At 43.1% G+C, this 70,930-nt stretch overlaps 3 protein-coding genes across 5 annotated transcripts; 1 reads left to right on the top strand and 2 right to left on the bottom strand.

Annotated features, from left to right (window-relative positions):
• Positions 1 to 19,783: 19,783 nt before the first annotated feature.
• On the bottom strand, positions 19,784 to 37,909 carry PSMB1 (proteasome 20S subunit beta 1). 2 transcript variants are annotated; one of them, XM_006076029.4, is made up of 6 exons: positions 37,743 to 37,906; positions 34,813 to 34,920; positions 30,829 to 30,910; positions 26,921 to 27,050; positions 21,046 to 21,152; positions 19,784 to 20,071 (listed from the first exon to the last, which is right to left on the bottom strand). In XM_006076029.4, the coding sequence occupies exons 1-6, from the start codon at positions 37,853 to 37,855 to the stop codon at positions 19,886 to 19,888; spliced, it is 726 nt and encodes a 241-aa protein (XP_006076091.1). In that variant the 5' UTR covers positions 37,856 to 37,906; the 3' UTR covers positions 19,784 to 19,885. The 2 variants fall into 2 exon arrangements, with proteins under 2 accessions (XP_006076091.1, XP_025150028.1); XM_025294243.3 differs by lacking the exon at positions 34,813 to 34,920 and having other exon boundaries at positions 37,743 to 37,909.
• A 5,147-nt stretch (positions 37,910 to 43,056) lies between these two features.
• Positions 43,057 to 56,074, top strand: LOC102395512 (TATA-box binding protein). Its single transcript, XM_006076030.3, has 8 exons — positions 43,057 to 43,235; positions 46,361 to 46,574; positions 48,343 to 48,716; positions 50,738 to 50,825; positions 52,197 to 52,288; positions 52,960 to 53,127; positions 54,626 to 54,720; positions 55,404 to 56,074. Exons 2-8 carry the CDS (start codon positions 46,521 to 46,523, stop codon positions 55,481 to 55,483), a joined length of 951 nt encoding a protein of 316 aa, XP_006076092.1. The 5' UTR covers positions 43,057 to 43,235; positions 46,361 to 46,520; the 3' UTR covers positions 55,484 to 56,074.
• Positions 56,075 to 60,547: 4,473 nt separating this feature from the next.
• Positions 60,548 to 66,639, bottom strand: PDCD2 (programmed cell death 2). Of its 2 annotated transcripts, none has more exons than XM_025294241.3 (6): positions 66,267 to 66,635; positions 65,478 to 65,720; positions 64,984 to 65,115; positions 63,585 to 63,688; positions 62,109 to 62,222; positions 60,548 to 60,900 (listed from the first exon to the last, which is right to left on the bottom strand). In XM_025294241.3, exons 1-6 carry the CDS (start codon positions 66,547 to 66,549, stop codon positions 60,742 to 60,744), a joined length of 1,035 nt encoding a protein of 344 aa, XP_025150026.3. In that variant the 5' UTR covers positions 66,550 to 66,635; the 3' UTR covers positions 60,548 to 60,741. The 2 variants fall into 2 exon arrangements, with proteins under 2 accessions (XP_025150026.3, XP_044779892.2); XM_044923957.2 differs by lacking the exon at positions 60,548 to 60,900 and adding an exon at positions 60,913 to 61,498 and having other exon boundaries at positions 66,267 to 66,639.
• Positions 66,640 to 70,930: the final 4,291 nt, after the last annotated feature.

The raw sequence follows: 70,930 nt of genomic DNA, 5'->3' as shown, positions 1-70,930 counted from the left end.
AGAAACGAGGTGCTGCTGGAAGCAGTGATGGGTATGACCCTGCTGCTGCCTCGCTCTCCTCCGCCCAGAGGCTGGTAAGCGGGGACCCTGGACTGGCACAGGCGATGGGCACTGACCACTGAGCACCTTGCCCGCACTGATTTTTCATCTAGAACAGAGTCTGAGGAGACCCGGGAAAAGCAAGTTTTATCCTGTTGGTATTGATAATAGCATCTGGTCCCACCACTTCATGGGAAATAGATGGGGAAACAGTGGAAACAGTGTCAGACTTTATTTTTCTGGGCTCCAAAATCACTACAGATGGTGACTGCAGCCATGAAAGTAAAAGACACTTACTCCTTGGAAGGAAAGTTATGACCAACCTAGATAGCATATTCAAAAGCAGAGACATTACTTTGCCATCAAAGGTTCATCTAGTCAAGGCTATGGTTTTTCCTGTGGTCATGTATGGATGTGAGAGTTGGACTGTGAAGAAGGCTGAGCGCCGAAGAATTGATGCTTTTGATCTGTGGTGTTGGAGAAGACTCTTGAGAGTCCCTGGGACTGCAAGGAGATCCAACCAGTCCATTCTGAAGGAGATCAGCCCTGGGATTTCTTTGGAAGGAATGATGCTGAAGCTGAAATTCCAATACTTTGGCCACCTCATGCGAAGAGTTGACTCATTGGAAAAGACTCTGATGCTAGGAGGGACTGGGGGCAGGAGGAGAAGGGGACGACAGAGGATGAGATGGCTGGATGGCATCACTGACTCAATGGACATGAGTCTCAGTGAACTCCGGGAGTTGGTGATGGACAGGGAGGCCTGGCGTGCTGCGGTTCATGGGGTCGCAAAGAGTCGGACACGACTGAGCGACTGATCCGATCGATTGATAATAGCTCTGTGACTGTGGTAACAATAGTCCTAGCGACGCCTCTTGGCCCCTGGTTACATAGCAGGTGGTTTTCAGTTTAATTCCCATGGCCCCGTGCACAGATGCTATCACCATCCCCATCATTTCACAGACGTGGAAACTGAGGCGCAGACAGGCGTCTCCCCTGCGTCCTCACCCCAGAGCCAGAGCTCCCAACAACTGTTGTCCTTTGTGGTTTTCAGGAAACCATCTGGAGCTAAGAGATCTGTAACCTTTTAGGCTTAGAACTCAGCTTGGACCTCTTTCCGTTACCAGCTGCTGTGATTCTGGAGAAGGATTTAAGTCCTCTGAGTCCCAGGCTTCTCTGTGTGACAAAGCACGGGCTGCCTTCAGGATAAATGGAGTGAATCTTCACAGAAGACAGGCCCTCTAGTCAGTGCCGAGGCTCCAGGCTAAGAGGAGTTGATGAGGGACTGTGAGGACCCTAACCCTCTGGGGGCCCTTGTTCCCTTGGACGCCACCCTCCTGCCTCCACACCATCCAGTGTCTGGAGCCACTCGTTCACCAAAAGTACTTGCTGAGCACCCTGAGTGCCAGGCACCCACCTAAGCAAGCAAGACAGGTGAAGTTTTACCTTTTGGCTGCAGTCAGTAAGGGGACAAGATCATAACCCACAGACACTGCAAAGGCGCTGCAGCAGGAAACAAGGGCAGAGGGGTGGTCCTCTGGAAAGAGACAGGGGACCCTCTTTTGCAAGCCAGCAGCACACATAGGGCATCACACAGTTTCCAGCCTGTTTGCAGGAAGCTGGCTCCCCACTCCCCCAGCTTGCCGAGTGCGAAGCCTACCCTGTATTTCTAGCCCAGGCTCTCTGAGTGCCTGCTGTTTACAACAGAGCAGGAAATGGACCGGGCTCCTCCCGAAAGTGGGACAGGGGCCTGGAGCCTGGCAGGTGCTCTGGACAGAACGCTCAGTGGGAAAGATGATATCTGGAACAGGCCTCTAATCTGCAGGCCATAGAAAGTAAGTGTGTCAGTTTCCAGAAATATCTTCTGAGAGCTTTCCCCATTGCCCCTGGGGAGACATAGGGGCCCCCAGAAAGGGAGAGGGCAGTAACCCCCCTTCAAGTTTTTTTGTGCCTTTTGTCACTATCATTGCCACATTTGTGAATATCTAGATTCCAGAAAAGCATGTCACAGGCTTAGATCTCTCTTAGCTAGGTTCTTAGGCACATTTTTTTTTCTGTCTAAAAGAGGTAAGTCTAGGGCTTCTCTGGTGGTCCAATGGTTAAGAAGCCACCTTGCAATGCAGGGGACACTGGTTTGAGACCTGGTCTGGGAACATTCCACATGCCTCGGGGAATGGGCCAACTAGGCCCATGTGTGACAACCACTGAACTCTGAGTGCTCCAGAGCCTGTGCACCCCAACAAAGTGTAGTCCCCCTCACCACAACTAGAGAAAGTCTGTGAACAGCAACAAAAACCCAGCACAGCCAAAACTAAACAAATAAAAATAAGACTGTTAAAGAATATAAAAGACAAACAGTTCTGGACACATGACCAGTTGAAGCTAAAAGAAATGAAGGTTTCTTCATGTGGAAAGGCTTTGGGGCTGTCCACCGTGGGAAATCTTAATGACCCACGATGGTGTGATCACTTACCTAGAGCCCGACATCTTGGAGTGCAAAGTCAGGTGGGCCTTAGGAAGCATCACTGCAAAAAAACCTAGTGGAGGTGATGGAATTCTAACTAGGCTATTTCAAACCCTAAAAGATGATGCTGTTAAAGTGCTGCACTCAACATGCTAGCAAATTTAGAAAACCCAGCAGTGGCCACAGGACTGGAAAAGGTGTTTTCATTCCAATCCCAAAGAAAGGCAATGCCAAAGAATGCTCAAAGTACCACACAATTACTCATCTAACATGTTAGCAAAGTAATGCTCAAAATTCTCCAACCTAGGTTTCAACAGTATGTGAACTGAGAACGTCCAGATGTTCAAGCTGGATTTAGAAAAGGCAGAGGAACCAGAGATCAAATTGGCAACATCCATTGGATCATAGAAACAGCAAGAGAATTCCAGAAAAACATCTGCTTCATTGACTATGTTAAAGCCTTTGCTTGTGTAAACCACAACAAACTGGAAAATTCTTCAAGAGATGGGAATACCAGATCACTTTACCTACCTCCTGAGAAACCTGTATGCAGGTCAAGAAGCAACAGTTAGAACTGGACATGGAACAACGGACTGGTTTAAACTTGGGAAAGGAGTATGTCAAGGCTGTATATTGTCACCCTGCTTAATTATATGCAGAGTACATCATACAAAATGCTGGGCTAGATGAAGTGTAAGCTTGAATCAAGATTGCTGGGAGAAATATCAGTAAACTCAGACATGCAGATGACACCACCCTTATGGCAGAAAGCAAAAAGAAACTAAAGCGCCTCTTGATGAAAGTGAAAGAGGAGAATGAAAAAGCTGGCTTAAAACTCAACATTCATAAAACGAAGATCATGGGATCTGGTCCTATCACTTCATGGCAAATAGATGGGGAAACAATGGAAACAGTGACAGTCTTCATTTTATTTGGCTTCAAAATCACTGCAGATGGTGACTGCAGCCATGAAATTAAAAGATATTTGCTCCTTGGAAGAAAAGCTATGACCAACCTAGACAGCATATTAAAAATTAGAGACATTACTTTGCCAACAAAGACCATCTAGCCAAAGCTATGGTTTTTCCATAGTCATGTATGAATGTGAGAGTTGGACTGAGCATCAAAGAATTGATGCTATTGAACTGTGGTGTTAGAGAAGACTTGAGAGTCCCTTGGACTAAAAGGAGATCAAACCAGTCAATTCTAAAGGAAATCAATCCTGTATATTCATTGGAAGGACTGATCCTGAAGTTGAAGCTCCAATACTTTGGCCATCTAATGCAAAGAGCCAACTCATTAGAAAATCCCCTGATGCTGGGAAAGGTTGAAGGCAGGAGGAGAAGGGGACAACAGAGGATGAGATGGTTGGATGGTATCACCGACTCAATGGACATGAGTTTGAGCAAGCTCTGGGAGATGGTGAAGGACAGGGAGGCCTGGCGTGCTACAGTCCACATGGTTGCAGAGTTGGACACGACTGGACGAATGAACAACAACAGCAACCATGGGAATAGAGCACAGTGGTGCTCGTGCTGACATTTCAGCCGTTGACGGCAGCTGTGCGGGTTTGTTGTGCTGTGCTGTGTTGCTTTTCTCGCTTGCCTTTGTCTCTGGGAGGTTGTGTGTCTCTGGTCTTCTCCTCCCTTGGAACTTTTTAGCAAGTGGACAAATTCACAAGTACGAAATCTGTCGGTAATGAGTGTACACATATGTACACATACCTGCAGTCTGGGAATGTATATGTGAGATGGACATCAAACACAGGCTGCACTGAAGTCGTTAGTGTGTTTTGTGCTGCTTCCGTGTGCCCTCTGCACTCCAAGCACTGGGACTGAAACACTGGAAGGCTCACAGTTGCTGCCTCCAGAGGGTTTGTTCTCACAGCAAAGACTGAGTAAGATTGCCCTCTTAGAGAAGTCAATAGACAATAGCAGACTACGCTAGTTACTAGGAACAAATTAATCAGTTTGCTCTGAAAAAGAATAAATACTTGGACAGGGTAGATGACAGAGATGACAGCCAACTCCCAAAGAGCTGAGGGAAGCTCTTCCTAACAGCGTGAAGACATCTGTCTGGGGAGGGGGAAGGCTGGAGGGGCTGGCGGAGCCCCAGGGCTGGGATGTGGTTAGTTATGGAGGAGAATGGGGCTGGTGTGAGTACTCAATGGAATTTTGACTCTTTATGTAATGGTGGATTTTAAATTCAAAGATATATTCATGTAGCATAGTATAATCACAAAAATCTTAAATAAGAAAAGCACATCCAACTTTCTTCAAGTGGCTTCCAAGAGCCCTAAGAAACACCCACAGCCAGAACTTGGATAGAGAATGAGAAAGGATCCAGGGATCCAAGAGCCAACAGGCAACTAATGAAATAGGAGAAAACTCTGGAGAACTCAGCATCACAAAGCATAGACAGGCAAAAGGAAATGTTCCAAGCAAGGGATCTCTCTTAGATTTGGCCAAAGAGCATTCGTGGTGCCAGGACAGGAGCGCTCCGGCGTGTCAGCGTGCAGGAGGGCGCGTGGAGGGAAGGCTCAAGCAGTGTTTACAGAGCGTGTTTGGGGTGAGTTGGCTGCAAAGAGACCCAGGATAATGGAACAGCAGCTGGACAGGAGGAGGAGGCCAGGGAGCTTCTCCCATTTCTTTATGTGGGGACCCTGCAGCACAGCTGTTCAGCCATAAGGATGACCAAGTGCGATCAGTAGTTCAGGATGGAAGAGATGTGATGGGAGGAGAGAAGCCTGGACAGTGAGAGGCAATGGTGGAAACGCCTGTGAAATAACTGGCCTTTGTTAGGAGGGAAGACCTTCTCCAGCTCTATCTGGATGCAGTGAAGAGAGAAAGGTCCAGACGGAAGCACAGACCTGGGAAGACGGACAGTCGCTTTCATTCCGGTGTGCGTGAAGCCAGCAGGCAGCGCCCGCAGGGAAGGTGGGGCTGGAAACAAGCAGGGCCAGTGTCCAGAGACCTCTGTGTCATTCCCTTCAACTGCGTTGAGTCTATGATTACCTCAGAGTAAAAAGCTTAATTATAAAATGAGGCTACTATACTGTGAAAGTGAAAGTGAAGTCGCTCAGTCGTGTCCAACTCTTTGCGACCCTGTGGACTGTAGCCTACCAGGCTCCCGTTCTCCATGGGATTCTCCAGGCAAGAATACTGGAGTGGGTTGCCATTTCCATCTCCAGGGGATCTTCCAAACCCAGGGATCAAGCCCAAGTCTCCCGCATTACAGGCAGATGCTTTAACCCCTGAGCCAGCAGGGAAGCCCTTAAAATACTTATTTGAGCCCCTTTTTTGGGGGGAGAGGGGCAAGAATACTGGAGTGGGTTGCCATTCCCTTCTCCAGGAGATCTTCCTGACCCAGGGATTGAACCCAGGTCTCCCTCATTGTAGGCAGACGCTTTACCGTCTGAGCCACCTGGGAAGTTGCCTCCATTTATATGATATTCTGGGAAAAGCAAAATTGAACCGAAAACAGATCAGTGATTGCCAAATGCACAGGGGATTTGAGGGGCGGGGAGTTGAAACAGCTAGTCTACGCCTTGACTGTGGTGGTGGCAGTTACCAGCTGTGCACGTTTGTCAAAATACATAGACTTGCGCCTAAAAGATATGATTCTTTTGTTTGTCTTGTTTTGTTCTTGAGGCATAGTTGGTTTACAATGTTGTGTTAGTTTCAGGTATATAGCAAAGTGATCAGTTATACATAAATACATATTTGTATGTATGTACTCCTTTTCAGATTCTTTTCCCTTTTAGGTTCTTACAATATATTGATTATAGCTCCCTGTGCTCTACAGTAGTTCCTAGTTCTTCACCTGTTGTATATATAATGGTGTGTATCTGTTAATCCCAAATTTATCTTCTAATTTATATCCCACAAGTTACTTTTATTTATTGAATATAAATATTCTTAAAGTGAATAAAAAGCAAAAAGCAATAAATAATTTTAAGGATGGAACTGGCATGGTCAGAACTGCATTATAGGAAGATTATGTCTGTTGTCTGTGGAGGGTGGAAAGGACCAGGAAGGACGTGGGGGCCCAGAGATTGGCATGGAGACCCCAGGAGTCATCCAGGTTCAAGACAAGCAGGAACTAGGAATTAAGTTTCAATGGGTCTAGGGAAGAAAAAGCAGTTTCAATAAGTCTTATGATTATTTTAGGACTGAGAATAGAGAGATAGACGTGGTCTTTCCAAGAAAATAGATTTTTTTCCATAGAAGTGTGTGTGTGTGTGTGTGTGTGTGTGTGTGGTGTGAATTCTCCCATCCAGTCAATCAGAATATAAAAAGCCATGTGCTTGGGAAAAAATTGATTTTATGAGATGCAGAATAGGATTTTATAATTTAAATACAAGGATATTAAACACCAATGAAAATAATTTTTTCATTAAAATATTTAATTACAAGTTAACTGGTGGGGAACTTGAAATGGGTAAGAAATAATAGAAAGCTGTGGAATATGGGAGGGACTCAACCACTAAGATTATTATACTATGCCTTCCAGCCCTCCATCTTTGCGAAAACTTAGCTAGAAATGTTTTATCCACTTTGGAATTGGGTCTCAGAGCCAGGACTTCCCCTGAGCTGTCCTGAAGCCAGAGCCCCCATCTGCAACCTGGAGGAAGGCGCGGTGAGTTAGCAGGGTCACACAGCAGCATCGCCCAAGCACCTTCCGCGGAGGGTGGGGCCCTTCACAGAGGCAAGCTCCTTTTCAGGGTGAAAATGCTGCACAGTCTTCACACACAACAAGTCTCGGCTGACTCTCAGGAGGGCCCATGAAGGACTCATGGGAGGACGGGGGCACTCGCTGTCCAGTGTGGACTTGGGAATCTGAGCACTTGGGCAAGACCAGCTGGCGCTGTGCATTTTGCACAAAGAACATCACAAGGGCTCTGAGAAAAGACATGGAGAAGAGTCAAGAGGCAAACAACTGAAAAGACACCAAGAGAAATATCAATAACGTCAGATATACAGATGATAACAGCCTATTGGCAGAAACTGAAGAGGAGCTAAATAGCCCCTTGGTGAAAGGGAAAGAGGGGAGTGAAAAAGCTGGCTTAAAACTCAACATTCAAAAAACGGAGATCATGGCATCTGGTCCCATCACTTCATGCCAAATAGATGGGGAAACAATGGAAACAGTGACAGACTTTATTTTCTTGGGCTCCCAAATACCTGCAGACAGTAACTGCAGCCATGAAATTAAAAGACTCTTGCTCCTTGCAAGGAAAGCAATGACAAGCCTAGAGAGGGTAGTGAAAAGCAGAGACATTTCTTTGCTAACAAAGGTCCATATAGTCAAAGCTATAGTTTTTCCAGTAGTCATTTACGGATATGAGTGCTGGGCAATAAAAAAGTCTGAGCGCCAAAGAACTGATGCCTTCAAACTATGGTGCTAGAGAAGACTCTTGAGAATCCCTTGGGCAGCAAGGAGATTAAACCAGTCAATCCTAAAGGAAATCAGTCCTGAATAATCATTAGAAGGACTGATGCTGAAGCTGAAGCTCCAATACTTTGGCCACCTGATGGGAAGAGCTGACTCATTGCAAAAGACACAGATGCTGGGAAAGATTGAAAGCAGGAGAAGAAGGTGATGACAGAGAATGGGATGGTTGGATGGCCTCACCGACTCAATGGACATGAATTTGAGCAAGCTCTGGGAAATGGTGAAGGACAGGGAAGCCTGGCGTGCTACAGTCCATGGGGTCGCAAAGAGTTGGACATGACTAAGCAACAACAAATGATATAAATGTAGAACCAATACAGAATATTCAAAATACAGGGCCCACAGATAAAATCAGATCTATAGATATTCAAGCTTCAGGAACTCAGAGTCACAAATTCACACTGTACCCTTTTTTGGGGGAATCTCAGTTCCCTGACCAGTGATTGAATCTGGGGACCTGGGCCCCAGCTGTGAGAGCCCTGAGCCCTAACCACTGGATTGCCAGGGATTCCCACACAAACTCCTATCGTAAGTGGGAACTCTTCCGACATGCCGCCTCATAATCACTATTAAATTTTAAACTTGAGGTGAAGATGGCAAGTTTGGTTTGAGTTTTGTAAAAATATAAAACATACAGGCAAACAATACACATACATAAACCTGAAAAGAAGCAAATAAAAATATAGAAAGTTGGTGTTGATAGTGGATTTCTTTCCTTCCTTTTTGCTGCTGTTGTTGTTCAGTCGCTCGGTCGTGTCCAGTTCTTTGTGACCCCATGGACTACAGCAGGCCAGGCTTCCCTGTCCTTCACTATTTCCCAGAGCTTGCTGAAACTCATGTCCATTGAGTCAGTGATGCTATCTAACCACGCCATCCTCTGTCGCCCCCTTCTCTTCCTGCCTTCCATCTTTCCCACCATGGGGCTATTTTCCAGTGAGTCAGCTCTTGTCCAGTCCATCTAGTGAATTGTCAGGGTTGATTTCCTTCAAGATTGACTGGTTTGATCTCCTTGTTCTCCAAGGGACTCTCAAGAGTCTTCTTCAGATAGCCCACATAAATCATTAAATCATAAAATATGATTTAATATTTGTAACTTTATAAGACTTCTTGTATAAAACAGTTCACAAATCTGAAATCAATCTGAGGTTGACAAACTCAGTTTGAGGGTCTGAAAATATAGTTACCGTATCATGCCAGGTCATTTATAAAATTTTGCATAGAGTATGAACTGCCAAGCAGCAGAAGCGAGAGGAGCTGGTCCCAAATCTGAGGGCCATTTACAGCAAATTGACCCCAAGGTACCTTGGAGAGTGTCCGGGGACAGCAGGCTAGTCTTCAGGAGGCCAGCGGGGGCACACACCGGAGAGGGGACGGGCTCGACAGAAGGCCCTGGTCGGCTGCCAAGTCTTGCACCCTAACCTTGCTCGGCAGCTGCTGTCGCCTAAGCTCAGAAACAAGTGCTTAGTTTGGAGTCAAGCTCCCAGTGGGATGGGAGGAGACGCCAGTGCAGCAGCTCCTCAGACTCCCTACCACCAAGAATTCTGTTTATCTTTTCCGCCCCATCCCCCCATTGACCCCCATCCCCCCAACACCCTATGTTGGGAAGGTTTTTTCTTACAAAATTGCATTTAGTAACAAAGAATTCTTCAAGAATCAAAGACATTTATAGCTTCCAGTGAAAGTTTTATGCAAGAAAGCCCTGAGTTAGTTTAATTAATTATTTTATCAAGTATGTATTCAGCAGTAGTGACAGACATGGATGGAGACAGTGCGAAGGGGTGAGGTCTCTGCCCTCCAGGGCCGCAGCCGGAGGTCACCCGCAGTGAGCAGGTACCCTTCACAGAGCAGAGCTACTGTGCAGGGGGAGATGCAGTGAGATGAGGGGAGGGAGGAGGCCGGAGCAAGGCCAGGTGGCTTCCCAGAGGCACCCTGAGCCGGAATTCGAAGGGTTTGAAGGGGGACACGTAAGAGTTTCTAGGCAGACAGACGGGGTCGGGCGGTGGGCCCTCCGGAGGCTTAGTCACCACTGCATTCACTGAGGACTTGCTGTGCAGCAGGCTCTGGGCTAAGTACTTACTAAGTACTTACTTAGCAGGCTAAGTACTTACGTCACCTGCTCCTCCTTGGGAGGAAGCACTAACATTTCACACATTTCACAGGTAAGGACGTCTGAGCCACATGGCTGAGAAGTGATGGAATGACTCCAGAAGGCAAGACACTTCGTTTCTGCCCAGAAACTGATGTCACTTGGGCAACATGCAATCCCCCAGGGGGTTCCATCTGAAGGTTAGGGTGACAATGGGCTGGTGTCACTGGGCCTCCCTGAGGCACATTCACAAGTGGGTGCGACATGTCACCTGCCACCCAACTCCAGATCAGAGAGACAAGAGGACACTCTCGAAACTTAAAGATGGTTTTAGTTTAAGGAAAATAAGAGAGAATAATCAGGTAATTCTTTGAATTTAATTGCTCTTCAGAGTGGCACAAACAAATACAAGTAGGTTTACATAGACTGTGGATGACTGACTCATGGCTGGCTATTAAGGGAAGCTCAAGATGACCAGGCTATTTTGAGTCCAAGCTCTGGGAGGCACCCTCTCACTCTCTCAAACCATCCCCTTGGCGCTTTCAGAGAGAAGCCGCCTGTGAAGCCCACTGCCTGACTCCTTTTAAGGCCGCGAGGGATCTGAGCCCTGCCGCCAAGGAGCAGGAGCTGGAGCTCAAGGAGTCACCACTGCAAATAGCTGGACTTAAGTTTCTAAAAGGGAACCTTATCACCTGGGCCTCTAGTAAGAGGTACCAGTCACACGGACTCTCTCCCCCCGCGCCTGGAGGAGCCATATTCATGGGCCGGAACAGACACTCAGACGGCAGTTTCCCTGAGGCCCGCTCCCCAAACAGCCCAACAGGGACAGTGAAGGTGAAGGCAGAGGGGGCACCATTCTGTCACCCACCGAATAACATGCAGATGAAGCTGGTGACCACAAGCAGGCATAGGAGGCAGAGTGTGGATGCAGGGACTGAACTGTAAGAAGATCCACAAGAGCGAGCAAAGCACCCTCAGTCCAGGGGACTGACTGTCCAGGGAACAGACAGTCTGGGAAGTTCATTCGACAAGCAAGTGATATTTACATTATTAACACAGAGCAGGGGAACATGAGAAAAACCCTGTTTAAAAACAAAAAACCAACAAAAAAACCTTGGAAGAAAATGCACTGCCCTGAAGGAGAATTTGAGACGTGGTGGTGCTTCCTGTGGCCCAGGGCCCAGGCTCGGTGGGTGAAATCCCATTGCTGGAGCAGTTTGTGCAGGACCAGGTACCCTCCACCCCAGGGCAGGTGGAAAGAAACATCTGAGCTACACAACAGAAGGCTTTTGAAGCTCTGCCCAGTCTGAGTTTGAGATCTATGATTGAAAGAAGGCTGTGGCTTTTTTAGAAACTGAAATTTATCTTCTAATGGCATAAACAAAAGCAGTCAGTGACACTCAGATATTTCATCACAGTAGATTATTATTTAAGTAATAGCAACAGGTCAAATTTGCCAGTCTAAGCAATGGTAAGATACATAAACTTATCAATAGATTACTCTGTTGATGAAAAATTGAACTGAATGTGATCAAGCTTCTAAATCTAACTGCCAATTTATAGGAAAAGACAAAAACATAAACTATACGAATTCAATCAGCAATCACCAGGAAGTGGGGAACTCTGCAGTACAAATCACCCAGTTTCTGGACAATTGAGTTTCAAGAAACCGAGAAAGAGACTGAAAGAGATTGATACACAAAGAGAGACGTTGTCAAGAGAGGAAGATTGGAGAGACTGGTTCCAGATTTGAAAGAGGTATTTTGAACATAGAACAATTGAGGAAATTTGAACATAGACTGGAAATTTGGTTGAGAAGTTGTACTTAAGAGTCTTCCCAGGTGGAGCAGTGGATAAGAATACACCTGCCAAAGCAGGGGTCCTGGGTTTGATCTCTGATCTGGGAAAACTCCACATGCCACAGAGCAGCTGAGTCTGTGGGCCACGAACACTGAGCCCGCCCTCTAGAGCCCTTGAGCTGCAATTACCGAGTCCGCACGCTGCCTCCTGAAGCCTGAGGGCCTAGAGCCTGTGCTCCAGGGGAAGAGTCGCCACAGTGAGCAGCCCAAGCACCGTAGTGAAGAGCAGCACCAGTTAGTGCGCGCAAGGCAATGAAGACCCAGGACAGCCAAAAATTAAAAAAAAAAAAATGTTTAAAGAAATTATATTTAATCTTTAAAAATGTGATTATGAAACTGTGATTATATTTTAAACTATGATCATTATCTTTTCAGTTCAGTTCAGTTCAGTTCATTTGCTCCGTCGTGTCTGACTCTTTGCGACCCCATGAACCGCAGCACGCCAGGCCTCCCTGTCCATCATCAACTCCCAGAGTCCACCCAAACCAATGTCTATAGAGTTGGTGATGCCATGCAACCATCTCATCCTGTTGTCCCCTTCTTGTCCTGCCCTCAATCTTCCCCAGCATCAGGGTCTTTTCCAATGAGGCAGCTTTTCGCATCAGGTGGCCAAAGTATTGGAGTTTCAGCTTCAACATCAGTCCTTCCAATGAACACACAGGACTGATCTCCTTTAGGATGGACTGGTTGGATCTCCTTGCAGCCCAAGGGACTCGCAAGAGTCTTCTCCAACACCACAGTTCAAAAGCATCAATTCTTCGGCGCTCAGCTTTCTTTATAGTCCAACTCTCATATCCATACATGACCACTGGAAAAACCATAGCCTTGACTAGACGGACCTTTGTTGGCAAAGTAATGTCTCTGCTTTTTAATATGCTGTCCAGATTGGTCATAACTTTCCTACCAAGGAGTAAGCGTCCTTTAATTTCATGGCTGCAATCACCATCTGCAGTGATTTTAGAGCCCAGAAAAATAAACTCAGCCACTGTTTCCACTGTTTCCCCATCTATTTGCCATGAAGTGATGGGACTGGATGCCATGATTCTAGTTTTCTGAATGTAGAGCTTTAAGCCAACTTTTTCACTCTCTTCTTTCACTTTCAAGAGGCTCTTTAGTTCTTCACTTTCTGCCATAAGGGTGGTGTCATCTGCATATCTGAGGTTATGGATATTTCTCCAGGCAATCTTGATTCCAGCTTGTGCTTCCTCCAGCTCAGCATTTCTCATGATGTACTCTGCATATAAGTTAAATAAGCAGGGTGAAAATATACAGCCTTGATGTCCTCCTTTTCCTATTTGGAACCATGTCCAGTTCTAACTGTTGCTTCCTGACCTGCATACAGGTTTCTCAAGAGGCAGGTCAGGTGGTTTGGTATTCCCATCTCTTTCAGAATTTTCCACAGTTTATTGTGATCCACTATCTTTTAGAGGGCTGAAAAATTTACAAATGAAGTTATAGGACTTCTGGGATTTGCTTCAAAATACTTTGGGGTGTGTGGGGTTGGGGAGAGGAGGGAATGACATAACGGTGGTCAGGAGTAATTACTGGAGTGAGTGAAGGATGCATAGGGTTTTGTAACACTGGTCTCTCAACTTCTTTTGTATGCATTTGAAATGTCCCATAATAGAATACGTGAATGAATGAGGCATTTGAGTATTTCAAGGAAAAAACTGTACCTTGTAATAAACCAAAGCATGCTGGCACTTTTGAGGCTAACCCCTCTGGGGAATTACCAAATCCAGGCAGCAGCACCCATCAGATCAGATCAGATCAGTCGCTCAGTCATGTCCGACTCTTTGTGACCCCATGAATTGCAGCACGCCAGGCCTCCCTGTCCATCACCAACTCCCGGAGTTCACTGAGACTCATGTCCATCGAGTCAGTGATGCCATCCAGCCATCTCATCCTCTGTCGTCCCCTTCTCCTCTTGCCCCCAATCCCTCCCAGCATCAGAGTCTTTTCCAATGAGTCAACTCTTCGCATGAGGTGGCCAAAGTACTGGAGTTTCAGCTTCAGCATCATTCCTTCCAAAGAAATCCCAGGGCTGATCTCCTTCAGAATGGACTGGTTGGATCTCCTTGCAGTCCCAGGGACTCTCAAGAGTCTTCTCCAACACCACAGTTCAAAAGTATCAATTCTTTGGCACTCAGCTTTCTTCACAGTTCAACTCTCATATCCATACATGACCACAGGAAAAACCATAGCCTTGACTAGACAGACCTTTGTTGGCAAAGTAATGTCTCTGCTTTTGAATATGCTATCTAGGTTGGTCATAACTTTCCTTCCAAGGAGTAAGCATCTTTTAATTTCATGGCTGCAGTCACCATCTGCAGTGATTTTGGAGCCCAGAAACATAAAGTCTGACACTGTTTCCACCACTGTTTTCCCATCTATTTCCCATGAAGCGATGGGACCAGATTCCATGATCTTCGTATTCTAAATGTTGAGCTTTAAGCAAATTTTTTCACTCTCCTCTTTCACTTTCATCAAGAGACTTTTTAGTTCCTCTTCACTTTCTGCCATAAGGGTGGTGTCATCTGCATATCTGAGGTTATTGATATTTCTCCTGGCACCCATACCCATGTCAAATAGAAGACCCAGAACAGGAGGCACCCGAGTGCCAGGAGGGCTCAGAGTGAAAGTGAAAGTGAAGTTGCTCAGTCATGTCTGACTCTTTGTGACCCCATGGACTATAGCCTACAACGCTCCTCTGTCCATGGGATTTCCAGGCAAGAGTACTGGAGTGGGTTGCCATTTCCTTTTCCAGAGGATCTTCCCAACCCAGGGATCAAACCTGGGTCTCCCACATTGCAGGCAGATGCTTTACCATCTGAGCCACCAGGAGGGCTCAAAACCTGCTGTAAATTGAGCAAATGAAGAGCTCATATCAAAGTTTGTCCAGTATAAAATCAAAAACATATTTTTCTTACAAAATTATGAGGGAAATGGAACAATAATCTTGATCAAACTTCCTGATTAGATTAGTAATTGCTTCCTCTGATTTGTGAAAATCATAAAAAAAAAGTTTGTTTCTTGTTTTTGAAGTGTCGATGTTTGATGCTACTGCAAATTCCCAGTGGAATAAAGAAAGGCACTGGTGACTTCCCCTGGAGTTTTTCTTTAATTTTTGTGTGGCGGACACGTTGCCGGTCAGCATTTATTACGTTTTTTGAGTGAAACTCTACACTCTTCAAATATCATTTCCTTTATTAGAATTTTGTAACATGTGCTCAAGGTTAAAACTCGTTTCACCTTTGCGAAGCTTGAAGGAAGTCAGAATTCTCTGTGATTTTCTCTAGATAACCAGCGACTTTGTACACGTCTTTCCAAAAAGGCTGGGGTTTCAGCTTCATAATTGAACAGATAAGACTAATATCCTGGCCATACCATCACCTAACTGCCTGAAAATCCTCACACACAGCAGGTATGTGCTCTGCAGTTAGCTCCATCCTGGCCCTATCTACCCCCCGCCCCGATATTTATGGCTCTTGAAAACATCAGTCTTTATTAGCTACTAATCAGGGAATGATCAGGTATATCTATTGATGTCAACATGGTTGGCTAAACGTGAGATACTCTGAAAAACAAACTAATTTTTTGCAGCTCAAACCAAGTTACCGATTAGATTTTTTTCACTAGGTGTGTTATTAGGTAGCATCCAAACTCAAAATATTTTGAGGTTGGCAGAAATGGAAAAGGAATCATTACATATAGAATTCTAGATTTACAAAACTTTGACCTCAAACTTATTTTTAATGATAAATGGTCATTGCTGCTACTGCTGCTAAGTTGCTTCAGTTGTGTGTGACCCCATACACGGCAGCCCACCAGGCTCCGCTGTCCCTGGGATTCTCCAGGCAAGAACACTGGAGTGGGTTGCCATTTCCTTCTCCAATGCATGAAAGTGAAAAGTGAAAGGGAAGTCGCTCAGTTGTGCCCGACTCCCAGCGACCCCATGGACTGCAGCCCACCAGGCTACTCCATCCATGGGATTTTCCAGGCAAGAGTACTGGAGTGGGGTGCCATTGCCTTCTCCGTAAATGGTCATTATGGAGGTCTAAACGTTCACAAGGAACCCACAAATGGGAAACGCCCTCTGGCATTAAAGCCTTTCAGAGCTCCGAGTCCAGGAGCACGATGGCTGGCAGGTCTCCTGGAGGTCTCCATGTCTATAACCCTGCTCCAGAGATTTATACATAGCACTCCTCCCAGGAAGTAGTGATAGCAGAGCTGGACTTCGAGATGATCTCCTGAGAAGCTAACCGATGTTTCAGAGTTTGTGGGTGAATGCTCTCAGCACCTGAAATGAAGAGGGAAAACAGCACATCATCACAATCCGACCTCTAGGCCAGCCGCATGGTTCTCCACAGGCAGTTCAAAAGTAAATGAGACAATCAGAAGGAAGAAAACGAATCCAGGTGCAGTTTCTGAAATAGTTAAAAGTAAGTTTTTCTTTAGGAAAGAAAAACAAAACTAAATAGATACTCCTGTAACTTTTATTACAAGTGCTAATATTTGCAAGACAGCCTTGAACTGAACTATTTGGTCAGACCCTACATTACAGCATGTTTCAACCTTTGGCTTAGAAAATGTGATCATTATAATGGCAGACTTTTCTTTTCCCTTTTTAAACTTTTTCCAGTTAAGGCAGGTCAGCCTCAGGGTTACCAGGTTTCTCTCTGAGCAAAAGAGAAGAAAGGCAAAATTACCTGTGCTACTCGAGGAAAACAGAAGTATTCCTTGCCAGTGGCAAAGGAAAGCAGTATAGGCCAACTCTTATTAAAAGAAAGGCATTAAATGCAAGAAAAGCAAGTCTTTTCTTGCATTTTCTTGGGGGTGTAGTTACTACTTGAAGTAAGCAGCCTACTTGCTGGGATTTAGAACTTCTTTAAGGGGAGACTGTGCTCATGACTTTGTGGGTATTTTCTACCATGAGCACCTACACAAACTCTTCAACCAAGGGTCTCAGCAGAATTGGTAGACTCAGGTCCTCATGAGTGCCATAACATCACAGTCCATTTGAAAGAACAGACTCAAGTACAAGAAATAAAAGGATTTGCTGGTGGCAGAAAACAAAGAAAACCCAGAGAGGGCCCAGGAGAATAAAATGAATGCTGAGTCTTAATTTCAGTTCTGCCACCAGACAGCTGCCTGAGTAAACCCCGGAAGTTCCCGTTTCCAAAGAAGCTGTCTTTTGATGTTTTCTCCCTCCCACCCACACACCTTGCCCAGGACCTCCAGTACAGATCACTACTTACCAACTTTTGATTTATCTCTGCCAGTACAAATTACTACCAACTTTGCTGGTTTATCTCCCGTTTTTCCACTTTGATATGAGGACAAGCCAACCCTCCTTCCAGGTTATGAAAAGGATTTACCATCAGGCCCAGGGCTCTCACAGGAGCTCAGTAGTCTGCACTGGGAGATCTTGGACCAGCAACCACTTCCTTATAGAACACCGGGCCCCCAGCTGTGCGATACCCAGCCGGACAAGACAACACTGCCATCCGGTGGCCTCGGAGAGTGGCTTGCAGATCTGTCGTCCATTGAAGAGTGAGAGTCTCACAGCCTCCCTGGACCACAGCCAACTCCTCTTCCAAACGCACAGGGTCCCCCAGAAGCGTCTCGCTGCAGAAAAGGCACAGGCTCTGCATCTGCTTGAGGACAAGGTGTGAGACCACACCCTAGGTCACCTATGCTTTCCCAGTCAGCCCAGTGGTATCCATTCACACCCCATGTTTGATACTGTTGTTTTTGTTTCCCCAGGCTGTTTTCTTGAATAGAGATGTTCCCATTATAGAAAAAACATTTTCAAAGATGAATACACACTCCATGGAGCCACTGGAATCTTGCATGCATGCTAAATTGCTGTTGTGTCTGACTCTTTGCAACCCCATGGACTGTAGCCCACCAGGCTCCTCTGTCCATGGGATTCTCCAGCCAAGAATACTGGAATGGGTTGCCATTTCCTCCTCCAGGGTATCTTCCCGACCCAGGGATTGACTCCACATCGCTTGTGTCTCCTGCACTGGCAGGTGTGTTCTTTACTAGTGTTACCTGGCACTGGAATCGTAAGAGTCTGGCTAACTGTAAAAGCAAGTTACTCCTCCAACCTTTTAAAGCCTAAAAGGCTGCCTTTTTCAGGTGAGCACGCGTAACTGAATAAAATATAAAAGCCACTCAAACAACTGGAGTCAGAGGTAGCTCTAGGTTTCACGTCTAGCACATTCTGGACAAGGCCTTCAGGGAAACCACGTTTAGTCTAGAGGAATATTAGGCTAAAAGACTTTGCACCTAATGGTTGGGGGAAAATGGTCCTAGAAACCTTGGGAGGTGAAGACCTAATAGAAAAGTTTAGGCACAAATTTATGCAAGTAGTGAAAAATTAAATCTCAAATCAACAGAAAATCCTTTGAAACAAAAAATAAAATATACCTATAGCTGACAATTTTAATGGCAAATTTTATGTCAACTCGGCTGGATCACAGGAGTCCCAGATATCTTGCTAAGTATTATTTCTGGGTGTCTGTGAGGGTTTCTGGATGAGATTAGCATTTGAATTGGATGAATAAAAGGTTGCCCTCCCCAATTTGGGTGTACATTTTCTCTTCATGTTGAGCTGGGACCACAGTCTTCTCTTGTCCTTGGGGACAGGGTCTCACACCCATCAATTCTCCTGGTCTCAGGCCTTTAGACTTGGACTGGAATTCATACCCACATCCCCTGGGTCTTGAGGCTGCAGACAGTGGGTAATGGGAACTTCTCAGCCTCCAGAACCATGTGAGCCAGTTAATAAATCCATATTCTATTCTTCTGCTTCTCTGAATAACTGATAGACAAATACATTTTGAATGGGAGCGTCTGGTTTTCAGCTGTGATGTGAGAGAAACGAATGAGATGGCACCAATGCACTCTGCTGCCGAGGACGGAGATTCAACAAGTGTTTCTTGAACAAAATTTCAAATATGCATCCACTAGGGGTTTTTGATCATTTAAATTAATGGAAAGTCAACAGTAAAATTCCATTTTTCTTGGCCCAGAAAGCAAATCACACCCTCTACCGTAATAAATAATTTGTTCAACATAAAAAAAATTACTCCAACATTATATGTAATAAGAGTTAAAATGTACTTAATAGTTCTAAAGCAAAACCTTTAGCTCTATCCAAGTTTAGCTCTCAATTTTAACATTTCTTAATTGTTTAACAATTATTACAGATTGCTGGCAAAAGTCCATATAAAGGGCTATTTGCTTTTACAATTTTCTTCTGTTTTGGTTGACTTGAAGATTTTCCTCCAAAACAGCCATTCCAGGGATGATAGATCTTAGCATACTCTACTTATATTAACTAACATCTCAATGAAACTGAGACAGTTAAAGGTAATCTGTCCATAAAGGCAAGCTAGGCTGCTGCTGCTGCTGCTGCCGCTAAGTCACTTCAGTCGTGTCCGACTCCGTGCGACCCCATAGACGGCAGCCTACCAGGCTCCCCCGTCCCTGGGATTCTCCAGGCAAGAACACTGTAGTGGGTTGCCATTTCCTTCTCCAATTCATGCAAGGGAAAAGTGAAGGTGAAGTCGCTCAGTTGTGTCTGACTCTAAGCGACCCCATGGACTGCAGCCCACCAGGCTCCTCCCATGGGATTCTCCAGGCAAGGGTACTGGAGTGGGGTGCCATTGCCTTCTAGTGGCAAGCTAGGTGGACTACACAAATTCTAAACATGTTTTTTTGTAAGATGGGCTGACTATCATAAGATGATAAACTGACCAAAAGAGTCTGCTTAGCTTTGGATGACAAAAAAATACAAGAATGAAGAAAACGAAAGGAAAAAGAAATTCTATGTCCTAGTTCTGTCCTGGAAGAAGACAAGTTATAACAAAATAAGTGCTTGGGGTTTTATTTTTTAATAAAACAAGTTAGTCCAACAGTTTCAAGGTACAAACTTGGCCAGTTTTGAGCTGATCGGTGACAAGGGTGCAGAAATCAGTCCTTCCGCAGAGGAACAGTCTCCTCCCTGATGCCCTCCTTGGTCACGATGCAGATCTTGAGTGCATCCCCAGTGTACACATCTCTCTCAGCAGCAGAAATGAAGACATCTTTCACAAGCCGCATGGCTCTGTCCAAGGACAGCGGGACATGCTCCACATTCTGCATGTTCTTAAAACCAACCTAGTGGGACAGGAGACTTGGATGAGGCATCTTGTGATCATGCAAAGGAGGTCCAGTCTCCCCCAAAGCTTTCACAGGTCTCAGGAGTCAAAATGAATACATCACACAAACTTAAAATGTCCCCCAAGTGAAATGTTTCTAGACCTGGCTGAATTACCCACCTGACACCTGACAAGCATCCACTAAGACAACGTCCCCACTCCTGAGAAGCACACAGTAGAGGGCTAGACACATGAAAGCCAAGCATGGTTACAGAATGTGCTGAAACTAAGCAGAAAACAGAGCCAGGAGAGCTCCTGCAGGAAATGTATTTGAGTAGAGGAATCCTAACAGATAAACTGGAGTTAAAGGATGGAGTCACATTCCAGATGGAGGCGTGGAGACTGATAGGCACATCATTTCAAGGATCTGAGTGGAATACAGAGCGACAGGAAATGTGGTAGATAAGCAATAAGCAGAAGCAACTGCACACATTTCAAACAAGCAAGGAGGAGGAAACAGGGAAGTAAGCTAGGAGGCAAAAAGGATGTTAGGAAATTAACACAATGATCCAGGCAAGATGCCATGCAGACTTGAATGCAGCCAGCAGTAACAGAAAAGAGGAACAATTAAAAATATACATGGAAGTTAGAATACAAAATGAGGTGACGGAAATGGAGAGACTGGGGGAGAAATGCATTTTCATGATCTCCACATAAAAATGGCAAAAGGAGAAGTGAAAACATGGGTCAACCACTATAGACAGAAGCACCCCGAAGTCACGAGAACAAGGAAGAAGCTGGAGCCGTGGAAGTGAGTGGCCACAGGAGAACCAGCAGAACACAGACAAGAAGGTGGGCGAGGCCAATCAGCCAAGAAAGCTCAGCAGTAAATTACAAAAAAGCCTTGATTTCTCGGCTCCCCTAGCTAATGAAGAGAAGGCAAAGGAAGGCACTTTGGGTTCACCCATCACCTCCTGGATGCAGTCTCCTTACCTGGTTGTCAAGCAGGGGCTGCAGCATGGCACTGGCTGAGCCTCCAGCCTTGAATGAGTCTCTCTGGTAGGACCCTACCGGGTCAAAGCTGTACACGGCTCCCTTTCCTTAGAGAAGAAAAGTCTCCGTGAAAGTGCGTCCTGACAACGTTCCCAAATTATGGTAAAATAAACCTAATCAAAGTATGACACAATATGGACTATCAACTTGGCTAAAATTTAAGAAGTGTGGTCTGCTCCTCCCCTCCCCTCAGAATGCAACTGGAGGCCCTCCTGCCCACTCCTGTCCACAACAGCATTTGCCACAAGGAGCTTCATACTCTTCAAGCTGCTGTCACCGACTACCGCAATGGGGCTCCCTGTGCCCAAGGGGTGCTAGCAGTCACAGCTGCTCTAAGTTCTGCACCAAACTCCTCACCACATTCCTAAAAGCTAACTGGTGCAGCTGCAGGGAGGAAATGCATTTAAAATTTCTCCTAGGGCTAAATATAAGCAGAAGCACAAAAAACTTATTATGTGTTTTTAGATTAATGGTAAGCACACTCTTTACCATCAGTACCATTAAAAAAATCAATTTAATAAAGAAGAAATTCCAGAAGAACACAAATGTCACATGTAAAAGGCTAGATTTGCCTAAAGTGTAATCACTTGCCTTATACTAGCAGTATGAAACACTAGTATTTTTGGGGGGATAAGAAAAACATTATCTGAGTACACAGATTCTTATCATGCCAGTTATAGAGACCTGTCAGGGGTGGGTAAATGGGTCTCAGGCTCTCCTGAGGGAGCAGCAACTGTCATGCCACTGGAGTCAGAATCCACCGAACTATCCAAGTACGTACCCTCTGATCCAGCAATAATTTCATTTACAGAATTAAAATTTACCTACAAATAATGCTTATATAAACACAGAAAGCAGTATGTACAGGATCATTTATCTATCTCTGAAAGATCAAAAACTTACAAGCAACCTAAAATCCATTAGCAGAAAGTGTAACGTCCACATGGCAACGTCAGCCTAGGGAGAAGCTGGGACACATCCACAGGACGTGCCACAGAGGAGTTCTGCAGTGTGTGTGGCACAGTTTCATTTTCATGTAAAGGCATTAAGTAAACAGCACACACATTTATACAGGCACACAGAAACGTACAGAAAGATTAATGAACTGTACTTATTCATCTTTGTGGGATTACAGATGAGGAAAGGGAATCACTTTATAAGCTTTGGTATTGACTTTATTACAAAGAACACGTGTCACTGTAATTTTTAAAGAGAACTTTTAAAAACAACTGTGTTCTGAGGGTGAGAACTCATGAGTCATTTATAAAGCATGACTTAAAAACGAATAGATTCATGCAGAATTCTGCAGGATTACACAGACATAACCCTAAGCCTAATAACCCCACCAAGAAGGCAGCATCTGAGAAAAGAAGTGTTTTGCTAGACGTAAGCTTGGAACAAGAACCCAGATTGCAGCAAGCAAGCTCACCAACTTCGACACATAAGCAAAGGGCTATGAAGGACAAAATCAAAGGATAAAGGATAAAAAGACAAAGGATAAAACCAAACCTCGTGTTATCTTTCACGAGGCCAACAGGCCACAAGTAAAACAAGGCCCCAGAAATTTACCCAAGGGTAGGGGGCTTCCTAGGTGGCTCAGTGTAAAGAATCCACCTGCCAATGAAGGAGACACAGGTTTGACCTCTGGGCCGGGAGGATCCCATATGCTGTGGAGCAACCAGGCCCGAGGGCCACAACTACTGAACCTGGGCTATAGAGCCCAGGAGCCCATGTACCCTGGGGCCTGTGCTCCACGCAAGAGAAGCCACCGCAATGAGAAGGCTGAGCACCGCAACCAAGGGCAGCCTGCACTTGCCACTACCAGAGAAAAGCCCACACAGCAGCAAGGACCCAGCAGAGCCAAAACTACATATAAACATAAATATAATTATATATATGTAAAAAGATTTACCCAAGGGAAGCCAACCTCAGAAAACCACACACAACAGCTTTGAGGAAAACGAAAAGAGTAGAATATGTCCAAGACCACGGCTTCCAAGACCCCTTAGAAAAAGCAAGAAACATTTGTAACGTAAGCTGAAAACAGCTGTTATAGATCAGCAAGAAAAAGACTCACCTGTGCGTAAAGGAACAGGCAATGACTAGCACATGGGTCAGTCTCCAAAAGAGAAATGAAAAGGGCAATAAACATGAAGACACCCAAACTCAATAAAAACAAAGAATATGTATAAATTATAACAACATATTTACTAGGCAAGGCCTTCAAAATGTGTTAAAATTCTGATACTGGTTAGGACGCCAAAGCAAAACAACAAAACCCCAAAACAAAAGACAAAAAATGGTACTCTCACCGCTGCTGGTGAGTGTAGGACCTTTTCTGATGGGCAAGCATGTGGTATCAGCAGAACAGAAAACACAGATATTCTCTGACCTAGAAACTCAACTTCCAGGAATATTTTCCAGGGAGATAAGAATAGGAGAAGTACACAAAAGTTCAGATACAGGGAGGCATAATATTGTTTCTATTAAGGAAACTGGAAACAATGTAAATGACTCTCAGAGGATTAGGGGGGAAACTGTGATGCAGCTCTACCCCACGGGTTGGCCATAAAATCATCACCCACGTCTTTATCCACCAGCACAAATCTACCCCATGATAATACATCCACTGTACAGTCAAAGAAAAACGAACTACAGCCTGCTTACACAGTGCACAAGCATACATGCATACCAAGAAGTTTAACAGTAATTATCTCTAGGGACAGGCTTTGGGGGATTCCCACTTTTATCTTTGTATCTTCCAATACTATTTGACTACTTCTATAAGCATTATTGTTTTCATTATAGAAAAACCAAAGTCCTCGTTAACTTGGGGGAAGATTCTTTTAAAGGGGTCATGATCGCACCTGGAGAGGTGAAGGCGCAGAAGTCAAGCAGCAGCTGCCGGCTGTGCCCAGTCAGCTGTCGCCCAGCGTCCTGAGGGTCTCCATCAGGAACACAGCCCACCTCCAACACAAGAGACAGGAAACAGTCTCAAGACTCAACAGAGGCTCTGGACTTGGAAGCACAAGGCTTAGGCACAGATAGAGTAAATTCAAGAACAGAAGTGTTAAATGGAGAGCTGATGAGCCACTCCACCACATGCTTTTATGACCAAATTTTGATTATCACTCTTCATTACAAATGGACAGCCAAAATCAAAAGAAATTTGAAGGAAGCCTCCAACATAGAATACCGCAGCCAAAATAAACAAGACCAAAAAAGCAATCTGATAAAATGCAGAGAACCTTTCAAAGGAAGTACCCCAAAAATCTAGCAGTAACAGCATACTCAAAAAAAATAAAGGAGCTAGAAAGTAAGAAAAAGCTCTTGGAAATTAATGATAGAGGAAACAGAGAGAGTTCAGTGAAGAATGAGGCACTGAAGTTGAGAAAATCTTCAGAGCAGAACAAAAAAAACCCCAAACAGCTAGACAGCATGTGGGGGAAGGTTTTTTTAATAGCAAAAAACAGTAGGATGGACAAAGACTCTAAAAGCAGAGACTCAAAAAGGTCTCCTGATATCTTTCTTCAGAAATTTCTCTAGCAATGCACTCCACTAAACAAGGAAATAAACCAAGAAAGAGGAAAGGATGGGAGTGAAAGCGCTCAAGACTGTCCTGGGAAACAGGAAAAGAAGGCAAAGGACTATTTCACTACACATAGAAATTCCTCTTAGGAATAAAGATCAAATTAAACCAGACAAGACTAGGAGAAAGAAAAAGGTTAGAAAAGCCTGAGAATACCACCAAAGCAAGCTAGAATGTTGGCACGTGGAAATTAAAGCCTAGGGCTCTGAAGTCAAACAGATCCAAACCTGAGCTCTGCCAGTCAGTACACACGACGTTTCTCAAATCAGTGACACTGAAAACCTCAAAGACTCTGTCTGGCCTGCTGAAATTCAATAGCAGCTATTATTCATGTTGGTAAAATCTGAATTTATTAGCCTGACATTTAAGTCAGACATAACTGAAGTTAAAAAAGGCACCAGAGGAGATCATGCATGTTCAGGGAGAGTAACACAAACACACATTACCATATGTAAAATAGACAGCTAATGGGAATTTGCTGTATGACTCAGGGAACTCAAACCCAGGCTCAGCAACAGCCTAGAAGGCTGGGAGGGATGTTCAAGTGGGAGGGTAATGGGTAAATGTTGATGTTTGGTAGAAACCAACGCAATGCTGTAAAGCAATTATCCTTTGACTAAAAATCAGTCAAAAAAAAAAAAAAAAAAGGCACCGGAAGCATGCTGGGTGTTAGGCAAGCTAACCTGTGGCTAGAATCACTCAGGTTAAGGGTAACTAATTTCTATTCACCATTTCTACACTTTATATTTTCTCTGTTTTTACGTATGAAAGCCTAAAAACGCTGTGTCAACCTAAAGTGATCCTAACACTCTCATACGTCACATAAGGGCTGGGGTTGAGAGAGAAAGGGAGAACAAAGAAAAACACCAGTGAATGGGAATGGACAGGAGTAAAAACTAGAGAGAGAAGATGGAAAGAACCTGACTCCTTCTGACCCAGAAACCTTCCCTCTAGGAAAGACAGACTTGGGTTTCCCTGGTGGCTCAGTGGTAAAGAATCCGCCTGCCAATGCAGGAGTACATGGGTTCAACCCCTGATCTGGGAAGATTCCACACATCCCAGAGTAACCAAGCTCATGTGCCCAAAGCTACTGAGCCTGTGCTTCAGAGCCTGGGAGCCGCAACTCCCGAAGCCCGCACACCCTAGAGCCGGCGCTCCGCAATAAGAGAACCCACTGCGATGAGAAGCCTGTGCACCACAGCGCAGAGCAGGCTCCACTCACTGCAACTACAGAAAAGCCTGCACAGCAACAATGACCCGGCACAGCCAAATACAAATAAAGTTTTTTTATAAAAAGAAAGACACAGATATTTCAACCATGCTCCCCACAGACATTTCTGTCCCTTCTTTTCACAATCTCCGTGCTTGTGCTTAGTCTCTCAGTCGTGTCCGACTCTTTGCAACCCTGTGGACTGTGGCCCACCAGGCTCCTCTGTCCATGGGACTCTCCAGGCAAGAACACTGGAGTGGGTTGCCATGCCCTCCTCCAGGGGATCTTCCCAACCCAGGGATCAAATCTAGGTCTCCCACATAGTAGGCGGATTCTTTACCATCTGAGCCACCAGGAAAGCCCTTTTTACAATAGACTACTCTAAACTACTCCCAGGACACAGATCTGTCCTGGGAGACTGTATTTGATTTTTAGAAGCAACTAAAAGTTCACTCAAATCAGATCTGGTGAAAAACACTGTTGCCTTTTCTGGGTAACACAGCTTTAGATCAAAACGAGCATGAAAATGTCAAGTAACAACGCTGATTTTCCCTGGTCCTCCTGGTCCAACTCTGACAGAAAATTAAAGAGGTGTTTGAAAAATGATCCAAGAACACTGGTGGAAAAGCACTTCTTTTACACATTACTTTCAAAACAACTTTTTGAAATCAAATATGCTTGTTACTGAAGTGTCATTTCTTAAAATCATATTTAGGTCAAGGTTCTCCAAGTTTCTTTCTCTGAGATTAAAATGCTAAATATCTACTACTGAACTCATGCAAGGTCTTGAGAAAATACCTGTAAAAGAACCGAATGCCCAACATTTATTTAACACACGACTTGCTGTGTCTCGCTGGATAATCCTTTACTTCCCTTTTAGCTTCCGTTTCTTCACTGCCTTAATTGCGAGAAAATAAAGTTGCTGGGCAAGATGGTATCCAGATTTTATCAGCTCTGGATGGAAACACATGTAAGAAATGCTACCCACTCCATCACCCACAAAGGAAACACCCTACCTTCTTCATCAAGCCCCCCGATGATGTTGTACACATAGTAGGGGAAGAAGCGCCTGGAGTACAGGATTGTGGACAGCATCGCAGCGATCGCCCCGGTGGTCATGGCCTTATTGTTGGAATGCTTGTACATCTGCAATTATTAACAAAACCAACAGGCATGTAGAGGCAGAATATACTAAAGACTAGAACAAATGGAAAAGAATGAAAGCCTTTCCTGGTGAAATGGGAAAGGACGCCTGTTCCTTTCATGATTAAACACCACAGTAATACAAAACAAAATAGTATTTTATTATGTCCTATCGTTGTGGGGGCTACAGACATTTCTCAGGGAGAGAACGCCAAGTTGCCCTCAGCTCTCCAGTTTGGAGGCTCCTTTCCATGCCAGCCTCATCTCAGGCCCTCTTAACTCAAGAGCAAATACACACAAACAGATCACATGAGGCAACCTGGAGAGGATATTCCAAACTCAGCTCTCCACTCTGCAAACTGACAGTGGTCAGGAAAATAAAGCCCATGGGCCAAATTCAGCCCACCACTTGTTTCAGTGAAGTTTCACGGGAACACAGTCTTGTTCATTCATGAGATATTGTTAGTGTCCATTTTTGCACAGTTCAGTCCAGTCGCTCAGTTGTGTCTGACTCTTTGTAACCCTATGAACTGCAGCACGCCAGGCCTCCCTGTCCATCACCAATTCCCAGAATGCACCCAAACCCATGTTCATTGAGTCGGTGATGCCATGCAACCATCTCATCCTCTGTTGTCCCCTTTTCCTCCTGCCCTCAATCTTTCCCAGCATGAAGGTCTTTTCAAATGAGTCAGCTCTTTGCATCAGGTGGCCAATGTATTGGAGTTTCAGCTTCAACATCAGTCCTTCCAATGAACACCCAGGACTGATCTTTAGGATAGACTGGTTGGATCTCCTTGCAGTCGAAGGGACTCTCAAGAGTCTTCTCCAATACCACAGTTCAAAAGCATCAATCCTTCGGTGCTCACCTTTCTTTATAGTCCAACTCTCACATCCATACATGACCACAGGAAAAACCATAGCCTTGACTAGACGGACCTTTGTTGACAAAGTAATGTCTCTGCTTTTTAATATGCTGTCTAGGTTGGTCATAACTTTCCTTCCAAGGAGTAAGCGTCTTTTAATCTAATGGCTGCAATCACCATCTGCAGTGATTTTGGAGTTCAAAAAAATAAGTCAGCCACTATTTCCCCATCTATTTGCCATGAAGTGATGGGACTGGATGCCACGATCTTAGTTTTCTGAAAGTTGAGCTTTAAGCCAACTTTTTCACTCTCCTCTTTCACTTTCATCAAGAGGCTGTTTAGTTCTTCACTTTCTGCCATAAGGGTGGTGTCATCTGCGTATCTGAGGTTATTGATATTTCTCCCAGCAATCTTGACTCCAGCTTGTGCTTCTTCCAGCCCAGCGTTTCTCATGATGTACCCTGCATATAAGTTAAATAAGCAGGGTGACAATATACAGCCTCGACGTACTCCTTTTCCTATTTGGAACCAGTCTGTTGTTCCATGTCCAGTTCTAACTGTTACTTCCTGCCCTGCATACAGGTTTCTTAAGAGGCAAGTCAGGTGGTCTGGTATTCCCATCTCCTTCAGAATTTTCCACCGTTTATTGCTATCCACAAAGTCAAAGGCTTTGGCATAGTCAATAAAGCAGAAATAGATGTTTTTCTGGAACTCTCTTGCTTTTTCGATGATCATGTAGATGTTGGCAACTTGATCTCTGGTTCCTCTGCCTTTTCTAAAACCAGCTTGAACATCTGGAAGTTCACCGTTCACATATCACTGAAGCCTGGCTTGGAGAATTTTGAACAGGACTTTACTAGCATGTGAGATGAGTGCAATTGTGCGGTAGTTTGAGCATTCTTTGGCATTGCCTTTCTTTGGGATTGGAATGAAAACTGACTTTTTCCAGTCCTGGTTTAGGGCAGATTAAACAGTTACCACAGAAACCAAATGGCTGACTCCTGATTATAGACTCAGACAAGCCTCTCTCTTTTCAGAGAGGGTATCTGTGAGAGACGGGGGCAGCTCTACTTTGTATGAACCCAGCAGAGGGCAGGGTCTTAATCCTTAGAGCATCTACCACGAAGAATGGAGTATCCAAAACAGCACCTGACACAGTGATTTCTGATCCAAGATTTACTACGTCCTGACAATTCTAAATTATCCAATAAAGTAAATGTAAGTTAACTGATTTGTCAGCCACAGCCAATATCTCTAACGAGAAACCTAAGAACCGCTATAAAATCTAACAATGACAAGATTATAAAGAAAATTCTTCATTTCAAAACCAAGCACCGATATTTATTCACCTCACCGTTTACGTAACAATATGTGAAAGAATCTGCAAGTACTGTGCAGTGAGTTGAACTCACTGTACCTTTTTGCAATTTTATTAACAAAATACTACTTTCCATGTCAGGTTTATTTTCGTCCTCTAAATGCCATTTACAAAATATGCATTAGGGATCATATAAATATGCATTAGGGATCATATAAACGTCAATATATGTCACTACAGCCTTCAGTATCAATAGATTTTAAACAAATGTTAACAACTGGTAAATACTCAATGAAATCGTTCCTACACATTTAAAAAGGTAAGTGTCAGTTAAATTCATTACATGACTCCAGTAACCTTACTCGTAATCTTAAGGGCTATCCACAAGCAGGCAAACAGAACATCAACCCTGCTAACCTTTTCATGTACCAGCTAAACTTACCAACTACTATACTAAATATTACAATATATAGCCTAGAAAATTAAATATGAAAACTAAGAAGATATAATACTGATACTGTAAATATGATCAATAGGAATTTAAAAACGTCACCAAGCTATGTAACTAAAAAACAGAGCTACACTTCTGAGTATTGACATACGGTGACTGAGAATCCTACCCTAACCCTGTACTTTATGAACTAAGAAGAGAGTCGTTACTGAAAAATCTATATGAGCGTAGCCCAAATTATTCCTATCCTATTCTCCCTGAAATGATCTGAAGCAAACGCTGCTAATACACACAGGGCAGAATCAACATCTAGACCTGCCTCTGCTTCTGTCAAGTCAGCTCCCTTGTTCTTCAACACCCCCGCTGCCAGAGACACGCAGGTGGGGCAGCATCAGCCCCTCTAAGACTGCACTGCAGGTAAGTTATCTTATTCTCTTCCTCCTCCGTCACCCCACCTGCTCTCTTCCACTCCCATCCACCTTGTGTCAGATCTCCTTCCTCAGCTGGCTGTCAACTAAAGACTGGTGGGGTCAGCGGAGAATGACCGTGCCTCTAGTCCAAACAGCTGGCTTGTCCTTCTGCTCATGCTAAGAGCACATGCTGTCAGGAGAGCGTGACGTGTTGGCTGATGGTGTTTCAAACCAAGCTCCGATCTAAAAGCCCGCCTCCTCTGCAGAAACCAATTTGTTTCATTTCTGAGAAAACTATCTTCAGAAGAAACCCCTTCCAGTCTACCTTAAAAAGGAGAGATAATCCTTCGCTTCATATTGTACGTGTATTTTAACAGAAAGGAAGTTGCCGTCATTTACGTTATGCTACTCTGATGATGGCTGTATTAATAAGATCGTGTCATTTGTCGTGCAGGTTAAAGTTTCACCTGCTAAACTAGTTCTTCTCCAGCTAGCAGGAGCTGTGATGGATGCTTAGTATTAGTATTAGTCGCTCAGTCGTGCCCGACTCTTTGTGACCCCATGGGCTGCAGCCCACCAGGCCAAACTGTCCATGAGATTTTCCAGGCAAGGATACGGGAGTGGGTTGCCATTTCCTTCTCCAGGGGATCTTCCAAACCCAGGGTATGTATGCTTAAAATAATCTAAAGAACTTTTGTTATTAGCTTTCAACAGTGTAAACATGTACAAAAGCATCTACCTTTAGTCTTGCTTCAATAATTTTGGTCAGGGTAAGACAATCTCCATGAAAACCGCTACATCCAATGACTGTTTTGTCTGTTCTGTTAAAAAAAAAACACACCACATTTCAGGAAACAGTTGGTTTAACAGTGAGGCAAAACATGTCTTGAGTAATTTTAAATTTAAAACTCAAATATGATTGAATTTTTTTAATACGGTTAGGTTGAGGGCAGCCAATTTACATATAATACAACCCAATGCCCACACAGAAAGTTTCATAGATTTGACTGCATAAAAAATGAGAACTTCTATAAAAATATGATGAATTAAAAATATATATATACACGACCAGACCAAAGTCTACTTTTAATTTCCTTATTCTACAAACAGTTCCTAAAAATATGAAATGCATTAATAGCATAATGGCTCTTGGGGATAATGTGCATAGTTAATAACATCGTACTGTATATTTAAGTTGCTGAGAGTAGAGCCTGTAAGTTCTCATCACAAGAAAAAAAATGTTGTAACTTGTGTGGTGACAGATATTAACCAGACTAATTGTGATCATTCTGCAATATATACAAATATGGGATCATTATGCTATATACCCGAAAGTATTAAAATGTTATATGTCGATTATGTATGCATGTGCTCAGTTGCTTAGTCATGTTCAACTCTTTGCAACCCCACGGACTGTAGCTTGCCAGGTTCCTCGGTCCATGAAATTTTCCAAGCAAGAATACTGAAGCAGGTTGCCATTTCCTACTTTAGGGGATTTTCCTGACCCAGGGATCAAACCTGCATCTCTTGCACCTCCTGCATTGGCAGGTGTGTTCTTTACTGCTGCACCACCTGGGAAGCCCCCAAATGTCAATTATACCTCAATACAAAAAAAACACCCTACGATGGAAAGATAGGTAAGTTACACGAAAGTGAAACTTTCAGTGCTCAGTTGTGTTCAACTCTTTGCGAACCCATAGATTGTCGCCCACCAGGCTCCTCTGTCCATAGAATTCTCCGGGCAAGAATACTAGAGTGGGTGGCCATTCCCTTCTCCAGAGGATCTTCCTGATCAAACCCAGTCTCCTGAAGATTCTTTACCGTCTGAGCCTCTAGCTGCTGCTGCTGCTAAATCACTTCAGTTGTGTCCGACTCTGTGTGACCCCAGAGACGGCAGCCCACCAGGCTCCCCTGTCCCTGGGATTCTCCAGGCAAGAACACTGGAGTGGGTTGCCATTTCCTTCTCCAATGCATGAAAGTGAAAAGTGAAAGTGAAGTTGCTCAGTCGTGTCCGACTCCTAGCGACCCCATGGACTGCAGCCCACCAGGCTCCTCTGTCCATGGGATTTGCCAGGCGAGAGTCCTGGAGTGGGTTGCATTTGAGCCACTAGGGAAGCCCCTAAATTATATGAAAGTCATATAAAGAGACACAAGTCACCATAAACATATAAAAGAGCCTCCATGCCACTCATAAATTAAAATCTTAAAAAGAGACCATTTCAGCGTAGTAGAATAATAATGCTTAATGCTAGTGAGGTTGTGAAAATCAGGTACTCTCAGAAACTGGTAAAGAGTGTACAGCGATCCAGCTCTTTAGAAAGGTTGTTTGACAGCATCTACTAAAAACTTAAATGCACATCACTTTCACTCAAAAATTCCACTGCTACAAATATACTCATGCAAGTTTGCGAAGATAAGCTCTAGGTTCACGTGTAAGTATACATATTATTTTAATGACTCTCCAAAACAAAACAAATACAACCCAAATGCCCACCAGAGAGTACTTAATAAAATTTTTGTGTATCTTTGCCGACAAAGGTCCGTCTAGTCAAAGCTATGGTTTTTCCAGTAGTCATGTACAGATGTGAGATGGACTATAAAGAAAGCTGAACGCCAAAGAACTGATACTTTTGAACTGTGGTGTTGGATAAGACTCTGCGAGTCCCTTGGACTGCAAGGAGATCCAACCAGTCAGTCCTAAAGAAGATCAGTCCTGAATATTCACTGGAAGGACTGATGCTGAAGCTGAAGCTCCATTACTTTGGCCACCTGATGTGAAGAAGAACTGACTCAGTGAAAAAGATCCTGATGCTGGGAAAGACTGAAGGCAGGAAGAGAAGGGGATGACAAGGATGAGATGGTTGGATGGCATGACCGACTCAATGGACGTTAGGTTGGGCAAGCTCTGAGAGTTGGTGATGGATAGAGAGACCTGACATGTTGCAGTCCATGGGGTCGCAAAGAGTTGGACACGACTGAGCAACTGAACTGAACTGATGCCTCAAAAGTTAATTCCTAAGTCTTGATATTTATAAGGAAACCTAAACCCATCTCATCAAGAAATGATCAGCAGAGGCCCTTTCTTTCAGAAATAAAAGAATGATTCACACAAAACATACCTGTCCAGCTGGGGAGACCACTGACACTTCTAGGGTCATCACCAGCATTTCCTGATCTCTCTATAACCAACCTCACTGCACTGAGCCAAACCCCAATATACCTTAAGGCTTCACTGCCTGTACTACCAAGAATGGCTGATAGTACCAGGAGGGTAAGACAAAATCTGAGCTTCAGAATGCTTTTGCCAAATATCCAGGTACCTAAATGAAGAAGAGTTTTTCTGCAAAGAATAAAGAGTAAATATAAGTTTCAAACAAGTGGGGGTAGAGATAGGTTAGACTCTAGGTCAGCCCCAAAGGGCATGGGATCAGGAGCATGCAAGCAATTCATGTGTGACCCAGTGCCTGTAATGCATGACAGCAATACAGAAGTAATATTGTTCTCTCTATATATACCTGAAGTATTTCATTAAAAAAAAAAAGAGAGTATTCACTCAGGAGGCATACAAGCTAATACAGAATGTTACAAAGATGAGCAGAATCTTGTACAAGGACAGTATCTATAATATTATTTAAGTTTTATTCATGATATTTACTACTTTCACTTTATAAAAGTTATATCTTAAAAGACAAAAATTGTTGCATGGGTATGCTACAAGGGCTTCCTTGATAGCTCAGTAGGTAAATCCTGCAGGAAAACTGCGTTTGATTCCTGGGTCAGGAAGACGCCCCTGGAGAAGGAAATGGCAACCCACTCCCGTATTCTTGCCTGGAGAATCCCACGGACAGAGGAGCCAGGCAGGCTCCAGGCCATGGGGTCACAAGAGTCAGACACGACTTAACAACTAACTCACCACCATGCTACAAATCAGAGAAGAGAAAAGGGTATCAAAAGATGGAAGTGGACAGAAAGGGAACTGGGAAGATGAAGACAAGCTTACTGCTCTTTAGGCTGCGGTGTAGGCTGGGCCATGCCCTGCAGCACAAGGCCCACCCAAAGGACCTGAACCTCATCAGTCCACTCCTGAGAGAATCAGGGTTAAGAAGTGTCTGTGTAGTAACCTAAGAGTAACCACCATTTCCAATTGTGTCCAAAAATGTTAAATACAAAGCACTGTTAACATGTAAGGTGCATTTAGTTAGTAATTTATGCAGATTCCCCCCACCCCTGGTACACATGACTTTATTTTCTTATGTTTTAGAAAAAACATAGCCACCCATTAAAACTGTGAGCCATGGATATAACTGCTTAAGATATGGGTAAATTGAATGTTTTAGGTTATTTTTTTAAAAGTACAGATTAAAAAAGAATCCAAAATACATATGATAAAGTAGTAACAATAAAATGCTGATAAGACCTACATGATAGTATATGAGCATTGACTACAGAATTATCCTACCTTTGTTGTATATTTGATATTTTTTATAAGATGTTGAGTAAAAAATATTTAAGTTACCAAAAACACTGTTGGTACCTAAATATGACAAATATTACGAAGACTATGTACTGAATTACTAGAAAATAATTTTCTAACAAAAATACAAGCTAAGCTCCAAACAGGCAATCTAAAAATTCATGAAACACATCATTTAAAACCTGAATGTCTCGCAGCATTAAATCATCACAAGGTACTGAAAACATGTCCTTAGAAATATTTACTTACAATTTGTAACATTTGGGGCTGTCCCGTGTGTGAATTGAAAACCCTTCACTTAATCTAGTGTCAGAAGCAACAATTGAAAAATCTTCTCCAGCAATTGCCAATATAGTACTGAGGGGGAAAGAAGGAAAAACAAAATTAATAAATTCTTCTGGACATTAATAACACCTTTCCCAATATGAGAATGCTCCACAGCACATACTGAGATAAAATCTACTGGATATAATCAAGTGCAGGATTCAGATGGAAGAGGAAACGATGAGGGGAAAGGATCCCTGGCTACAAGTCATCTGGGAAAAAAAAAAATTAAGAATTCCCTTAAAAACACAAGTCAAATCAGACCTAAGGTTCCTTAGCAGAAGACTACAGAAACATCTGGGTTCCCTTGTGGCTCAACTGGTAAAGAATCTGCCTGCAATGCAGGAGACCTAGGTTTGGTCTCTGGGTTGGGAAGATCCCCTGGAGGAGGGCATGGCAACCCAGTCCAGTATTCTTGCCTGGCGAATCCCCATGGTTAGAGCCTGATGGGCTACAGTCTAAGGGATTGCTAAAGAGTTGGACACAACTGAGCGACTAAGCACAAACATCACTAAATTATCACCATCATCAAAAAATTAAACATATTATTGATTAATATGTATCATTAAACAATTACTGATACTATAAAATGGCCAAAGGCCATGGCCTTGCCTGCTGGGGGAGGTGTAGACAGTGATACAACACAAGATATCTGAGCTCAAGAAAGAAGGGCTTAATGTGGTTTTATTATTTTTTATTTTTTGATCACGCCACACAGCATGTGAAATCTGTTTCCCCACCAGGGATCAAACCCGTGTCTCATGCTTTGGAAGGGCAGTCTTAACCACTGGACCACAAGGGGAGTCCCAGGGCTTAATGTTTTTAATTTCTTTATATCCAAGTCCTTATAAAATTGTCTTGCTCTCAGGAGACACCCAAGCATCTTTTGGAAAATGGACCAACAAAGAACAACCTTTTCCCTCTGTGGCTCTGTTCAGTGGAGGCGGAGAGGATGAGCTCTAAAAGCAGACTGTGTGGGTTCAAAGTCTGGTTCTCTTGCTTAGAAGATACGAGATCGTCAACTGCTTAACTTCTCAAGGCCTCAATGTCCTCAAACACGTATCAGGGATCACAACAGTAGCTACTTTATTTGGGTGTTACAAGCATTAAACGGACTAAATTGTTAAGCCTTATTCCTGTGCCTGAAACATAACTGGTCCTCCAGTTAAGTGTTAGCTATGATCCCCCTGGCATAAGTATGATCACCGAGAACTTGGACTCTGAAGTTACCCGAAACCTGTCCATGCCATAACAGCTCTGTGACCCTGGACAAATTATCAAGTTGATATTAGCAGTTCCTGTGTTAAAGGTTGACTGAGTTAAATGGCATAATCTTAAAGTACTCAGTGACAAATGCACAGGCTAATGACTTGGGAGTTTAACCACATTCAGTCAGACTAGAAAGACACAGGACTAAGTCTTATTGTGTAGAAGCAAAGGCTGCCCAAGAGCCAGCAATAAATGTTAAAGGGAAAGAACACAGACTAAGAAAAGGTAATTCAATATCAGAAGCCATAAGCACTGACTTTAGAGCAGTAATTGGATTACAAAGGTTAGAAGGTAATAAACACTGAATACCTTATAAGTCTCAAGCAGAATCTGCAACTGTCTTATGAAATAGGTCTAATAACTCATTTTGTGATCCCACCACTTCATTAGTTGTCACAGGAAATATTTAAAAGTGCAATGATAAAAGCATTCATAAACTTCATAGCAACACAGATATGGATTCAAGTCCTGGGGTTCAACTTCACACCAGCGCTATGACTAACAAAATTTAACTTCTAAGAGCCCAAGTTCATTTGTAAAACTGAGGTATATATCATCTAACAGTCAGTCATCATGAGGATAAAAAAGATACCTGCTTTCAATCTACAAAATGCTTCTCTTTTGATTCTTCTCTCAAACTATGACTAGCTAAGAAAGATAAGGAAATCTGGGTTCAAGAAGCTGAGAAGTAGGTAACAAAGATCACACTCCTCTTTAGTGTGAGACAAGGCTAAAATCACAGACTTCCAATCTCTTTGCAAATACCCTGAAAATCTACACTAAAATTTCAAACCCATAAGGACCTGAGTAATTAATCTGGTCATTGGATGGTCCTTAAAGATTACCAGATTAATTAATTGGGTGTGTACATTTCAAAGTACAAAATTTGGCCAGCAAACTATAAACGATGCTTAAATACACAGCTCTTCGCAGTTAGGAGTTCTAAAGAGAGTGTCTTTCCACAACCCTAGTTCTTTTAGTGCGCTATCAAGGAAAAGTATTAAGATAAAGCTGGTAAGTTTTAAAAAAAAAAAAAAAAAAAAGAAAGAAAAACTTACATACAACATGCAAGAATACACATATTCAAAGGCCCCCCTTCTGAGTATTTTTTCCCTGAACTTATGCCAACCCTTAACAATAAACCCTGATCAATGAAACTAAGTCTGCGCAAGTAATCCTACCTGCTATTTAAAATAACTCAAAATGGTGATTTGATTAGACCTTTTAGCTAGACAACTACATCTAATCACATGGCCAATCAACCATCAATTTTAAAATCAGATGCTCAACCTGCCCCGTGCCTGCTGGCTCGAGAAACCCGTTCAGACAGATAGGAAACGTTAGGTCCATTTTTAAAGCTCTTCCAGAGCGGAGGTCAGGTGTCAATTTCTACCTGCTGTCTACGTAAAGCTGGCCGTCCACATCGAGATCCAGTGACCGGCCTATAACGTGAAGCCCTGAAGAACAAGACCTAGCCGAGCAACCTCGGAGAGGGAGGCCTGAGACTGGAGGGGCAGCGCCGGGCAGACAGGCTTAAGCAGAGATATGGAGGGAAAAAGAGAAGGCGGCGGCTCTGCGGGCTTTACCCTCCGTTGAAAGCGTAGGGCGAAAAGCGCAGCTGCAAAGGGCCCACGGAGCTGTGAGGTTCCATGGCCAGGTCTCGGCCGGCGCCTGAGTACGCGGCAACGGAGGACAACATTCCGTGGCTCCTCTCCTGCTGTCTCACGGCAAGATGGCTGCCTCGACCGGAAATTGTGCCGCTTCCGGTTTCCGCGGCGCTGCCTCCGGCCGCTCTATCTCGCGCCAGTCGTTGCTCCCGGAGGCCAGAGCCGTCGCCTTCCAGTCGGTAGCCTTTGCCAGTTCCTCGTAGAGACCTGGCAGTGAGGTACAGGCTTTCTTTTCCAGGCAAACATTCGAAATCACTCGTGATGGATAGAAATTTTAAAGTCTGAGTTTACAAAGACATTGGAAAAACTATGGAGCAACGGAAACTCGAAGACTCTCTTGGAGTGTAAATTGCTATTGCTGCTAAGTCGCTTCAGTCGTGTCCAACTCTGTGCGACCCCATAAACGGCAGCCCACCAGGCTCCCCGTCTCTGGGATTCTCCACGCAAGAACACTGGACTGGGTTGCCATTTCCTTCTCCAATGCATGAAAGGGAAAAGTGAAAGTGAAGTCGTTCAGTCGTGTCTGACTCTTAGCGACCCCATGGACTGCAGCCTACCAGGCTCCTCCGTCCATGGGATTTTCCAGGCAAGAGTACTGGAGTGGGCTGCCATTGCCTTCTCCGGAGTGTAAATTAGTACAGCCGTATTTCGAAAAGGGACTGGCATTACTTGACATGGTTGAAATACACACACATCATGACCCAGCAGTTTGATGCCGAGGTATGTACCCTGGCCAGAAGACATGCAAGAATATTCATAAAAATGTTCTTAATGGCCCCAAACTGGAAATGAGCTAAATGTCCATAAACTGCGGAATGGATAAAGCAACTGAGGGCTGTGCCAAAGCAAGAAAATTAACTAACTTTGGCTAGAGGGAAAGGTCCTGCTTGGCTAGGGATGGGTTGGAGGTTGTAGTGCTAGCAATACTGGGTTTCTTTACTTGATTTAATGCTTGCCTGCCCAGTCGATCAGGCGTGTCCGACTCTCTGCCACCACATGGACTATAGCCCACCAAGCTCCTCTGTCCATGGGGTATTTACACGCAAGAATACTGGAGTAGGTTGACATTTCCTCCTCCAAGGGATCTTCCTCACCCAGGGATCGAACAGCCATCTCCTGTGTCTCTTGTATTGGCCGGCAGATTCTTTACCAATGAGCCACCAGGGGAACCCTTTGTTGCTGTTGTTCAGTCGCTAAGTTGTGTCCAACTCTTTGCAACCCCATAAACTGCAGCCCGATAGGTTTCCCTGTCCTTCACTATCTCCCAGAATTTGCTCAAACCCATGTCCATTGTGTCGATCACATCCAACTATCCCATCTTTGGTTGCCGCCCCCTTCCTTCTCCTCCTGCCCTCATTCTTTCCCAGCATCAGGGTCTTTTCTAATGAATCAGCTCCTTGCATCAAGTGGCCAAAGTATTGGAGCTTCAGCTTCAGTCTTTCCAATTAATATTTATGGTTGATTTCCTTTAGGATTGTCTGGTTTTATCTCCTTGCTGTCCAAGGGACTCTCAAGAGTCCCTCCAACACCACAGTTCAAAAGCATCAATTCTTTGGCACTCAGCCTTCTTTATGGTCCAACTCTCACATCTGTACATGACTGCTGGAAAAATCACAGCTTTGCCTATCCAGACTCGACCAGCAAAGTGACGTCTCTGCTTTTTAATACATTATCTCCGTTGGTCGTAGCTTTCCTTCCAAGGAGCGAGCGTCTTTGAATTTCATGGCTGCAGTCACTGCAGTGATTTAGGAGCCCAAGATCAAATCTGTCCCTGTCTCCACTTTTTCCCCGTCTATTTCCCATGAAGTGATGGGACCAGATGCCATGATCTTCATTTTCTGAATGTTGAATTTTAAGCCAGCTTTTTCACTCTCCTCTTTCATCCTCATCAAGAGGCTCTTAGTTCCTTTTCACTTTCTGCCATTAGAGTGGTATCATCTGCATATATGAGGTTGTTGATATTTTTCCAGGAAATCTTGATTCCAGCTTGAGGTTCATCCAGCCACACATTTTGGATGATGTACTCTGCATATAAGTTAAATAAGCAGGGTGACAGTGTACGGCCTTGATGTACTCCTTTCCCAATTTTGAACCCGTCCATTGTTCTATGTCTGGTTCTGTTGCTTCTTGACCTGCATACAAGTTTCTCAGGTGATAGATAAGCTGGTCTGGTATTCCCATTTCTTTAAGAATTTTCCATTGTTTGTTGTGATCCACACAGTCAAAGGCTTTAGTGAAGTCAATGAAGCAGAAGTAGATGTTTTCCTGGAATTCCCTTGCTTTCTCTATGATCCAATGGATTTGGGCAATTTGATCTCTGGTACCTCTGCCTTTTCTAAATCCAACTTGTACATCTGGAAGTTCTTGGTTCATGTACTGCCCTTATTTGATTTAATACCGTCTATTAATCTGTACACATGTTTACATACTTCTTTATATGAATATCATATTTTACAATTTAAAAATGTTAATAAAGCAAGCAAACCTTTGACTAATATAGAATGGACTGTTTGATATATACATGCAATTCTGGAAGCAGAAAAAGATTTTTGAAAAGTACTTTTTAAATTAAAACTTTTCCTATACTTTACTGTAAAAGGTAAAAGAAAGGGTTTTCTTTGATGGTTATGGACAGAGAAGTATTGTATTTATTCGGGTACTGTCCTGGATACAAAAATTCTGTAAAATCTTTCCTATCCTTAAGGAGGACCCAACCTCATTGATTATGTGAAGTACAAAGGAAGCAAGCTAACAAGCATTACAACCTGTGATTATGCCTAAATGAACCATAGGATATTAGAGATACCAAAGGAACATTTCATGCAAAGATGGGCATAATAAAGGACAGAAATGCCATGGACCTAACAGAAGCAGAAGATATTAAGAAAAGGTGGCAAGAATACACAGAAGAACTATACAAAAAAGATCTTTATGACTCAGGTAACCACAATGGTGTGATCACTCACCTAGAGCCAGACATCCTGGAAGGTGAAGTCAGCTGAGTCTTAGGAAGCGTCACTACAGACAAAGCTAGTGGAGGTGATGGAATTCCAGTTGAGCTATTTCAAGTCCTAAAAGATGCTGCTGTGAAAGTGATGCACTCAGTATGCCAGCAAATTAGGAAAACTCGGCAGTGGCCACAGGACTGGAAAAGGCAGTTTTCATTCCAATCGCAAGGAAAGGCAATGCCAAAGAGTGTTCAAACTACCGCACAATTGCACTCATCTCACATGCTAGCAAAGTAATGCTCAAAATTCTCCAAGCCAGGTTTCAACAGTACTTGAACTGAGAACTTCCAGATGTTCAAGCTAGATTTAGAAAAGGCAAAGGAACCAGAGATCAAATTCCCAACATCCATTGGATCATTGAAAAAGCAAGAAAGTTCCAGAAAAACATCTATTTCTACTTTATTGACTAGGCCAAAGCCTTTGACTGTGTGGATCACAACAAACTGTGGAAAATTCTTAAAGAGATAGGAATAGCAGACCAACTTACCTGGCTCCTGAGAAATCTGTATGCAGGCCAAGAAGCAACAGTTAGAATCGGACATGGAACAATGAACTGGTTCCAAATAGGGAAAGCAGTATGTCAGGACTGTATGTTGTCACCCTGCTTATTTAACTTATGTGCAGAGTACATCACGTGAAATGCCGGGCTGGATGAAGCACAAGCTGGAATCAAGATTGCTGGGAGAAATATCAATAGCCTCAGATATACAGATAACACCACCCTTATGGCAGAAAGTGCAGAGGGACTGAAGAGCCTCTTGATGAAAGTGAAAGAGGAGAGTGAAAAAGCTGGCTTAAAACTCAGCATTCAAAAAACTTAAGATAATGGCATCTGGTCCCATCACTTCATGGCAAATATGTGGGGAAACAATGGAAACAGTGAGACTTTATTTTCTTAGGCTCCAAAATCACTGCAGATGGTGACTGCAGCCATGAAATTAAAAGACGTTTGCTCCTTGGAAGAAAAGCTATGATTAACCTAGGCAGTGTATTAAAAAGCAGAGACATTACTTTGCCAACAAAGGTCTGTCTAGTCAAAGCTATGGTTTTTCCAGTAGTCATGTATGGAGAAGGCAGTGGCAACCCACTCCAGTACTCTTGCCTGGAAAATCCCATGGACGGAGGAGCCTGGTAGGCTGCAATCCATGGGGTCCCGAAGAGTCAGACACGACTGAGCGACTTCACTTTCACTTTTCACTTTCATGCACTGGAGAAGGAAATGGCAACCCACTCCAGTGTTCTTGCCTGGAGAATCCCAGGGACGGGGGAGCCTGGTGGGCTGCCGTCTATGGGGTCGCACAAAGTCAGACACGACTGAAGTGACTTAGCAGCAGCAGCAGCAGCAGCAGCATGTATGGATGTGAGAATTGGACTATAAAGAAAGCTGAGCACCAAAGAATTGATGCTTTTGAACTGTGGTGTTGGAGAAGACTCTTGAGAGTCCCTTGGAATGCAAGGAGATCAAACCAGTCCATCCTAAAGGAAATCAGTCCTGAATAGTCATTGGAAGGACTGATGCTCTAGCTCCAATCCTTTGGCCACCTGATGGGAAGAACTGACTCACTGGAAAAGACCCTGATGCTGGGAAAGACGGAAGGCAGGAGTACCGGAAGATAGAGGATTAGATGGTTGAATGGCATCACCGACTCGATGGACATGAGTTTGAGCAAGCTCTGAGAGTTGGTGATGGACAGGAAAGCCTGGCGTGCTGCAGTCCATGGAGTCACAAAGAGTCTAACACGACTGAACAACTGAACTGAACCATAGGAGAGGTCCTCTGGGGTCCAACTTTACCTATAGTTCTTGTGACAAATGTGAAAAGACTTCATAAGATGGCAGCAGGCTATCTGTTTATTTATTTATTTATTTTCAATCATTCCACATGTTTGAGAATAGCTAACACCGCTTACCGCGCGCCAGGCACTGTTCATGCATTTCCTTAATTCTTCTCACATTGTTCTAAGAGGACAAGCGGTATTCCCATTCCATCCTATACATGAAGAAACTGAGATGGAGCGGTCTGGTAACTTGCTCAACATCACACCGCTAGTTTAAACAGTCAATATTTAAAAATCAATATCTTGTCTACATCCAGCAGCGACCAATCAACATATTTTGGTAGGGTGGCTTCTCCCGGAAGCCAGAAGCGCTCCGCCCCGCCTCTTGTTTCTCTAAAGTCGAGTATCCAAGGGAGTCAGAGGAAGTCACACGGCGCTCACACTTACACGGCCGGCGCCCCCCGCGGGCAGCTAGCTAAAGCCGAGGTGGAACTGGCGGAAGTGACGTTATCAACGCGCGCCCGGAGTCCTGTGGGATCGGGAAGGGTCGCCGTGGCGGGCGCCTGGGCCGCTGGGTGCTGAACTTCGTTTTCTCCGACCGGTAGTCGTCTCTGCAGTGACTCCAGGTAACCACCCTGTTAGCTTCTCTCTGAGAATTACTGCAGAGCGGTCACTGCAACGACTCCCTGGGGGTGGTGGAGCGGAGGGGCGCGGAATGGATCCGGAGACCGCGGGGGCCGTTCCTCTGGCTCGCGCTGCCGCCCCTTCGGCCTGTCCCGGCCGTGGCTCCCGCCCGGCGCCCTCAGCGGTGGTTCGAGAGCAGCTTCCCTGTACGAGCGCTGGCGCCGGGTGCTGGTGGGGCCTGAGGCAGCACAGTTCCGCTCATCCAGAACTCTGCCATCCCTTAATTCTCTTTATTGAAAGGTATATTCACCCTGGCCTGTGCCCACCTGTCTTGCTACCAACAGGGGTAGTTTTATAATAAAGTTGCGCCTGAGACTTTTTAACGTTTTGTCAGAGGCCGGAGACTTCAGGCACGTTGGGGCATAGTACACAAATACAAAGGTGTCCTTGTCTAGGCCCTGGACGGTGTGGTTTTTGCATGTAATACTCTAGGTAGGCGTCTCTGAAAAGATTATTCTTGATTGAGGTACGCAGACACGAGGAGACTACGCAGAATTTATTGATTCTTTTCCCTTATCAGTGATTATCTCCCCAAAATATCAAATTTGACGCGTCAGTTACCAAAAGATGAGGAGATGCTGCAAACGACTCTTTTCTGAGGATAAATTAGTGCAGTAATAACTGTGCGGTTTTAAGGACACGGGAGGAAAGATGGTCAGTACCATCACTTCGAGTTAGAGATGAGCTCTAAACAGTGATAACATTAGGCCTCAACTACTTCCTCAGATTTTTTCTCTAGACTTAGTTTGCAGAACGGGGTCAGGAGCCACCAGTTTCTGGATCAATCTGTTCGTATAAATGAGTGGTTTCAATCCTGCCCTCATTGTCTCTTGCCTCAACCATAGCAGTGACTCTTAAACTGAACTTCCAGCCTCCAGTTTTGTCTCTTAGAGTTCATTCATACTCTCGCTACAGTAGATCTACTCATGGTGCACTTCAAAACCTTGTCACTGCTTGTATTGCTTATGTAATATACATTTGCTGTCTCATCCCCTGCAGGAACAGTCCATGCAGTCATGCTTGGTTTGTTGCTTGCATGCTGTTTCAATTTTTGTCTCTTTGTGCTTAACCTTTCTTCTGCCTGAAATGCTGAGTGTAAATTCCTACTCACCTTGCTAGAACCGAGTTAGACGGTCCTTGCTTTATAAACACACTCTTCTGAACCCTTGACAGTTCACATTGCCTTCTTTTCTCTAGCATGTATGCATTCATTTGGGGCCTCCCGGGTGGCTCAGTAGTAAGGAATCCACCTGCAGTTGCAGGAGACACCAGTTCGATCCCTGGGTTGGGAAGATCCTCTGGAGAAGGAAGTGGCAACCCAGTCCAGTATTCTTGCCTGGAAGATCCCACGGGCAGAGAAGCTTGGTGGACTATATAGTCCATGTGGTTGCAAAAGAGTCAGACATGACCTAGCTACTAAACAAAAGCATACATTCATTCATCATCAACATGTTATATGTCAGACACTGTACTAAGTATAGAGATTACAAGGACATATATTCCTGGTTTCTTCACTCAAGGGGCTTAGCATAGTGTGTGTCCGCTATTATAGCACTGAGGTTTTGCAGTGATTATTTGCATATCCTATACGAATTGAACTCTTTGATGCCAGGGACTATATATATATATCCTCTTAATTTTTATATTTGCAGCACTCTGTTGTTGTAATAGATTAACAGTGTCCAAAAGAGCATAATTTTCTTACATGTCTGTTTTCGGAAGCAGCTTTCTCAGTGTTTGGTCTGCTTTCCCCTGATGGGTATGTAGGATATATAGTCTTCGGAGTCCTTTGTCCTTTCAGAATCACTGCCAGGTTCTGAGTGCTTTTTTATACAAGTACGAGCTTGAGGTACATGCGCATCTTTGACATATAATTTGTAACTTTAAGATCTATATGTTCTGTGTGAGAAAACCTTACTAGATGGGTAACATTTAAACTGAAATCTAATAGTAATAGCTGACATTTATCCTGTGCTTACTGTGTTATAACTGGATGCAGTTCTTAAGGTATTAATCAGTCCTGTTTGAATCAGTCGGTTCTCATAGCAACCTTGAGTACAGGAGTCCATATGAACTAAACTGAATAAAAGGTCTTTCATTAGTCACTCAGTTCTTTAACCTAAAAGTAATTTCAAATGTGTAGCCAGTAAAGAGATGATTTAAGGAAAGCCAGGTACGGGCATTGGAGAAGGCAATGGCACCCCACTCCAGTACCCTTGCCTGGAAAATCCCATGGATGGAGGAGCCTGGTAGGCTGCAGTCCATGGGGTCGCTAAGAGCTGGACATGACTGAGTGACTTCATTTTCACTTTTCACTTTTATGCATTGGAGAAGGAAATGGCAACCTACTCCAGTGTTCTTGCCTGGAGAATCCCAGGGACTGGGGAGCCTGGTGGGCTGCCGTCTCTGGGGTCGCACAGAGTCGGACACGACCGAAGCGACTTAGCAGCAGCAGCAGCAGCGACAGCAGCAGCAGGTACAGGCATATTGGTATTTGTGTGCTCTGAAGAGGTAAAGTGTTACATATATAAAAATATGATGTCTTATTTTTATGTCTGTACAGCTTCTATCACAGTATGTTATTTATTTAAGGTAGTTTCTCAATAAATGATCATGCCAAAGTGTATTGGATACAATTCAAAATTTATTAAACTTAATGCCCGAGACATTATAGAGGATAGAAAACTGAATGAAATATTTAAAAACTTTAGTACCGTGTATACAGTGCATAATAAATATTTCTACTCAGATATGACAGTTTCCTTAGGAATTCATTTTCCTTGGATATTTTTTCCCAAAAGTTTTGAATGCTGTAAACATTCAAAACTTAACATTTAACATTATAAGACTATAAATTGAACACATAAAAAAACAATTTTTGTCCTGTTGACTCTTTTGCATGCAGTCATGAAAAACATGGAAGGAGTAAGAGTTCAGCTTTGTAAGGTGAAAAGGAAATGGATTCCAGAGTAGCTTGATTGGGTTTTTAAATTTGTTTTTTGTATAACCGTGAAACTGATTTATAAGGCTGTATAGTTTACCTGTATTCTTACATTAAACTTCACAGCTTTTCAAAGCAGCACCACTGTTTCCTGGTGTGCACGAAGATAACCCACAGAGCCGAGGAAGTCTCCAAGAATAGTGTGCTGGGGATGCTCTAGGAAAAGACTGAATGCTGAGGCAATTTCCAGTCCAGAGGTTTTTGATTTGCCAAGAAGGTGAACGTCATGGATCAGAACAACAGCCTCCCACCGTATGCCCAGGGCCTGGCCTCCCCTCAGGTAATGCAGCTGGAGGGAGGGTGCATATAGGACAGGACCTGCATTGTTAGAGATACTGTAAAAGGGAAGGAAGGGAATTAATTCATCTGTTGTTGAAAATGGACTTATGTTTTTTTAGGTCTTCTTTATTTCATTGATAATTTCCTTCAGATTTTTAATAGGCATGATAATGTTTGGGAAGTTTGGAAGCTAAAATATATATTTGTCTATAAGACTTAATCTTTTGATAAACACTTATGAAAGTGGTCTGAGTGATTATAGAGTGTTTGATTTCATAAGTAACCTAATTATTTTCTAGCTTTATCTTTTCCTTTTTATGTTTAAATTTCCAAATAACATATCTGCTTTTAAAATTTTTAAATAACTTCTGTTTAAAAATACCCATTTTAAGTGTGTGTTTTGATAAGTGTATGCACCTTTGAAAGTTCTGAAACATTTCAGTTAGCCTAAGAATCCCTCTCTGCCCCTTTATAGTTACTCCCCTAGGCCCAGGCAACGGCTGATCCACTTTCCAGACGTAGAGATAGTTTTGTCTGTGCTAGAATATCGTGCAGGTGGCATCATACCAGTCAGTATGTGCTTTTTGTGTGTCTGTCATCTTAGCCCAGCATAATGTTTGCATATATCAGCAAATTCCTTTTTGTTGCCAAGTGGCCCTCTTGTGTGGATGTACCACAGTTTGCTTTCCAGTTGCTGACATTAGGGCTGTTTCTAGGTTGAAGCAATTATGAATAAAGGTGCCAGTACTCTTGCCTGGAAACTTCCATGGACGGAGGAGCCTGGTAGGCTGCAGTCAATGGGATCACTAAGAGTCGGACACGACTGAGCGACTTCACTTTCACTTTTCACTTTCATGCATTGGAGAAGGAAATGGCAACCCACTCCAGTGTTCTTGCCTGGAGAATCCCAGGGACGGGGGAGCCTGGTGGGCTGCTGTCTATGGGGTCGCACAGAGTCGGACACGACTGAAGCGACTTAGCAGCAGCAGCAGCTGTATGTGTATATTCTTCATGTCTGCTATGTTTTTATTTCTCTTGGGTAGATACTTAGGAATGGGATTGCTGGGTCATTGTGTAAGTGTGTGTTTAACTTTATAAGAAAGTACCCTGCATGTTCTCAAGTCCTACCAGCAGCGTGTGAGAGTTCTCGTTGCTCCACACCCTCACCAGCACTTCTGTTTTCACTTGATTCTAAATGTAAAAGCGTTTTCCTGTTGACTTACGATCTTGAGCATGTTATCAACTGCTTATTAACTGTTTTTGTATCTTCATTTGTAAAATGTCCTTCACATCTTTTGCCCATTTTTTTATTGGTCTGTTTGTTCATCATTTATTGCATTTTGATTGTTCTTTATTCTGCATACAAGTTCTTTCTCAGATGTATGTATGGTAGATGTTTTCTCCTAATCTGTGGCTTAATTTTTAATTTTCTTAATGGTATCTTTCAAAGAATGGAAATTCTCAATTTTTTCAAAGTCTTAGACCATTATTATTCTCTAGAGTCTAAAGGGTTAAGCATCTTCCTAAATTCTCCCGTGTTGTTCGTTGAATTTCACACTTAGGTCTACTTCTACATCCTAAGCTCTTACCTACTATGCTGCTATGCTGCAGTGAAGAAGAAAGTGATGTGTGTGAGATGACGGCTTAGTAGCCCCATTTGTTCTCGGATGGTGCCTGTCTTTGCACATCTCACTTGCAGTTCTACCAGCCGAGTTCTGCAGACATTTGACACCAGCCAATCTAACCCATTGTTCTCTAACTGTCCACAGGGTGCCATGACTCCTGGAATCCCTATCTTTAGTCCAATGATGCCTTACGGCACAGGACTGACTCCACAGCCTATCCAGAACACCAACAGTCTGTCTATTCTGGAGGAGCAGCAACGGCAGCAGCAGCAGCAGCAACAGCAGCAGCAGCAGCAGCAGCAGCAGCAGGCGGCAGTGGCAGCCGTCCAGCAGTCGACGTCCCAGCAGGCAACCCAGGGGCCCTCGGGCCAGACACCACAGCTCTTCCACTCACAGACTCTTACGACTGCACCCTTGCCGGGCACCACTCCCTTGTATCCCTCCCCCATGACCCCCATGACCCCCATCACCCCTGCCACGCCAGCCTCAGAGAGCTCCGGGATCGTGCCGCAGCTGCAGTGAGTTCTTCTTGTGTGTCCTGTCCCTGCCCTGGAGGGACCCCCCTGCAACTGCGCTGCTGTTCTTTGTTCTCAGATGGATTGATTTATTTGTGTGGTATTAATGGTGATTATGCATCAAAACTTGCTTTATCTTACTTGAGAAAGGGAAGGAAAGCTGTCTTAGTGAGTCAGTGACCCCAGTAAAGGTCTCTCATAACATCTTCAGAAATTTGGTAGCTGTGCTTATATGCTTGGGCCAGTGAAGTCCAGTTTGGATTGCATTATTGTTGTCGACATTTCGCTGTAGCTGATTAACCAGATCAAGCCTTATATAGTCTCCCTTCCTTGTGGTACTATAAGTCTTTGGAAAGATTAATTGCAAAGTCACAGAATCATTATCGTTCATAGTGGTTCTTGTTTTTCTTCATTGTTTATTATAAGGGCTGCATATAAATCTTTGAAGAGTTGTGTCCTTCCCACAAGCTGAGGATGGCTGTTCTTGCCCTAAATGGATTTTTCTACCTATGTGAAGTGGGTCCTGTATATAATAGAAAAGGGGTAGGGGGACAGGTAGGGAAAATTGCTCCTCCCTGAAAAACAGATATCCTCATATCTGTCAGTAAGAATTATGTAGCTTTTGCCATTAGGAAGCTTATAACCACATGAAGGGTTATTTGTAATAAATACATCACCCAGTTTTCATGCAAGTCATTCCTAATCATTTTTAGAACTAAGTAATGTTTAATCATGGATCATGACTGTTACACAGAGACCTAAATCTTGCCCTGGGTGTTTGTTTGATCTGAAACTATTAAAGAAAACAAAATAATTTTAATGATTTTAGAAAGATAAGCACTTATTAGTTCATCTTTGTAAATACCATATGCTGTTGTCTTGCACAGTTACCTGGCTCCTATGCCCATTACAGTTTGCACCTTTGGTTTAAATTGTAATTTATACCCAGTTCAGATGGGTGTTTATTTCTTGCCAGCACCTTAATATTTCTGGTATTCCACAAAGCATCCCCCAAAATTCACAGAACTGTGGAAATTAAATAACATACTTTTAAACAGCCAATGGATCAGAGATCACAGGGGCAGTTAGAAAATAGTTAAGTCAGATGAAAATTAAAGTACTGTATAGGGCTTCCCGAGTGAGGCTAGTAGTATAAAGAATTGCCTGCCAATGCAAGAGGCACAAGAGATGTGGTTGGATCCCTGGGTCAGGAAGATCCTCTGGAGTAAGAAATGTAACCCATTTCAGTATTCTTGGTTGGAAAATTCCATGGGCAGAGAAGCCTGATAGACTTAACGGAAGCCTGATGGAGCACAAAACATATTTGGGATGCAGCAAATATGGTACTAAGGATGAAATTTATAGCTGTAAATGATCACATTAAAAAATAAGGAATATTTCAAAGCAATAACATTACAACTAGAAAAAGAGCAAACTAAACCAAAAGCTGTAAAAGGGAGTTTTTGTCTCCCCCCTGCCATGCTGTGGGGCGCAGGCGCCTCAGCACAGTTATGGAGGTGCAGCTCCAGAATACCAGTTGCTCCCTGACATCAGGGGGAGCAGAGGGCAGGGTGGGGGGGCCCCTCAAAGAGAGGAGAAGAGAAAGAAAGTTAAAAGAGTTCATTGGACCTACATAATAAATATTGATGTTTGGTTTTCTTGATCTACTGAGAGTTAGTTCATTGGAGGAAAAAGGTTTCCTTCCTTTGTCAGAGATGATTGAATTTTTGTTTCTCCAAGATACTTAATTTGAAAGAAGTGAGAAAGTCATACCTCAGTTAGGAGCCATGCATATACAGAGCAGTATCTTCATCTGAAGACGCAATACTAATAGTTATTACTTCATAGTGTATTGTAAGTACTAAGTGAGGTTATCTATGTATTATGTTGGCGTGGTGTTTGGTACTTGTTAACACCTAATGTCAGCAATTAAAACATTTGTTTAATTTAAAAAATTAGGAAAGATTGTGTTTTTTAGATAATTAACAGTAAATAATCATGTTTTCTTTTCAAATTTCTTACAGAAATATTGTATCTACAGTGAATCTTGGTTGTAAACTTGACCTAAAGACCATTGCACTTCGTGCCCGAAATGCTGAATATAATCCCAAGGTCAGAACAATTGTATCAAATAATAGTGATAACAGAATTTTCTTCCACAGGTCTTTAGATTAAAAAGAATAAGTTGTGTTTAAGTTTGTCGACACCAACAAAAGAAGAATTTAAAGCAAAATACGTAGCGTTTTTGTTAAATAACTGCCAAGTAAGAGAGTGCAAGAATATAGCAGTCCACAGGATAAAGTTTAATATACTTATTGTAAGGGGATCATGTAAAGTTACTGAACAAAATATGTAGTGTGATCCCATTTATGTTTTGAAAACTATAGAATAGAATGCCCGGCTACTTGGAATTTACTTCAAAATAATACAATTGGAGAATTGGGAAAGGGGCATATGAATGAGACAAGATTAGCCAAAAACTAGTAATTGTTAAAGTTGGATAATAAGTACAAGGAAGTTTAATATATTTTTATACCTTTGTATAACTGCCAAGTTTTTTTTTTATATAATAAAAAGATTAAGAAGAAAATACCTACAAATTTTCAGATTTTAAGATAGCAACCTAATGCATAGGGCAAATCCGTATGAGTGTAGCATTATAAGAATTAACCTTTTGTCTATCATAATTTTTTTAAGTTGAATACATAATTTTACATATTTTTTTTCCTAATGAAATGATAGTAGTTATCCAACCAGTAAAACTGGTTAAAGGAATTTAGGAAATGTGAAAAACTATAGAAGGAATTTAGAAAATGCAAAATAATTAGACATTTCCTGGGACTTGTATAAACTAGAATAAATGCTAGCGTTTTTACATGGTGGTAAAATTAGAAGGAAGACAGACTGTAGATTTTAAATTAAAATTGTTAAAGCTATCTAACTTGTCAGAGTCATCCTCATTAGAAATATGTGAAGTTTTTGTGTGTAATTAGGTAGCAGATATTACATTTTTAGAGAGGCCGTTGCATTTATATAAATGCCAATATATCAGTGCAGTTTCAAAAAGTCTACAGGAACAGGGAGGTCACTTCACTGTGTGTTGATACGCTTGTAATCTGATATAGTCCTTCTGGAGGTGGAAAGGTTTGTAAGTTGATTTGCCTAAAAAATCATTAATAGAACAGAAAATGGACAGTTAAAGTTTTGCAAATACCATTTATCTTCAGTTGTTGGGGTGTGCGTGACAGAATACACACATCTCGGCCCAGCTGCCTCTGTCGTCACAGTTTACGTGTTTGTTTCCTATGCAAAAGCATGTGTGCCACGTGGCGATGGAAGGGAGTCCTGTAGGGAACACACGACAGGTGTCGTGACTGTCTCAGTACCAGGTCCTTCTCGTTATTTGGGATGCTCTTGTTGTTGTGTAGTTCTCCTGAAGGAAGTCAGCGTCTGACCCATTAACTGTTGTCTCGGCTGTTGTAGCGTTTTGCTGCTGTAATCATGAGAATACGAGAGCCCCGCACCACTGCACTGATATTCAGTTCTGGGAAGATGGTGTGCACAGGAGCCAAGAGGTGGGTTCAAAGGAGTTCATTGTCCTGGTCTGCATGTTACAGAGAGATGGCTGTGTCATGGTATCTAGATGTTAGGCTACTACTTATATACAATTACAGTGTTATTTTTGTTTTCGTATTAAAGTAGTTGATTCTCATCACCTTAGACAGTGGTGGCTTCATTTTCTTAAAAATAGGCATTAGTTTAGGATGTGTGTTCCAACCTGATTTCTGTATAACTCAGCATGTGTGCGTGCCAGACTTCTGTCATTCGTGACCCTGCACTTGAGAGCCTTTTGTCAACAATGATGTTACTGCTTTTGTTACATAAGTCATATTTTATCCAACAAGTAAGTTCTAGGAATGGATAAAGAAAGACATGACATAAAAGAGGAATTAGTGTATGCATTCTTTGAGTTTAAATCTCATCAGTATTTTCCTATCAAAATGACGCTTGTTGGTTTTTATCTCAGTAGCAGTTTGTGGGCTTAAATACAGCAATATTAATGATAATGGTGATGCTGATATTATACTTCATATCCATGAAATCTGGGGCTATCAATAATTTGGTGAATTGAAAGGTATTCATTTGGTAGGCCTACAGTTTTCTGTCAAGGATGTGGGGAAGTTTCTCATCTAAATAATTGTGTTAGCTGACTTTGAGTATGAATAGCTCATTTTTTCTTTCCTAGTGAAGAACAGTCTAGACTAGCAGCAAGAAAATACGCCAGAGTTGTACAGAAACTGGGTTTTCCAGCTAAGTTCTTGGACTTCAAGATTCAGAACATGGTGGGGAGCTGTGATGTGAAGTTCCCTATAAGGTTAGAAGGCCTTGTGCTTACCCACCAACAGTTCAGTAGGTAAGTCTGAAATACATGGTGGTTGCTTTTGTCAACAATTTTAATTTATAATCTATTTAAACATTGTTCATGATAAGCAGAATAATTAGTTCAGTTCAGTTCAGTCACTCAGTCGTGTCCGACTTTTTGCGACCCCATGAATCGCAGCACGCCAGGCCTCCCTGTCCATCACCAACTCCCGGAGTTCACTCAGACTCATGTCCATTGAGTGGGTGATGCCATCCAGCCATCTCATCCTCTGTCGTCCCCTTTTCTTCCTGCCCCCAATCCCTCCCAGCATCAGAGTCTTTCCCAATGAATAATTAGTATGTAAGAACAAATGATATACTGATAGGTATATTTATTGTTGAAGTGTCTTCCTGATTTCTTTGGTAATACCTACTATTCTCACCAGCCTCCTACCTCTCTATCTTCTAACTCAGTGACACCCAGAACTCCCCTTTACTGGCATGAAATTGATTCCCTTCTGTATGTTTCATCATTTTATTGCTCAATAAATAATTTTAAATGAATAAATAAAACCCACAACCTCTTGTATCAATTTTTCCCCCAGTTGTTTGAGTCTTTTGTTCTCCTTCCTGAAGAAGACTTCAAAGGCAGGTGGTCCCTGATCACCTCTCACAGCTTTTCTGCTCACAGCAGGCCCACGGCTTATCATGCCCCTCTTGCACCAGGACCCTTGCACGTCCCACTTTTATCCCTGGCACACTCTTTTGTTACTTTTTACCTAAGAAACTCCCACTGGCATTTCATGTATCCATCCCAGCATCTCCCTTCCCCAGAGAAGCCTGCCTTGAATTTTCCAGTAACTTAAACGCTGTCATACATCCTATTTTCAATCTGAAAAAGTGAGATTACTAGAACAAAACTACACCAATAGTGCATTTAGTCAGATAACTGGCACCCCACTCCAGTCCTCTTGCCTGGAAAATCACATGGACGGAGGAGCCTGGTAGGCTGCAGTCCATGGGGTCGCACAGAGTCGGACACGACTGAGCAACTTAGCAGCAGCAGCAGCATACCAATAGTGCATTTAGTCAGATAACACGGGGCAAGGTTCAGTCTCCAACCAGTCTCTTTGCTGTCACTTTGGTTAAATTGCCTGAGCAAGCGTAGCAGCTAGAAGATACTTCACTTTAAGGAGATGAGATGTGAATGATTAGAAAATAAACTGTGTGACTGGCAGATCTTATAGATGGATAATTACTGGGCTCTTTTAAGTTGATATAAACTTGTCCAGAATGAAACTTGATAAAGATCAGAGACTATGGAACATATTTATAAAACTCTTGTTCTTATGTCAGGAAATCCAGATTCATTAGAAACAGAGTTAGTTGGTCTTCAGGTGCTGGTGACAGGTCAGCCTCACTGGCTGCAGAGCTGGGCTTCACCTCATTATTCTGTGGCTAACCCAGTGCTTTCCCTTGTTCTGGTCCTCATTTTTTCTAAAGGCATGACCAGCTGTTAATTTAAACTGTTTTTGCTATTTTCCTTCTAGTTATGAGCCAGAGTTATTTCCTGGTTTAATCTACAGAATGATCAAACCGAGAATTGTTCTCCTTATTTTTGTTTCTGGAAAAGTTGTATTAACAGGTAAGTTGTAACAGAAAGTAGTGGTTGAAGTTTTGAAAGGGTCGAGAATGGCATTTTCTCAGTACTTAGAAGAAATATCACAGTGTTGGGACAGTTAACTAGTGACTTGCAGAGGAGCTTTGCCCCTTTTCTCTCTTCCCCAACACTGATGGGAAACATCCACCAGAGGTGGTGAGCTGAGGAAAGTCAGATCACAGACTTGCTGATTGAAGCATCACCTTGGCGGGGAGGGGTGGAGGTGAGCATTACATTGCATAATAGATGGTGTTTTAAGTTGGGTACCATTGTCTAAAACTTTGGTTTTCCTCAGCATTATCATTCTGCCTCAACAAAGGAAGATTCAAAAGAGCTTGGTTGAAAGCGGCAGTTGAGAGAGTAAGACTCCATCACTCTCAACCGCTGCCCTGCTGGGCTCTGCCCTTTTGCAGAGACCAACAGCTGTCACATGGGCAGACTGTAGGCATGGAAGGTGGCGTCATCTGTGTTGTTGCTTTGGTAATTTTTTTTTTAAAGCCAAATTAAGAAAATACCACTTTAAAAACAAAAATATGATTTTGACAAGGGATTCCATTGTTAATGTTTTAATCCCTGCATCTGTCTTACTGGATATGGAGAGAATTATGCTTTTGTGGTTTTGTGAAGAAATGCCATTTAAGACTTTTCTACTCCACTTGTCTTCGTAGGTGCTAAAGTCAGAGCAGAAATTTATGAAGCCTTTGAGAACATCTACCCTATTCTGAAGGGTTTCAGGAAGACAACGTAATGGCTGCTGTGTTCTCCTGCCTCCCTCACCCCCCCTTTTTTTTTAAACCAATCAGTTTTTGTACACTCAGTGGTGTTGTGGACGGCCCCACGTGGTAGAGGATGGGCGTCTGGTTGTAGGGTGCGGCACCAGGTGAAGCTTTCTTCCACGCGTACCCCCATGGGGTGCCGGAAGGGGTGTTGTTTCTGCACAGAGAACACCGGAGCGTCACTGTAAGTGGCTCAAACTGTGCTGCTACACGGGCAGTGCTGCCTGTTATTTATATTTAGATTTTAAACACTTACTGCTGTTGACAAGTTGGTTTAAGGGACAAAACTAAGTGTTAAAGCCACCTCAACAATTGATTGGACTTTGTTTAATTTCTTCCCCATAAACCACAGTTTTTATATTTCTACCAGAAAAGTAAAACTCTTTTTTAAAAAGTGTTGTTTTCTAATTTGTAACTCCTGAGGGTTATTTTTGTGCCAGACACATTCCGCCTTTTCAGTATTGCAGGACAGAATAGAAATGTATTAATGAAAACAAATGGCTGTACATATTTTTCTTCCTTCAGAGTACTCTGTACAATAAATGCTGTTTATAAAAGTCTTAGATTGATGTTGTAAATGAAACTTTGTAAGATTCATGTGATCATACTGTTAAAAAATTGTATTTTAGATATAATGCCTGAAACCATTTTAGTGTGTTTGCTTGCTTGCTTCAATCAACATTTCATTGGCGCAATGAAAATGGCAGAACTGTGAAAATGTACAGTTGCTCACAAAACGTGTTTATTACATCCCATATACTGAGCACCTTCTATTTCCCACATACCTTAATTCTCACAAAACCTGTAATCAGGTTTTGTTGCTTTTACACGAGGCAGGCAAGGTAGGTCCCACCCCAGGTTACAGAGCAGGTAAGTGGCAAACATGGCTTCTAAGCCAAAGGCCTTCATGGTTAGAACTGGGGTAGTCCAACAGACTAACAGATGGGTGTCTTGTGCTCATGAATTTCAGGTTAACATGTATAAGTTTTGGGGTTTCATCATATGTGATGTGTGTGATTTTCTTTTTAATTGTAAAAATTGTTTTTCAGACAGCTCAGAGGTATATAATCAGAAAGGTAAGTTTCTTCCTTCCTCTTCCTTCTGTTTTCCCTGGTGTTTCCTCAGCTCTCTTCTGTTCAGATTCTTTCCCTTGGGGGTGCTTTTCTCCATATTTGGAGAATACAGTAAAGCATATGTTGATTTTATGGCTCCATTTTGTAGTCAGTGTATCATACACATATTTGCATGACAGACATACTTCCATGACATGGAACTCAGTGGTGTCATATCATCCCTTACATACCTTAATGTATTTAACCATCTCCTGAATTACGTTATCATTTACGTTATCTGCGGTGTTTCACTATTATAAACAGCGCAGCAGGGAACGTCCTTTTGTGTACTTGTGAGGAGTACAGGTGTTTCTGTAACAACACTCCTAGGAGTCACTGTATTAAAGAAGTTATACGTCCTAGGTTTTAGTAGATCCATACCAGATTATAGTCCAGAAGAAGTCATTAGCGATGTCAGTAATCTATGAATTCATCCGAAAGACATCATTCCAGTAGTATCTCCTTCTATCCAAGAAAGAATTGTCTCCTCACGTGTAGGTCTTCTCTTAGGTTCTTCAGTAAAGTTTCATAATTTTATTTATTTAGGGCTTTTACATTTCATAGAAGTTAATTCCTAAGTATTTTATAGTTTCTTATTAATGGTATTTTTCAGAATACTTTAAAATTATTGTTGATATATTTATCTATTTCCAATCACTTGCCTGAACTTACGTTACAACTTACAGTTGTAAAATGCAGCACACACAGGAAACCCAACACACGTTTCACATATTATTCAGAGGCAGACACCCCAGCAGCCACCAGCCAGAACCTTGCGAGCCATCCCAGAAGCTCCTTCTTATGGTCCAGTCCAGACACACACCCCCATAACCATTATCCTTTTACAGTAATTACCAAACACCAATATCGATTAGTCTTCCATTTTAATAAATTGGTATGTTTTTATGTCTGTTTTATTCCTGAAGTTCCCCATCTCACTTAAGGAAATTTACAGGCTTGTTTGGCTGGTGGTTTCTTAGTCTGTCTTGCTGTTGGCAAACTCCAGAGGGTGCAGTCAGCACACCCTCTTCTGTTTCCGGTGGCTGATCTGAAGGCTTGATCCCTTTATAGAGACTGTAAGTAGTGGTTTTAGGAATTGAATGTCTGATTGTCTCCTTCTCATTGATCCGTTAATTCATTAGGTTGTAGAAGATGAAATTTTAATCACTTTTTCATTTTTTGTTGGAAAATTTTTTTATAGTGATGATATACTTCACATAGCAGGATAAGTGCTTGCTTTCCCTTTAAAATTTCTCAAGATAAAAATGCCTCATTAAGTTCATATTAATACATCCAATCCAGACTGCAGGGCTTTTAGTCAGCTCTGTATTTTTTAATTTATTATAATTGGAGGATAACTTTACAATGTTATAATGGTTTTTGCCAAACATCAACATGGATCAGCCACAGGTGTACGTGTGTCCCCATCAGCTCTGTATTAATGTATTTTATGCTTAGAACCCTTAATTTTTAAAGACATGGGATGATGAATTAGAATAACAGAGTACTGCCACCAATATGATTATCAAAAGCACTGAAACGTTTCTGCACTATAATCTGAATTGTTGAAGGACGAGACCGGCACTCGGTACCTGAAATGAGGAGGTGGATGCACTGCTCTCTACAGCGGGGTTAGCTGCCTGGTCAGGTGGTGTCCAGGCCAAGCCCAGGGTTGGGGGGATAGTGGAGCACATGGTTTGGCAGTTTGATATCCTCTGCAGGAGCAGTTGCTGGGTCTTGCCTCAATCATTTCATGGTCATCATTAAGGTTTTTAAATGTGTCTTCACATTTCTAGAGACAACTGAGTTACCTTTTTTATCTAAGTTTTAAAATTGTTCAGTTATTTCAACCAGTTGCTTTTTTTGGACATGGCTGCCAAGTCAGTGCCGTGATTTGGATGTCTGTGTCCAAGTGGAAATGCCCTGTGAACCCCCTGTCATCTCCAGACCATGGCAGGAATATACACCTAAAGTAGCCTGGCCGATTACCACACGCCTGCATGTCTATGCAGACATCCAGGGATGTCTCCAAGTAGACCATAGTGAATTCACTTAAAAAGTCCTTAGCAGTCAGGGTGCTGTCCTATTTTGGCAAACTTACATCTGAGTTACAGTTTGGACTATGAAGGTCCCAGGAGATCAGTTCTCCAGTGAGCTTCCTGCCAAGTGTGTGTCTCTTGCCATATTGTCTCTCAGTAGCCACAGGCTATGTCCCCTTAACGATGGGTGTTTCTCGCTGACTTAGCACTCCTAGCTTCAGGACTGTAACGCCCTTCTCTCCCTCTGAAAGTTGTATTTAAGTCTCTCCATGGGATTCCATACTGCAGTTTCGCATATAGTGCTACGTGTAACTATCTTATATACACATCTTTGTATGAATTACACACTCACACACCTGGTGGCTCAAGATGGTAAGGAATCTGCCAGCAATGCAGGAGACCTGGGCCTGAGCCTAGGGTTGGGGAGATCCCCTGGAGAAGGGGATGGCTGCCCACTGTAATGTTCTTACCTGGAGAATTGCACGGACAGAGGGGCCTGGCGGGCTACAGTACGTGGGGTTGCAGGGTCAGACACGACTGAGCGGCGGCTACAGCAGCAACACCAGACACGCCCCAGCGAGCAAGGCGTCCTGACGCGCAGCAGTGACGCAGTCAGGTCGGTGGCGTTGGCAAGTGATGGTATGCCGTTCTAAGTTGGGTTTATGGCAGCAGTGCGTTTCGGGGTCGGCAGGGCCGTAACCAGAACGAGCTGTCGGCCTTCAAGCAGTGACCAGCAGCAGTGTCTCTTCAGGGTTGCCTTGGTGCTGGGCAGGCTTCACTGCTGCTGAGAGAACTGGGAATTCTCACAATGTAAGTGTGTATTGCTTGGGGTGGGAAGGGGCCTTAGCACTGATTTAGGAACCACTTGTGTAAACAGAGTATCCCTCATTTGAAAGCCTCTTCAGGGCCTCCCTTAGGCCCAACAGTCCCTGGGGCCCAACCCAGAGAAATTCCAGTGGCTGATTCCAAATCATTCCTCGGGTCTACCTGCTACCTGGGCAGTGCTGAGACAGGCAGATGGAAAGAGAAGACCGTCGCTCTTGCCTTTCAGTCTGTGGTCTGTAAGCAGTGCCCCTGGCTGACTAAGGTCAGTTTTGAGGTAGAGCTTTTCCAAGTCAGCTCTTCTGATCACAAATCTGATTTTTCTGATCCACCTAACGGTTGCTTTCAGAATTAGTGGGTATCCCATTCATTGTACTAATTAGTCAATGATTAGTGATTAGTGAATGATTTTCCAGGCAAGAGTACTGGAGTGGGTTGCCATTTCCTTCTCCAGGGGATCTTTCCAGCCCAGGGATCGAACCCAGGTCTCCCACATTGTAGGCAGACACTTTACCGTCTGAGCCACCAGGGAAGTCCAATTAGTGAGTGGGGTTCAGAATTTTCTCACATTCTGAGCTTCTATGTAAACTGGAGCCTGTGACAATCACCTGATTATTATACATGTCTCTTGGGATTTTACCCAACTATTTTTCTCTTGAATTTTGCAAATTTTAGGGGGAAAATGCTGAGTGATAGTTTGACTTAATTAGGCACATAATCCATTTTTATTGTAAAAAGAAATATAAGTAAAAAGATCTTAGTTCTTTTTAAATATAACTTAAAAGTAAGAAATTCATTTTAAACATAAGTAAAAAGTTCTTGGTTCCACTGTTGAGTTCATATCTAGTATCTTTCTGATTTTTTGATACACATACACATGTATATTTTTACAAAACCTTCACACTATGAATACCATCTATAATGGTATTATAGATGAGATGGTATTATAGATGGGGTAGTATTATAGATGAGGCGGTTTATAGATGAGATGGTATACAGATGGTATTGTCTATTTTACTTCATCTGCATATAGGTCTGTATCATTAAGATGGTAGTCTCCTGCTAGATAGATATACCAGAATTTATTGAATTCCCTGCCACTGGACACTTTTGTCTAACATTCAGACAATGTAAACAACGCCTAAAACAACATCTTTGTGTATCTCTGGTACAACTGTTTCCTTAGGATAAAGTTCTAGAAATGGAACTGCAAGGTAGAAGAGATTATGAATATTTTAAGGCTTTACACCATCGTCTTTAGGCTGCATCTGTTATATCTTGCTTCCAAACAAATTCCTCTGTGTAGCCAATGCCCAGTTCACAGCTTTCAGCACAGGTGAAGATGGCCAGGACACCCCAGTCGACACTCCTGCCCAGTCTGTCGGCCTTCAGGTAGTTGAGCAGCTGAGGCATGACCTGAGAAAAGGATGGCACAATCAGAGCTCTCCTTGGAGATGAGGAGCACACACAGTTTTCAACAGACCAGATCTTCCCTGCCAGGGCTACTGTAGGGATCCCGATCTCTCAGTCTCCACATTTTACAGCAAGGTTGCAGACATTACACTGGTAACTTACTAACAATCTAACAATACTTTGCAGCTCTGTGCTTCTTTAAAGTCCCTCTTTATATCTGGTGTCCTTTTATCTGAGAAAGAAGTTCCCAAGTATAAGATCGGCTGATGTGTTTAACCTGGCTGTTAAGCTAATTATTTTTTATTAATAATAACGCCACAAAAACAGGGCAGAGGCTTCTATTTGGGCAACTTTTATTTTGTGCTGTTTACAACCTGAATGGAAGATGCCGTTGCTATGACTCTGAAGAAACACTACTGTGGAACACAGAAAGGCAGTCTATCGATGTGTTTGTTTGGACCAGAAAGGGGCCTGAGGGCCTGGCCTGGGATGAGTCCGAGGCAGCGCTCTGCCACCACCGCCACCAGACTGCTGTGCACGAGCTCGTCGCAGGCGTCAGGTGCCGAGCGCCAGTCCGTTTTGGGTCAGTCCTCAAATTACCCTTTCAACCGTTAAGAAACAACTATGACTTTATAATGTTAGTGAATCGACAATTCAAGAGTAGTTTCCACCCAACCCAAATGGATCCTGATGCTAATAATCTCTTTTTGGCAAGACAAATCTTATCTTAATCATTACATTCATTTGTTCTAACAAATCCACAAACTAAGACTAAACAGCAAGGGTTCTAAAATACTCCTCTCACAAAGACTGAAGCTATATTATTTTAAATTATAAAGGTAACAACAGAGGCACTAAAAATCATGCTTATAACCACACTGGGAAGCAGGGGGTGGTCCAGGTGGCATAAGTGACGTTTAAACCCTCACTACTGCGGAAGCCAGTCAATAGCGTCTATAAACTAGTAGACTGATAAGTCTCAGAAAAAGCAAGCAAATTAGAGGCACAAGTAACTTCCAGATTAACCAGTAGAGGATAATTCCCTCCTTGGAACATACTGTAAGGTGGGGCAGAGCCTACTAATTGTCCTTAAAGGCCACCTTCCACACACAGCGCCCACAGGACCTCCTGCAAATAGATTACTTTGGCAAAGTTTTTTTAATATTTAATAGGGTAAATATATACTAAAATATTCCTTTTCAAGCTCCTACCTGGAATTCAAATAATCTCTTAGCACCACAGGGGCAATCTGGAATATCCTTTTCTTGAGGGATATTTTCACCGGAGATCCAGAGCGGGGCAATCCCTCTGCCGTATCTGAGAATCTAAAATCAGTTAAGATCAGTTTAAATCACCAACATCCCATGTTACCTGAGGATCATCTCGAGAAACTTTGTACATACTCGGACAATTGATGAAACGCTCATCTGAAAACCGGTTTCCTGTCTGCCTCTCCCCGACTCCCCGGCACATACACACAGCACCCTTAATGCCTGCCTCAGTATCGTCAAAGTGACGCTTTCCGCTCATCTGATGCAGGTCATCACAAGTATTTTTCTTAGATGACAATACGGTTAGATTCTGAATTCTATGGCTATTTTGTGAAGAGACTAACAATAATTCTCTTTTCCCATTACCAGGTTTTGAATATAAAATGCAGCCCAGTGTCTGCGGACTTCACACAGATAAGGAACCTTAGTTGCCAATTTTGAAATGAACAAATACCAAGTGAGACACACTGTTTTAAATACAACAGAAGTAAATTTCACTATAATAAAATGTTATGTAACAACTGAGTGATTTTCCTAGATGTTTCTTGTTAAAAAAGAAATATACATTGCTAAAAACCACCTTCTCAATATTTAGGACCTAGACCTATTCTTCCTATAAGCTCCTAAGTATTTATTTGCTCTAGTGACTGACTTATGGGAATTTTGCAAAGTCTTTAGTGGTTTATATTTATGGTGAGGGAAATTAAGGGAATAAAGTTAATGGAAGAAACCAGGCAAAGGGAAAACAGTTGCTGAACACTTACTGTAAGTCTATAATCTACCTTGATCCTCAAAACCACTTTTTTCTTCTCCCTATACTGTAGATACAACTACAACTACATCAGAAGGCCAAAATATAACTCAAGGAGCCAGGAATCCTCACATCACGAAAACCCATTATTCTTTTCACAAAGTCAGTGATTTCTCTACTAATGTGTCAGGTTAATTTTTATAAGTCAAAGGTCCCTGTTGGAAAAATGGGCCAAAATTTCCTGTCTTGCCATTAGTGTCTAAACTCCATGTGTTACAGGCAACAAAAGATGTTAATCTCTGCTGATGGTTTTGGAAAACGACTATATGATACAGAATGTAACCTTTAGTCTTTCCATAACTATTAAAAGGATCAGCACTACAAACAGCTTTCCATATGGACCACTTGTGTGAAGGAATCCTACAGACAAGAGACTAACTGTATTAGAGTTACTTCTACACAGGTGTGTTTTTTTTTCCCTGGTGCAGGGGTGGGGTGGGGTGGGGGTTTTTGGGATCTTAGTCCCCCCACCAGGGATCGAACCTGGGCCCCCAATAGTGGGAGTGCGAAGTCCTAACCACCGGACCACCAGGGAATTCCCAACTCAAGATTCACACCCCTACACCACTTGAACAGCAGAAGGAGCTATATGAGTTCCATTTTACCTGTTCTGGTTCAAGGGATATTTTAGTTTTAAACTTCTGGAAAATTCTATCTTCCTTAGATTCATGTTTTGCCATGGATTCCAATTCTTCCATATGTGCTTCACCTGAAAAATCATCAACATTACTATTATGGCAACAGGAATAACCCACATGTCTTGACAATAAACACATGCAGAGGAAAGCCCGTTTTTAAACAACCAACTTAGTGTTAAATCAGACAGTGAAGGCCTGATGTTTTCACAGGCTTGCCCTGTTTTGGTTCATTAACATCTGTGCTTTAAGACTACCTGACTTTCCAGGTAGTCCATGAAGCAGCGTTATTCTGCTGTTTCTTTAAAGAGCTTCTCCTTAAACCTTCAAATTAAGAATAGACCCCAAGTCCCAGGCTCAGGACTGAAAAGGATACTCCCAAACCATGGGCCCTTCTAATTCCTACTGTCCTTCACTTGTCTGAACTCTTATTTCCAGTTTCTTTCTGCCCCATCTCTCCTTTCCCAACTGGTACACTCATTCAGTCATCACAGGCTCACTGGACCTGTCAGCTCACACTTTCACTCTCACCTCTGGAATCCCAGCTAAATGAATCACCCTGTCCTGAACAGCCAAGAGTCTTTGTAACTCAGAGGGTATTTCTGATATCCTGAATGTGAACTATAAGCCAGTAAGCTGACATTCTAATGTAAAATTTAATTTAGAATCTAAAAATCTACATTCTGTGGTGCTTAAGAGATCAAGTTCTAAAGTCAGTAAGGTGTAAGCTCAAACTCCAGTTCTGAAACTTAACTTTGGTCAGTTATATGCCCAAACAAGTTATACCCAGAACCTCAAATTCCTCACTGCAAAATGAGGTACTGTTTTCCATGTATTGTTCTGATGCGAAAATCTCAGTGAGGTCATGCACAGAAGGCCCATGGTACGTGCTGTACAACAGAGTATGTGTTGGAGAAATGCTGGCTCCTCCTGAGTCTCAGCACAGGCACTGCTCTAGCACGTGACCACCGTGAAGTAACTGACAGAATCATGGATCTTAAACTTGCTAGGTAAGAGGGCGCCTGCCACCCACCAAACACTGCAAGGCACTCTCATGTACACCATCTCAATTTGAGAAACAAATCTTTGAACCAGATAAACTTTCCAAGTTTCCAGCATCTTGTGAAGCCCCACCCAACTGACCACCTGGATACACCCTGCGACACTTCACAGGAATCAAAATATACGTTGTATATGCCAATGAGAGGAGCACAGAAAGGATATCTTCAAATGAGACAGTATGTGAAAAGTACAGGTTGAAGCCTCCCAAGTGAGTTGCTCAGTGCTTCTCTTCTCAGCAGATTGAGCCTTTTCTTTCAAGTATTATATTCACTCACTTAACAAATGAGTTTTGAAACAGATTCCTTACCCATGGTTCCTATAATCTCTGATTCATCATCTCTTTCCACAACTTCAGGCATAATCTCATCTTCTGTTTCTATTACAATTTCAAATTCTGGAAAAAGGAAGTTGTGATCTGGAACTGTATTGTCCAAATTATCTGAAACAAAAAGGTAACTAGCATCATTAGTGATCATTTAGTTTTGAGAATCAAATAATTTCCTTTTTCTGAAATGTATTCCATGTCATAAACAGTATTCCTTAGAAACTAACATATGTAGCTCCACCATTTTAGATTATGGTTCATACATTAAATGACTATATAAAAGCATGGTTGGGATGTGAGTGGGTGAGAACTCACAGCTCCTTCTTCATAAAGGTGTTTATGTCACTAGTTAACCAAAACTCTGAAAATTATTACACCTTTTCTAATGTTAACCTTTATCCTCAAAATGAAAGATTTGGCCTACAGACACCAGGAAACTGAGCTGATATTTAAAAATTAAAAAAGAATTGACTGACCTGTCTGTGCACAAGCCTGCTTATGTCCTAATCTCCAGTCCAGACTCTGATGCTCCTTACTGCAGTAATGTGCCTTGTGACATCTGGAGCATCTTTTGGGGCCTGAACAGCCACAAACTCTGCAGAGATGTGCACCAGACTTGAGGTGGAGATATACAGACTCTCCTGTCTCTGACGGAGGATCCTCAGAAGGTGGCTCGTAGGAGTAGAAGTTATTTTGCCTGGGGAGCTGATTTCTGAAAACTAAGGGGAGAAAAGGAGAACCGTTAATGAATGATTTAAATAAAACAATATAGCAATTCAAGTATTTGAGCCTTCACACTGGACTGAAAAAAAAAAAAACATTCATTTTTTTAAAAAGAAAAACTGAAGACAGTTTTCCCGTGCAAAGAGCTTATTTTTTGGAAACAGAGAAAAGAACGAGAAACTTTTACAGTTCACACAACTAAATACGCCCTTACAGTTTATTCAAATTAACAAGGATAATAGGTAAAGTCAGACTACAGAAAAAAGTGACAATTTCTAGTACCTGAAAGTAACCTACCACACCTATTACCTACTAACTAACCAGAAGGCTGGCGGCTAGGAGTGGGCGAGCACGCGGGACGCCCCGACCCCTGCAAGTGCTCGGGGGTTCCGGGGGGGAGAGGCCGGCGGGGTACGGGGGAACCCGGGCGGTTTCCTGAGGGGAGAAGCCGGCAGGGTGCCGGGTGGGAGAGGCCGGCGGGGTACGGGGGAGGCCGGGCGGCTTCCGGGACCCAACCCGGAGCAGAGGCCGCAGCCGCTCACCGCGCAGGCCGCAGCAGCATGGCGGCGTCCGGCAGCAGAAGAGGAAGAGACAGCGGTGGAAAGCGTCGGCGCGGCCCGGCAGCGGCGCGTACACCTGCAGCAGGAAGGCCATCGGGCGGCCACACAGCGGGCAGGCCAGCTCCGGGGGCCCGGGCAGCCCGGCCGCACTCAACCACGCCGGCCGGCCGCCCACCTTGCTTGGGAACTGCTCGCTGCGCAGCCGCCACGACGGCGCCGGCTCCACGAAGCCCAGCTCCGCCGGCCCAGCGCTTTGAGACGCCATGGCGTGGGGTGTAGGCTACTCGTTCCACGGATCCGCCGCCACCGCCGCCACCGCCGCCGGAAGTCGGCGCCGGAAGTGAGGACGGCGGGCCAGACGTGATTGGACGACAGCGCAGAGGGGGCGGGGACACGGGGGGACCGGATTGGGCGGGCTCACTTATTCCCGGTTTCCGGTCCTTGCCTGGGGCTGAACAGAAAAGGTCAGGTCCTTTGTTAAGTTCAGTTCAGTGGCTCAGTCGGGTTCGACTCCTTGCGACCCCATGGACTGCAGCACGCCAGGCTTCCCTGTCCATCACCAACTCCCGGAGATTGCTCAAACTCATGTCCATCGAGTTGGTGATGCCATCCAATCATCTCATCCTCTGTCGTCCCATTCTCCTCCTGCCTTTAATCTTTCCCAGCATTAGGGTTTTTAACAATGAGTCAGTTCTTCGCATCAGGTGGCCAGAGTATTGGAGCGTCACTTCAGCATCAGTCCTGCCAATGAATATTCAGGACTGATTTCCTAAAGGGAATGTTTTCCTAAAGGATTGACTGGTTTGATCTTGCAGTCCAAGGGACTCTCAAGAGTCTTCTCCAACACCACAGTTCAAAAGCATCAATTCTTTGGCGCTCAGCTTTCTTTATAGTCCGATTCTCACCTCCATACATGACTACTGGAAAAACCGTATCTTTGACTAGATGGACCTTTGTTGGCAAAGTAATGTCTCTGCTTTTTAATATGCTGTCTAGGTTGTTCATAGATTTTCTTCCAAGGAGCAAACGTCTTTGAATTTCATGGCTGCAGTCACCATCTGCAGTGATTTTAGAGCCCCCCCCCCCCCAAATGAAGTCTGTCACTGTTTCCACTGTTTCCCCATCTATTTGCCATGAAGTGATGGGACTGGATGCCATGATCTTAGTTTTCTGAATGTTGACTTTTAAGCCAACTTTTTCAATGTAGTCTTTCACCAAGAAGCTCTGTAGTTCTTCTTATGGTGACAATATACAGCCTTGACATACTCCTTTCCCAATATTACCTAGGAACCTGGAATGTTAGGTCCATGAAAGACTAGAGATCTCTTCAGGAAAATTAGAGATACCAAGGGAACATTTCATGCAAAGATGGGCACAACAGAAATGGTATGGATCTAACAGAAGCAGAAGATATTAAGAAGAGGTGGCAAGAATACACAGAAGAACTGTACAAAAAGGTCTTAATGACTGGGATGATCATGGTGGTGTAATCACTTGCCTACAGGCAGACATGCTGGAGTCTGAAGTCAAGTGGGCCTTAGGAAGCATCGTTATGAACAAAGCTAGTGGAGTTGATGGAATTCCAGCTGAGTTATTCCAAATCTTAAAAGATGATGCTGTTAAGTGCTGCACTCAATATGCCAGCAAATTTGGAAAACTCAGCAGTGGCCACAGGACTGGAAAAAGTCTGTTTTCATTCCAATCCCCAAAATGGGCAATGCCAAAGAACGTTCAAACTATGGGACTGAACTCCTTAATATCTCTATACATAGTACTATAAATATGTCTATACATCTAGATACAAAAATCTCTAGACATATAATTAGGAAGGTCTCTATACATATAATTATAACAATCTATGTACATATAATTATAAATATCTATATACATAATGACATGTTAACTGCTTCAAGACCTTAAGCCATCATTCATATGTTGGAGACCTGCTTACACAGTGAATAATGCAAGCAACAATCTTATTAAATAGACAAAACCCATCATATTGCTAGAGCATAATAACATCATACTACAACAGAGAGAGATAGAAAGCATAAACAGTTTTAAAGCAAAGATAACACATCAAAGCAATGATTAGTATAATTACTTGAAATCTGGTCACAATAAACCATCCAGTCCACAGGGGAGCCAGCTGAAGAAGTTAAATTCTGGAAGATTCAGTTAAAGAGGAAAAGATAAATGTTTTATCTTTGTTTACAAAGGTATACTTTATCAATGCATTGATGCGTACTTGTTGATACCTTGTATCAACCTACACATACTCCTTTGAACTCATGTAGCCTCTTTCATCTTCAGTCATTCCAAACATGAACCTCCAATCTGTTGCAACTTTGTCCAGTCATTTTTCTCAATTTTATAACAGAAGGATAGAAACTTAATGTATTTATACAGACCAGTAAAAGATACTAGGATGTCTTAGTCTAATGGGTTTCTTTGGGGGTGGGGCTTAGAAATTATTTAAAATCTCAACCATTCTTTCTGCTTCATCATTTTCAGATTCCTTTGAGATGCAAAAAGCTTTGGAAGCAGTGTTTAATATAATCTGAACTTGCCAGGTATTTCTCATTCTGTGTAAATGCAGATCTGAGAGGTAGAATTCAATGGGTACAAAAAGAAAAAAATCTTGAATGTAGGGACATTAGTCGAAATTGTGAAAGGCATGTGACCAGAGAGCAATCACAGTGGATCAATCCACCTCCATCACAAATGTGAACAAGCTTATCTTGATAATAACATTCACAACGGAGGAGTTAAAGTGTTACCGTGAAAAATTTCTTACAAAAAGGACAGAGGAAAAGTTTTCATGGTAGAATACACCTTTCAAAGAGCCTGTAAATTCCAGATAAATGTTTCAGTATTTGAAATTTAGAGTTTATTACTTAGAAATTTTACCGACTGTTCAAAGAAATGTAGATCACCTTCTGATTCACAAATTTGATTCTCACTCGACAGGACTTAGCTACAATCATTGTAGCTTATCCAAAAAATATTGAGCTACCGATCTGACAAGAAACATTCACTCTCAAATGGAATACCACAACTGTCTTCGCATATTGCCTGCTATAGTCAGACTCTTAGTTCACAGGCCATGTAAACTCATACTGTGGTGATTGATTCAAATCTGAAACCAAGCTTTATTGGAAGGAGGTGGTTTGCCTACTAGCAGTGTAGAAGGTTTGCCTTTTCTCCAGGCCATCTCCAATATTTGTTGTCACCAATGCTCAACAGGAATGTAGTAGACATTTCAATTTATTTGTAAAAATAATGGTTATTTTATTTGGAATATAGTTCATTTCCAATGTTGTCTTTGTTGCAGGTATACAGCAACCAGATTAAGGTATACATTTGTTCTTCAAAAAGTGAAAGTGTTAGTCATTTAGTCATGTCTGACCCTTTGTGACCCCATGGACTGCAAGATCCCAGGCTTCCCTGTCTTTCACTATCTCCTGGAGTTTGCTCAAACTCATGTTCATTGAGTCGATGATGCCATCCAACCATCTCATCTTCTGTTACCCCTTCTCCTCCTTCCCTCAGTCTTTCCCAGCATCAAGGTCTTTTCCAATGAGTCAGCTCTTCACATCAGGTGGCCAAAGTATTGGAGCTTCAGCATCAGTCATTCCAATGAATACTCAGGACTGATATCCTTTAGGATGGATTGGTTTGATCTCCTTGCTGTTGAACGTGGGTTCTTTATCGCTAGTGCCACCTGGGAACCACTGTATGCCCCGCCCGTGTCCCCACTAGGGATGAATCCCAGCAGGGCATCAGAGCTCAGAGACTTCAGGGCACCCCTGCCCTCAGGACTGGTCTTTTTTCCAACCAGCTGCTCGTCAGAGGCCCAGGCACCCCAATCCTGACTCCAACTTCCAAGACTGGGATTCTGGGACAACTTAGGGGTAACCAAGACCCTCACACCCCTGTCCTGCCTGGGGGCTCAGTCAGTTCAGTTGCTCAGTTGTGTCTCTTTGTGACCACCCCAGGCTTCACTGTCCATCACCAGCTCCTGGAGCCTACTGAAACTCATGTCAATTGAGTTAGGAACACCATCCAGCCATCTCACTGTCTGTTGTCCTCTTCTCCTGTCTTCAATCTTTTCCATCAGGGAAAAGCATCAGTTCTTCGCATCAGGTGGCCTAAAAGCTGCACCTGGCAGATCATTGAGAGCTTAGTGTTTCTAGTAGGTATGGGTGGAAAGATGAGGTGTGAAGTTCCCACATCTGCAGGGCCTTCGTGTTGCAATGATCTGTGCATTTCACCTGGCCAGTCAGCTCCCCATGTCATTTTCCCAGGAAGCTGAGATTGAGGATTACCAGGCAGAGGTCCTCCCCTTGTGTAACTCTCACTCCCACAGTGAGGAACCCGGCTCCCACCATCTGCCCTTCATCTGTGTGTTGCTCTTTTCCAGGTGGCATGTGCAGAGGTTTCAGCTTTCTTAGCTACTACATCCTGGAAAGAACACTGTAAAATCAAGCCAATTGCTTATGGAAGCTCTATTTTGTCTTTAGTCTACAGATTCTGATCTTTTCCAATGTTAACCTAGCACTTTTTGCCCCATCCCCTACAGTGAGGTTTTTCTATGTATTTCTATTACAGTTAGATGCAATGTCACATTGTATATTCCACTGATT

The sequence above is a fragment of the Bubalus bubalis genome, chromosome 10 (assembly GCF_019923935.1).
Source record: "Bubalus bubalis isolate 160015118507 breed Murrah chromosome 10, NDDB_SH_1, whole genome shotgun sequence".
Classification (NCBI taxonomy): domain Eukaryota; kingdom Metazoa; phylum Chordata; class Mammalia; order Artiodactyla; family Bovidae; genus Bubalus; species Bubalus bubalis.
Note: the sequence above shows the minus strand (reverse complement) of the source record. Positions and strands in the feature narration are given on the sequence as shown.

What these genes read in the sequence shown, in the direction of transcription:
- LOC102395512 (XM_006076030.3), top strand. Translation starts at nt 46,521, where the DNA reads ATGGATCAGAACAACAGCCTCCCACCGTATGCCCAGGGCCTGGCCTCC. An exon ending in AGGGCCTGGCCTCCCCTCAG is followed by an intron (nt 46,575 to 48,342) that starts GTAATGCAGCTG and finishes AACTGTCCACAG; the next exon opens with GGTGCCATGACTCCTGGAAT. An exon ending in TGGAAAAGTTGTATTAACAG is followed by an intron (nt 54,721 to 55,403) that starts GTAAGTTGTAAC and finishes TTGTCTTCGTAG; the next exon opens with GTGCTAAAGTCAGAGCAGAA.
- PSMB1 (XM_006076029.4), bottom strand. Translation starts at nt 37,855, where the DNA reads ATGTTGTCCTCCGTTGCCGCGTACTCAGGCGCCGGCCGAGACCTGGCC. An exon ending in CCCTACGCTTTCAACGGAGG is followed by an intron (nt 34,921 to 37,742) that starts GTAAAGCCCGCA and finishes TTTCCCCCTCAG; the next exon opens with TACTATATTGGCAATTGCTG. An exon ending in AGCCCCAAATGTTACAAATT is followed by an intron (nt 30,911 to 34,812) that starts GTAAGTAAATAT and finishes TTTTTTTAACAG; the next exon opens with AACAGACAAAACAGTCATTG.
- PDCD2 (XM_044923957.2), bottom strand. Translation starts at nt 66,549, where the DNA reads ATGGCGTCTCAAAGCGCTGGGCCGGCGGAGCTGGGCTTCGTGGAGCCG. An exon ending in GCAGGCTTGTGCACAGACAG is followed by an intron (nt 65,116 to 65,477) that starts GTCAGTCAATTC and finishes TTTTTGTTTCAG; the next exon opens with ATAATTTGGACAATACAGTT. An exon ending in TATCCCTTGAACCAGAACAG is followed by an intron (nt 62,223 to 63,584) that starts GTAAAATGGAAC and finishes AACTGATTTTAG; the next exon opens with ATTCTCAGATACGGCAGAGG.